The following is a 72,089-nucleotide window of genomic DNA, read 5'->3' as shown; positions in this document are numbered from 1 at the left end:
GCCTCACTATTGTAATACGGCTTGGGCCCACTAGGTTAAGGGAATGCACAAAAAAATGTTGTGCATTGTTTTGACTTTTTGTAAGGCAGCCAGGGTGTTTCAGGCATGTCTGCTGCCACAAAGCACAAATGAAAAGTACAAGGCATTAGACACTATGCCTCCACCACCTCCAACCTATGCCAAATGTCAAGACCCAAATGGCTTCTCCCTTGAAATCCTTGCATGCAAAAGGTTGTTTAATGCCAAGTAGCACACACCTACTGCCCCACTGAGTTACTCTGGCCCAGACATTAGTTTGAGGAAGGATATACCATGCAGTGTGCTGAAAATATAATGTAGTCACAGGCCATGCAAATTTGGAAAGATCCCACTAGACCTGCAGGGTGAGTTCCTTAGTTTACATCCTCTACTTAAGAGAAACTAACTTGCCCCATGATGATGGGTGACAACATATTTACCAGTGCCACACTTCATATTTGGTGCAAAGCTCACACCAAAGGCCAGCCATGCACATTGAAACCTTTATTTACCAATAAATGCAAACATATTTTGTTTGCAGTAAATGTCAAATAAATATTTCAAACACCCTCATGCTCCTCAGCAGTGTTCAGTACCTTGCAAATGGCACTCACCATTCATAAAATGTCTTAGCCAATGTGAGTGGGGTAGTAGATTTTGGAAGCCATGTTTAGACCACTGGATCACATGTCCATTGAGAAGTGGCCATTTGCCCACATGATTTGCTCTATGGCCTTCGTACAATTATGTACCACTTCATGAGAGAAAAGACAGATCCAGAATCCAGCGTTTTCAACAAATGAGTACGACAGACTATCTATTTTCAAAAGAATATCCATGTTATCATTGAGCAGGTATTATGTGTCGTGCAACGTGATATTTCTGGCTACACTCAAATGTTTCCCTACCAGTGCTCTGATACAATGGGAATCACTGGCACTGAGATATGTTGCTGGGATGCAGTGGGAAGACCTTGGTGTGCTACTCCTAGTGCCAAACACTGGTGCAGCTGAAGTATTGTCAGAGGCAATAATCTGGACGAGTGGCGATATGATTCTTGTTTGATGCAATGAGGTGGCATATATTTTCCATTAATGTGTGCATGCAGCCATATTCAGTTGCATTGTATTTTCTGCAACACCTTTGATTTTCCTAATGGGCTAGCAGCACACAGGTTGAATTCATGTGGAAATGATGGTGCTGTAGGTGGTGGAGCTGTTGGCGTTTTGAATGAATCGTAAGGGTGTGATGTGCGTTCTGATCTACAACAGGAGGTTTGTTTAGAAAATACCTTCAGTACTGGTGTGGGGCAAGCTTCAGTTATTGCTACAGTCTCTGCCTCTGTGGTGTTGCTAGTCCCCGCCTCCACATCAGATTCACTGTTTTCCAACAGAAATACTTGTTCTCACCAGGGCCCAATATTTGTCTAGATCATTACTATCCATTTCATAGTCATCGCTATCGGACCCAGTGGAAGGTGATAGCGGTGATAGAGACCTGGGATATCCATCATCCTCAGAATGTTCAAGTGCTCCATCTGAGATACTTAATTGATCTCATTAGATGATCATTATCGTTATCATTATTATTATAACATGAGATCAACTCGCTGCCCTCATGTGCCCTGTAGCTTCTAGGGAGAACAGAAAGTGCACACTCATCTCTCAGTCTGGGTGGATGTTCATTGTCCTGGTGAAATACCTGTGCATTTTCTTGTATTGACAAATGTGTCCCTGAGTGACTTGTGATGAGTGAGTTGAATGTGAGCTGGATGACTGCCGCAATTGACATCCCCAGCGCTCAGAGCAAGTGTTCTTTCAAGGGTGAAAAGATCCTGAACAGTATACCATCCCTTACCTCATGATCATTTGGATGCAGAAATGGTATTGGAAATGTGGCCAACTGTCTGTTGCCCACCTCCCTGAATCTCTGATGCTCCCTGAATTTCTCATGCTTCCTTCCAGGAAAATCAGGCAAACAAGACTCTGCCACAAGCTGCCTACTGACTTTTTTATCTGCTCCTGATCTTCTGCCCACATGTCACCCGATATCATGCCTCTCACGCATTTGCCTCAGGAGATTGACACTGACTGGTGTGTTGCACACATCCCTGAATCTCTGCGGAACCTTCTTGGATAAACTATGCAAAGCTTACTCTCACCAACATGCCCCCAGGGATTCCCATCTTCTCCCGCTCCTACTCCTAGGTGTCACCCAATGCTATGTGACTCACCCACTCATTTCAAGAGTCAGACCCTGACTGGCATGTTGCCCATCTACTTGACTCTCTACTACTCCCTCCTCTGAAAACTCTCACAGAGGCTGCACTCAGCGATTCCCCACATATCCGGCGCCTCCTCCCTGGTGTTGCCAAATGGCAAATGTGCCTCAGCTGCTTATGCGAATAGATGGACACTCACTGGAGTGTCACCCACCTCACTGAATCTCTGCTGCTCCCCCTCAGGTAAATCATGAAAGCGTGACCCCTGCAGAAGTACCTTCACAGATTCCCAGCTCCTCTTGCTCCTCCTCCCAGGTTCCATCAAATGGCAAGTGGCTCAACCACTTGCATCAAAAGAAGTAGACTGGCTTGTGTGTCCCCAACCTTGCTGAATCTCTTCTGCTAGCTCCCAGATAAATAAATTGTGCATGACTCTACTGCAAAGCTGCCATCAGGGATTGCTTTCTCCTTTTGCACAACCTCCCAAGTGCCATCTATGGCATGTGCCTCACCTACTTGTGTCAACAGATGGACACTGTCTGCTGTGTGGCCCACCTCATGGAATCTCTGCTGCTTCCTCTCAGGGAAATCAGGCAAGAGTGATTCTCCCACAAGCTGTACTTAAGTTTGCCGGGCTCACTGTACTCGGTCGCCCATGTTTTACCCAATCGCATGTGTCTCATCAGCTCATGTCAAGCGACAGACGTTGATTGGTTTATTATCCTCCTCCCTGAAAACTGAACTATATGCTGCTCCATCACAGGTAAATCAGGCAAGTGTGACTCTCCCACGAGCTGCCCACAGGGATTCCCCACTCCCCCAGGTTTCACCCAATGACACACGTCTCTACCACTCATATCGAAGGACAGACACTAACTAAGGTGTCACCTGCCTTCACACACCCCTTGGCCAAAACGCCTCATCACTGACTCTGATCACTCTCTAACTTATATTGCAAAAATATTTGTGCACATTTACTTAAATATGAGCAAGCATATTCTTACTGACTTCATGTAATCTATACCAAAACATTGTTCCTCAAAAGTCACTCTCATCTTCTCTCCAAAGAATTCTTCCATGTATTCTCAGTTATTGGCTAAATCTTTTCTAAATCTCTCCTATGCTTACTTCTCAATCCTAACTTTCATTATCAAACGTCCATCTGGATGTGCTTCCTACCAATGTCCCTCTCAATTTCACCTCTTCCTCCATCTCACCTGACTTTTCTTACTTTGCCTCATGTTTTCAATAGGACTTCATTGTGCTTTCCATTTAATTTGTTCACATTATTTCTCACACACATTTCTGACCTACTCTAACCTCTGGTCTCTGCTCTACACCTCACCACAAATATAGCTTCACCTTGATTCTATTTGTCTCATTTTACTTCCCACTTCCAGCTTGCACGATTTCTCACTACCAATTTTCTCAATACTTCTTGGTCCCTCAGATGAATTTCTCCCAATCGCTTTCACACCTTTTTGCCTCCGAGTTTTTCTTTTTCTTTCTGAGTGTGTTTTAAATAGCCAAGTTACTGATTTGTTCCCCACTTCTACCCTCTATATTTATATACCTCTCACTGCCCATTAATCTCTCATACATCTCCCCTGTTCTGTCTGCTCCTTGTCCATATGCATGTGAATATATTCTTCCATCCACACTTCATCTATCTACCTTTTTCTGATTATGTTCTGCCCTGTCCTGTTTTAATTCTCTTGCACGTCCTTTCAATCTACCAGCTTTTACTACTCTTCCTATCTCCTTTTCCCCAATGATATCTTGTCCCCTGTACACTTTTCAGCTCAATCCTCATGTTCATTCATTCCCATTATCTTCCCTTTCATATTCCTATTTCCTCTCACGTTCTAATTTCGTTAATTTAATTTGAACCTTTCATCCTCCATTTATTTTGTGTTAACTCTCTAGCTTCTTTGGTATTTCACCGTCTCTCATTGTGCCTCTTTTTTTTCTTGTTGCCATAATTTTGCTTTTCATCTATAGCTCTCTATTCACCTGGTTCTTGTCATCATTTTAAGCTTCCACTCAGACTTCAGGTAAGTCTGTCAGTCCATTATAATATTATTTTGATGGCATTGCCAATGCAAAAGTAAAAAGAGTACATAATAAAAGACATACAAAATACAGATATACAATAAGTTGATACTAACAAAACTGTAATAGCCACTGTGACCTACAGACAATTCGTAAGGGTTAACACATGTTATATATTCCGTACATTCTAGTATGAATGAGTTCCATACATGTAATGAAACATACAGTTCTAAAATATAAATACATACGGACACGTACAAAGTGCACCATCACACATATTTACTACCTCCTGCAGACCCAAAGCATTCTTTATTCCAGAGTATTCTTTAGTAGCCCACACCCCTTAGCACACGAGACACCTTTTTCTTCTATAGCAGGCCCATCGTAAGTAATGTGTGACACCAAACTGAAAAAACACAATGTTTCCACTGAATCACTACAAAGACCCATTTGACTGATCTCATGCCAGGCTGGCTAAGAACGAGAAGTAACCATTGTCTTACCAGTTCAGTGTAGGAGGGCCAACACAAAAAAAGTACATCTGCATCACCAAAGACAAATGGTCACATAAACCCTGCGTGATAGAATGTTCACCGGGAGGCTTTTCCTGCCAACTTGTTAGAGACCTACAACAGAGACATCACAATCTAAACTACACATATAATCTCTTCATCTCTAAATGGACAATGATGTCCAAGTAGGCTTTTTAGCAGCTTCACAGCTCTCCATATATAACTCATTTATTTATGCATATCCCATTGATTTATTGTGTGGGAGTCCCTGAGCACCTACCAATATTTTTAATTTCATAAAGATGAGTACAAAAAAGGTTCTGCAAATCCCTTTGTCTTCCTTTACTGCACATTACAACATAGGATTTATTTTACAAACCACTCATAAAGAAACATGTATTTTCAAGGTCCTCAAGAAAAAGACACTGGCTCTGAAAAGGACGGTTGGTCTTGTACTCTACCAGAATGATCAATATTGACGGATCAATTTTAGTTTGTTTCTAGCTCATCTGTGTAACTCATGCCTCTGAAAGTAGTGAAGACTAGAGGGTCACCTATGGTTTGTTTTCTCTAGCAAGTGAACATCAACCCTAATGTTTAAGCCTTAACAGTAATACTTGTAAGAGCTGTAGATGGACATCCACTTAGTTGCTCTGTTACATATCACACACTTACCTCTTATGTAGTGTGTTCTTAGAAAACATGCTATCTCTCTGCAGACTTTCATATAGCAGAGATATATCCTGGAAATGTTCCAGATTTCCTGGCGTGAGAAATTAGAAGCTCCCTCTCTAAACTCTTTATCGCTATGGTGATAATTTCTGAGTGACCTTTTCACATCACACTTGTGCTTAATGTATCCTACTTGCCTCTGCACATGACCCACTGTATCAACGGTGGCGGCCGGGATCACTCCATTACGAAAAGGTTCCCTTGAATAATGTCTTGCTTAATTTTTAGAGTTAAATGTCACATTGCGATACTTTGAAAGATAACGTAACTGCACGTTTTGAAATGAATCTTCGAGGGGTGGAACACGGACGCATGTGTCAAATTCTTTGAATATTTGCCCGCAGTCACAAAATATAGTTTTCACTATGCAATTTAGAACGACTCAAAGAAACATTAAATCATAGAAAAGTCAACATGACATGTGAACTATTTCGTCCACAGTGTTTACTTTTTTGTTCTGTAGAGAACGAGCTTTTGTTTTCTGCCAGAAGTGCTGAATAAACATAGTAGAGACCCTGGTGTGAGTCAATTGATATGTGATGAAAAATACCTGCGCCATCCATAGGACGTGACAGGAACTGCATAACTTGGGGAGAGATGTGTTGAATGATGCTTATAAGAACATCTTGTCTTTTAATGTGTCATGCTACTTTAATATGTTTCCACATTTATTCTGAATTACATCAGTTTCATATTTTTGTGGTTATAACTAATGTCAATAGCTGCCACTGTTCTGTTTAAAGTACATATACAAGGTTCCCAATTAAAAACAGCTTCCATTATCTGTAGTAAATGTTACTTGGCAATGATTCATATTTTTTTTCAGTCAACCAAGATGGATTGGGAGCCTCATAATAGAAATCTATGTCAGGCACCCAATAACATTGGCTACCACATCTTCTGCCTTCAAGGACATTGCGGGAGTCCCTGAACAGCACTAGTACCAAGCACTAGTGGCCAGAAGAGGAACAACCTGGGACCTCCAGGACTCTCCGAGTGTGTGAGTAGGTGGGGTGAGAGTGGCATTGGAAATTATGACTGACAATGCTGTATTTATGATTGAGTGGAAATCCATGACCGATTTCCGAAAGTTGAACAGAGCACAGCTACACAATGACAATCCATATACTGTTGTACCTTAGGGAAGGTGCGCGTTTGTTATGTGCCAGTGGTTGCCCTGTCGTACCTTCTATAGAATGCTTTTACCAGGGCTGAAAGACTGCCCTGGATATTGAAGGATTGTGTGTGTGATTGATACTTAAGATTTGGGCCATGTGTTGGGCTCCCCTTTTGTTTTAGTTGTGTTTAACTTTGGGTTATGTTCTTTCTTCGTTTCCCTTTTTGCCTTGTCCTTTCCACTTCTTTTTCTTCCTTGTAGGTGTTAGGATAAGGGAGGAGTGGGGGGTCGAGGGTGGGTTCTAGCTTAGTGTAGGTGCACATGTGTGCACGTGTGTTATGTGCAAGTGGTTGCACTGTCATATGTTCGATAGAATGCACTGGGAAGTGTTCTTAGATGTTAAGGTTGCCTCTGAATAAACCGTGGGGTGCCAAGACATAGCTTACCTCTGTGTGTGTTTCCTTCTTCCATGGGGAATACCACACATCCCAGGCTAAAAGTTACTTTAGTATACATTCAGGCTACATTTCTGAAGTGCCCTTAATGTGTCTCTGGAAGTTGGTGCTTTAAAATGTTAGGATCATTCAGTCCATTATCACAATGTACTTTTCTTTACTACGTGGCTGCGCTGGTGCAAATACTGTTGCTCATTACGATGTCACTTGTTTGGCTATGCCTAAACCTGTGCCCAAGCCAACTACAAAGAAAGTGATGGGACCTAAGAAGAAACACATGTAATGTAAGCAGTGGCCACCCCCCTACTGTCACCGACCATTGTGTCTACTCTATCCTGTATTGCTTTTATCAACCCCCAAACCAAATGCCCCCATGTTACTGCTGCTCTCTCTTTCCCTAACATCAACTATCCGGATTTATGTTGACAGCCCCCGGCACCAGCGTTGTATATGCACTGCATTGGCCTACCAGCAGCATCACCACTAACACCTGCCATGCAACTGACAAAATATCATGACTTGATGATGGATGGGCGTCTTCTCTACTAGACCTTCATACCCGGGCAGCGGTACTTAATGACAGAAGGGGTCATTTTGCAAAAAAATGCAAATTGCCTGCAGGGGACTGCCAACATTACCACCGCATTCTGTTGAATCCCGTTCGTGCAATTTTCAACTTTTACATAAGAGACTGAAAACCTCAATAGTAAAAACAAGCAAAATGCTATTTACACACTTATCGGTAAAATATGTAAATGCTACCTGCAATGTAGCTTTGCTGATGGCCTTTCTGGGTTTTACATTGTGAGAGTGTAACTTGCATGCAGGGAACCATCACTGTTAGCACTTACATGCTGTTGCCTCCCTGCATTCAATATTAAAGAGTAAAAACATGCATTATCATTACATTACATTTAGCAAACAGTATTTACAATGGATTCCAAACGCTGTAAGTAGGTGATAAATGCAGGGGGATTCCATTAGGAATTGTTTAGTGTCACACCTGCTTGAAGATCTGAGATTGGTGGAAAACCAGGGGGCATTTTGAAAGAGGAGGAAGAATGCACGATGGAAATGCTAAATCGGTTTCATGTTCTTACTCTTCCTTCAAAACCTTCCAAACCCCTTAAGTGCTAAGGGCATGTATGCTCGTCTCGAATTCCCATAAGAAAGTATTGTACGCTCCACCCACTGCAGCAATTAAGTGGATTTTTAAATGTTTTGAAAATCCTGTTGAGTGTAAGTAAATGTAAGGCTAAACAGATTACTCCTTGGTTTTGCACCTTACATTTGCACTCTGCCCCTTTTAAAATGGCCCTTTTTTCGTTTTTCATGATTGAATATTAAAGTCATGACTTGTAGAGTTTCAATACATCTTGTGCACTAGAACCCTATATGTGTGAAAATAGGCTCTTTTGCCTTGTTGATGTTTGTTAGTGTGACAGAATGCCATCTGGAACTGGTGTGAAAGCATGAACTTTCTGTCCTGTGTTTGTTACAAAATGAAGCAGGTACATCTATTTCTGAAAGGAAGGTGTTAGGCACGATTGTATGCAGTACCCTTTGGGTGCACTACAACAACCCTTGGTCGAGTGTTGAGCAGCCAGGCTTATCTTAAGAGGGGTCAATGTGAGCTTTAGGGGAGTTACACAGAGATTCACAGTGACAGATATTTAAATAAACTCTTACACACAAGGTGTCATTGTTAAACAATTATTAATGTATTTATCAGTCGGCTAGAATAAGCCTTCTTCAGAAGGGGCAATATAATAGTAACACTCAAATACACTTCAAAAATACACACTCTTAATTCCTAAATCAGTAGATACCCATTTGGGATGGCCCACAGGCACTACCTACACCCTCAGGTGACTTCAATAGTTAAGGTGCTGGGGACATTAATATATCACTGTTGCATCTAGAATCAGTTTTAGGAATATGTCAAGGGAAAAAGATTATTAGAACAAAACAAGAGATCACACAAATATTCTGAAGCAGGTAAGTACATTTGGTAACCCCAATGCAAAGGTGGTTAACCCCTTCCTGGAAGGAAGACACAACACTTAAGCAGAGGAGAGAAGAGTCATTCAGGGAGCCCGGCCAGCTAATTTTAAGTTAGCAAAAGTCAACGTGAACTGAAACACTTCTTGGAGGTAAGTAAGGGGATAATTCATAGAATTCAGCGCACAAGTGGCGCACGCGGCTGGCGCACAGTGTGCGCGTGCGAATCCCTGCGCAAGCCGCGTGCGCTAAAATCCATTTCCGCGCACAGCGTATTCATGGATTCCAGCCACGAAAACCAGCCGTGGTGCACAGTGGCACAGCGACCCTGCAGCAGCGCCAGTTACGCCCCAAGAACGCCTCTTGCGCAGGGAAAAGCCATCAATATACCCAATCCAGCGCAAAGGGCTGCGCTAACCCTGTACCAGCACGGCAAGTGGGCTACGTGTATCACTGGGGTGCGCGGGAAGTACCTCACGCGATTGGCCCCGAAAGAGCAGGGCACGCGTATTTCAGGGGTGCGCGGGAAGTACCACACGCGATTTCCGTAGGGAACGCGTATCTCAGGGGTGCGCGGGAATTTCCACACGCGATTGGGCCCGTGCGAGCAGGGTACGCGTATCTCAGGGGTGCGCAGGAAGTGCCACACGCGATTTCAGCAGGGTACGTGTATTTCAGGGGTGCGCGGGAATTTCCACACGCAATTGGGGGTACGCATATCTCAGGGGTGCGCAGGAAGTGCCACACGTAATTTCAGCAGGGTACGTGTATTTCAGGGGTGCACGGGAATTTCCACACGCGATTGGGGGTACACGTATCTCAGGGGTGCGCGGGAAGTGCCACACGCGATTTCCGCAGGGTACGCATATCTCAGGGGTGCGCGGGAATTTCCACACGCGATTGGGCCCGTGCGAGCAGGGTACGCGTATCTCAGGGGTGCGCAGGAAGTGCCACACGCGATTTCAGCAGGGTACGTGTATTTCAGGGGTGCGTGGGAATTTCCACACACGATTGGGGGTACGCGTATCTCAGGGGTGCGCAGGAAGTGCCACACGCGATTTCAGCAGGGTACTGTATTTCAGGGGTGCGTGGGAATTTCCACACGCGTTTGGGGGTACGCGTATCTCAGGGGTGCGCGGGAAGTGCCACACGCGATTTCCGCAGGGAACGCATATCTCAGGGGTGCGCGGGAATTTCCACACGCGATTGGGCCCGTGCGAGCAGGGTACGCGTATCTCAGGGGTGCGCAGGAAGTGCCACATGCGATTTCAGCAGGGTACGTATATTCCAGGGGTGCGCGGGAAGTTCCACACGCGATTCCATCAGGGTACGTGTATTACAGGGGTGCGCGGGGAGCACCACACATGAATTGCACGTGTGGGTCCTCCCAGGTGTTCCCTCTACACCCTCCACGGCCCCTGCAGGTGGCTAACACAACAGGGGCCTACCCTGCACATGTCCTGCAGGCACACCATCCACCATGGCCATGACCCCCAGCCAACCCACATGTCAACTTGCACTACTGCCCACCAACGCATGTCCCCCTGCACCCCGAGTCACCAGGGGCAGCCTCCACCAGGCCCCCACCCATGTCTCACACCACCCCCACCCCCTCCAGTCACCAGGGGCAGCCTCCACCAGGCCCCCACCCATGTCTCCCAGCACACCCACCCCCCAGCAGTGCAGGGGCACCCACCACCAGGCCCCCACCCATGTCTCCCACCACCCCCACCCCCCAGCCACCAGGGGCACCCACCACCAGGCCCCCACCCATGTCTCCCACCACCCCCACCCCCCAGCAGTGCAGGGGCAGCCTCCACCGGGCCCCCACCCATGTCTCCCAGCACCCCCACCCCCCAGCACTGTGGAGCACCTGCCAGCAGGCCCCCACCCATGTCCAACGCATGTTCCCCACCACCCCCACCCCCAGCAGTGCAGGGGCAGCCTCCACCAGGCCGCCACCCATGTCTCACACCACCCCCACCCCCCAGCCACCAGGGGCAGCCTCCACCAGGCCCCCACCCATGTCTCCCACCACCCCCACCCCCCAGCAGTGCAGGGGCAGCCACCACCAGGCCCCCACCCATGTCTCCCAGCACCCCCAACCCCCAGCCACCAGGGGCAGCCTCCACCAGGCCCCCACCCATGTCTCCCAGCACCCCCACACCCCCAGTCAGCAGGGGCAGCCTCCACCAGGCCCCCACCCATGTCTCCCACCACACCCACACCCCCATTCACCAGGGGCAGCCTCCGCCAGGCCCCCACCCATGTCTCCCACCACCCCCAACCCCCAGCAGTGCAGGGGCAGCCTCCAACAGGCCCCCACCCATGTCTCACACCACCCCCACCCCCCAGCCACCAGGGGCAGCCTCCACCAGGCCCTCACCCATGTCTCCCACCACCCCCACCCCCCAGTCACCAGGGGCAGCCTCCACCAGGCCCCCACCCATGTCTCCCACCACCCCCACCCCCCAGCAGTGCAGGGGCACCCACCACCAGGCCCCCACCCATGTCCAACTCATGTTCCCCACCACCCCCACCCCCCAGCATTGTGGGGCACCTGCCAGCAGGCCCCACCCATGTCCAACGCATGTGCCCCACCACCCCCACCCCCCAGCAGTGCAGGGGCAGCCTCCACAAGGCCCCCACCCATGTCTCACACCACCCCCACCCCCCCAGCCACCAGGGGCAGCCTCCACCAGGCCCCCACCCATGTCTCCCACCACCCCCACCCCCCCAGCCACCAGGGGCAGCCTCCACCAGGCCCCCACCCATGTCTCCCACCACCCCACCCCCCAGCAGTGCAGGGGCACCCACCACCAGGCCCCCACCCATGTCTCCAACCACCCCCAGCCACCAGGGGCAGCCTCCACCAGGCCCCCAACCATGTCTCCCACCACCCCCAGTCACCAGGGGCAGCCTCCACCAGGCTCCCACCCATGTCTCCCAGCACCCCCACCCCCCAGCACTGTGGGGCACCTGCCAGCAGCCCCCCACCCATGTCCAACTCATGTTCCCCACCACCCCCACCCCCCAGCATTGTGGGGCACCTGCCAGCAGGCCCCACCCATGTCCAACGCATGTTCCCCACCACCCCCACCCCCCGGCAGTGCAGGGGCAGCCTCCACAAGGCCCCCACCCATGTCTCACACCACCCCCACCCTCCCAGCCACCAGGGGCAGCCTCCACCAGGCCCCACCCATGTCTCCCACCACCCCCACACCACCAGTCACCAGGGGCAGCCTCCACCAGGCCCCCACCCATGTCTCCCACCACCCCCACCCCCCAGCAGTGCAGGGGCACCCCCCACCAGGCCCCCACCCATGTCTCCAACCACCCCCAGCCACCAGGGGCAGCCTCCACCAGGCCCCCAACCATGTCTCCCACCAACCCCAGTCACCAGGGGCAGCCTCCACCAGGCCCCCACCCATGTCTCCCACCACCCCCACCCCCCAGCAGTGCAGGGGCACCCACCACCAGGCCGCCACCCATGTCTCCCACCACCCCCCAGCAGTGCAGGGGCAGCCTCCACCGGGCCCCCACCCATGTCTCCCAGCACCCCCAACCCCCAGCACTGTGGCGCACCTGCCAGCCGGCCCCCACCCATGTCCAACGCATGTTCCCCACCACCCCCACCCCCCAGCAGTGCAGGGGCAGCCTCCACCAGGCCCCCACCCATGTCTCACACCACCCCCACCCCCCAGCCACCAGGGGCAGCCTCCACCAGGCCCCACCCATGTCTCCCACCACCCCCACCCCCCTGCAGTGAAGGGGCAGCCACCACCAGGCCCCCACCCATGTCTCCCAGCACCCCCAACCCCCAGCCACCAGGGGCAGCCTCCACCAGGCCCCCACCCATGTCTCCCAGCACCCCCACCCCCCCAGTCACCAGGGGCAGCCTCCACCAGGCCCCCACCCATGTCTCCCACCACACCCCCATTCACCAGGGGCAGCCTCCACCAGGCCCCCACCCATGTCTCCCACCACCCCCACCACCCAGCAGGGCAGGGGCTGCCTCCACCAGGCCCCCACCCATGTCTCACACCACCCCCATCCCCAAGCCACCAGGGGCAGCCTCCACCAGGCCCCCACCCATGTCTAACAGCACCCCCACCCCCCCAGTCACCAGGGGCAGCCTCCACCAGGCCCCCACCCATGTCTCCCACCACACCCACACCCCCATTCACCAGAGGCAGCCTCCACCAGGCCCCCACCCATGTCTCCCACCACCCCCACCCCCCAGCAGTGCAGGGGCACCCACCACCAGGCCCCCACCCAGGTCTCCCACCACCCCCACCCCCCAGCAGTGCAGGGGCAGCCTCCACCAGGCCCCCACCTATGTCTCCCAGCACCCCCACCCCCCAGCACTGTGGGGCACCTGCCAGCAGGCCCCCACCCATGTCCAACTCATGTTCCCCACCACCCCCACCCCCCAGCATTGTGGGGCACCTGCCAGCAGGCCCCACCCATGTCCAACGCATGTTCCCCACCACCCCCACCCCCCAGCAGTGCAGGGGCAGCCTCCACAAGGCCCCCACCCATGTCTCACACCACCCCCACCCCCACAGCCACCAGGGGCAGCCTCCACCAGGCCCCCACCCATGTCTCCCACCACCCTCACCCCCCCAGTCACCAGGGGCAGCCTCCACCAGGCCCCCACCCATGTCTCCCACCACCCCACCCCCCAGCAGTGCAGGGGCACCCACCACCAGGCCCCCACCCATGTCTCCAACCACCCCCAGCCACCAGGGGCAGCCTCCACCAGGCCCCCAACCATGTCTCCCACCACCCCCAGTCACCAGGGGCAGCCTCCACCAGGCCCCCACCCATGTCTCCCACCACCCCCACCCCCCAGCAGTGCAGGGGCACCCACCACCAGACCCCCACCCATGTCTCCCACCACCCCCACCCCCCAGCAGTGCAGGGGCAGCCTCCACCGGGCCCCCACCCATGTCTCCCAGCACCCCCACCCCCCAGCACTGTGGGGCACCTGCCAGCAGGCCCCCACCCATGTCCAACGCATGTTCCCCACCACCCCCACCCCCCAGCAGTGCAGGGGCAGCCTCCACCAGGCCCCCACCCATGTCTCACACCACCCCCAACCCCCAGCCACCAGGGGCAGCCTCCACCAGGCCCCCACCCATGTCTCCCACCACCCCCACCCCCCAGCAGTGCAGGGGCAGCCACCACCAGGCCCCCACCCATGTCTCCCAGCACCCCCAACCCCCAGCCACCAGGGGCAGCCTCCACCAGGCCCCCACCCATGTCTCCCAGCACCCCCACCACCCAGTCAGCAGGGGCAGCCTCCACCAGGCCCCCACCCATGTCTCCCACCACACCCACACCCCCATTCACCAGGGGCAGCCTCCACCAGGCCCCCACCCATGTCTCCCACCACCCCACCCCCCAGCAGTGCAGGGGCAGCCTCCACCAGGCCCCCACCCATGTCTCACACCACCCCCACCCCCCAGCCACCAGGGGCAGCCTCCATCAGGCCCTCACCCATGTCTCCCACCACCCCCACCCCCCAGTCACCAGGGGCAGCCTCCACAAGGCCCCCACCTATGTCTCACACCACCCCCACCCCCCCAGCCACCAGGGGCAGCCTCCACCAGGCCCCCACCCATGTCTCCCACCACCCCCACACCCCCAGTCACCAGGGGCAGCCTCCACCAGGCCCCCACCCATGTCTCCCACCACCCCCACCCCCCAGCAGTGCAGGGGCACCCACCACCAAGCCCCCACCCATGTCTCCAACCACCCCCAGCCACCAGGGGCAGCCTCCACCAGGCCCCCAACCATGGCTCCCACCACCCCCAGTCACCAGGGGCAGCCTCCACCAGGCCCCCACCCATGTCTCCCACCACCCCCACCCCCAGCAGTGCAGGGGCAGCCTCCACCGGGCCCCCACCCATGTCTCCCAGCACCCCCAACCCCCAGCACTGTGGGGCACCTGCCAGCAGGCCCCCACCCATGTCCAACGCATGTTCCCCACCACCCCCACCCCCCAGCAGTGCAGGGGCAGCCTCCACCAGGCCCCCACCCATGTCTCACACCACCCCCACCCCCCAGCCACCAGGGGCAGCCTCCACCAGGCCCCCACCCATGTCTCCCACCACCCCCACCCCCCAGCAGTGAAGGGGCAGCCACCACCAGGCCCCCACCCATGTCTCCCAGCACCCCCAACCCCCAGCCACCAGGGGCAGCCTCCACCAGGCCCCCACCCATGTCTCCCAGCACCCCCACCCACCAGTCACCAGGGGCAGCCTCCACCAGGCCCCCACCCATGTCTCCCACCACACCCACACCCCCATTCACCAGGGGCAGCCTCCACCAGGCCCCCACCCATGTCTCCCACCACCCCCACCCCCCAGCAGTGCAGGGGCAGCCTCCACCAGGCCCCCACCCATGTCTCACACCACCCCCACCCCCCAGCCACCAGGGGCAGCCTCCACCAGGCCCCCACCCATGTCTAACAGCACCCCCACCCCCCAGTTACCAGGGGCAGCCTCCACCAGGCCCCCACCCATGTCTCCCACCACACCCACACCCCCATTCACCAGGGGCAGCCTCCACCAGGCCCCCACCCATGTCTCCCACCACCCCCACCCCCCAGCAGTGCAGGGGCACCTCCCACCAGGCCCCCACCCAGGTCTCCCACCACCCCCACCCCCCAGCAGTGCAGGGGCAGCCTCCACCAGGCCCCCACCCATGTCTCCCAGCACCCCCACCCCCCAGCACTGTGGGGCACCTGCCAGCAGGCCCCCACCCATGTCCAACTCATGTTCCCCACCACCCCCACCCCCCAGCATTGTGGGGCACCTGCCAGCAGGCCCCACCCATGTCCAACGCACGTTCCCCACCACCCCCACCCCCCAGCAGTGCAGGGGCAGCCTCCACAAGGCCCCCACCCATGTCTCACACCACCCCCACCCCCCCAGCCACCAGGGGCAGCCTCCACCAGGCCCCCACCCATGTCTCCCACCACCCCCACCCCCCCAGTCACCTGGGGCAGCCTCCACCAGGCCCCCACCCATGTCTCCGACCACCCCACCCCCCAGCAGTGCAGGGGCACCCACCACCAGGCCCACACCCATGTCTCCAACCACCCCCAGCCACCAGGGGCAGCTTCCACCAGGCCCCCAACCATGTCTCCCACCACCCCCAGTCACCAGGGGCAGCCTCCACCAGGCCCCCACCCATGTCTCCCACCACCCCCACCCCCCAGCAGTGCAGGGGCACCCACCACCAGGCCCCCACCCATGTCTCCCACCACCCCCACCCCCCAGCAGTGCAGGGGCAGCCTCCACCGGGCCCCCACCCATGTCTCCCAGCACCCCCACCCCCCAGCACTGTGGGGCACCTGCCAGCAGGCCCCCACCCATGTCCAACGCATGTTCCCCACCACCCCCACCCCCCAGCAGTGCAGGGGCAGCCTCCATCAGGCCCCCACCCATGTCTCACACCACCCCCACCCCCCAGCCACCAGGGTCAGCCTCCACCAGGCCCCCACCCATGTCTCCCACCACCCCACCCCCCAGCAGTGCAGGGGCAGCCACCACCAGGCCCCCACCCATGTCTCCCAGCACCCCCAACCCCCAGCCACCAGGGGCAGCCTCCACCAGGCCCCCACCCATGTCTCCCAGCACCCCCACCCCCCAGTCAGCAGGGGCAGCCTCCACCAGGCCCCCACCCATGTCTCCCACCACACCCACACCCCCATTCACCAGGGGCAGCCTCCACCAGGCCCCCACCCATGTCTCCCACCACCCCCACCCCCCAGCAGTGCAGGGGCAGCCTCCACCAGGCCCCCACCCATGTCTCACACCACCCCCACCCCCCAGCCACCAGGGGCAGCCTCCACCAGGCCCTCACCCATGTCTCCCACCACCCCCACCCCCCAGTCACCAGGGGCAGCCTCCACCAGGCCCCCACCCATGTCTCCCACCACCCCCACCCCCCAGCAGTGCAGGGGCACCCACCACCAGGCCCCCACCCATGTCCAACTCATGTTCCCCACCACCCCCACCCCCCAGCATTGTGGGGCACCTGCCAGCAGGCCCCACCCATGTCCAACGCATGTTCCCCACCACCCCCACCCCCCAGCAGTGCAGGGGCAGCCTCCACAAGGCCCCCACCCATGTCTCACACCACCCCCACCCCCCCAGCCACCAGGGGCAGCCTCCACCAGGCCCCCACCCATGTCTCCCACCACCCCCAACCCCAGTCACCAGGGGCAGCCTCCACCAGGCCCCCAGCCATGTTTCCCTCCACCCCACCCCCCTGCAGTGCAGGGGCACCCACCACCAGGCCCCCACCCATGTCTCCAACCACCCCCAGCAACCAGGGGCAGCCTCCACCAGGCCCCCAACCATGTCTCCCACCACCCCCAGTCACCAGGGGCAGCCTCCACCAGGCCCCCACCCATGTCTCCCACTACCCCCACCCCCCAGCAGTGCAGGGGCACCCACCACCAGGCCCCCACCCATGTCTCCCACCACCCCCACCCCCCAGCAGTGCAGGGGCAGCCTCCACCGGGCCCCCACCCATGTCTCCCAGCACCCCCACCCCCCAGCACTGTGGGGCACCTGCCAGCAGGCCCCCACCCATGTCCAACGCATGTTCCCCACCACCCCCACCCCCCAGCAGTGCAGGGGCAGCCTCCACCAGGCCCCCACCCATGTCTCACACCACCCCCACCCCCCAGCCACCAGGGGCAGCCTCCACCAGGCCCCCACCCATGTCTCCCACCACCCCCACCCCCCAGCAGTGCAGGGGCAGCCACCACCAGGCCCCCACCCATGTCTCCCAGCACCCCCAACCCCCAGTCACCAGGGGCAGCCTCCACCAGGCCCCCACCCATGTCTCCCAGCACCCCCACCCCCCCAGTCAGCAGGGGCAGCCTCCACCAGTCCCCCACCCATGTCTCCCACCACACCCACACCCCCATTCACCAGGGGCAGCCTCCACCAGGCCCCCACCCATGTCTCCCACCACCCCCACCCCCCAGCAGTGCAGGGGCAGCCTCCACCAGGCCCCCACCCATGTCTCACACCACCCCCACCCCCCAGCCACCAGGGGCAGCCTCCACCAGGCCCTCACCCATGTCTCCCACCACCCCCACCCCCCAGTCACCAGGGGCAGCCTCCTCCAGGCCCCCACCCATGTCTCCCACCACCCCCACCCCCCAGCAGTGCAGGGGCAGCCTCCACCAGGCCCCCACCCATGTCTCACACCACCCCCACCCCCCAGCCACCAGGGGCAGCCTCCACCAGGCCCCCACCCATGTCTAACAGCACCCCCACCCCCCAGTTACCAGGGGCAGCCTCCACCAGGCCCCCACCCATGTCTCCCACCACACCCACACCCCCATTCACCAGGGGCAGCCTCCACCAGGCCCCCACCCATGTCTCCCACCACCCCCACCCCCCAGCAGTGCAGGGGCACCTCCCACCAGGCCCCCACCCAGGTCTCCCACCACCCCCACCCCCCAGCAGTGCAGGGGCAGCCTCCACCAGGCCCCCACCCATGTCTCCCAGCACCCCCACCCCCCAGCACTGTGGGGCACCTGCCAGCAGGCCCCCACCCATGTCCAACTCATGTTCCCCACCACCCCCACCCCCCAGCATTGTGGGGCACCTGCCAGCAGGCCCCACCCATGTCCAACGCACGTTCCCCACCACCCCCACCCCCCAGCAGTGCAGGGGCAGCCTCCACAAGGCCCCCACCCATGTCTCACACCACCCCCACCCCCCCAGCCACCAGGGGCAGCCTCCACCAGGCCCCCACCCATGTCTCCCACCACCCCCACCCCCCCAGTCACCTGGGGCAGCCTCCACCAGGCCCCCACCCATGTCTCCGACCACCCCACCCCCCAGCAGTGCAGGGGCACCCACCACCAGGCCCACACCCATGTCTCCAACCACCCCCAGCCACCAGGGGCAGCTTCCACCAGGCCCCCAACCATGTCTCCCACCACCCCCAGTCACCAGGGGCAGCCTCCACCAGGCCCCCACCCATGTCTCCCACCACCCCCACCCCCCAGCAGTGCAGGGGCACCCACCACCAGGCCCCCACCCATGTCTCCCACCACCCCCACCCCCCAGCAGTGCAGGGGCAGCCTCCACCGGGCCCCCACCCATGTCTCCCAGCACCCCCACCCCCCAGCACTGTGGGGCACCTGCCAGCAGGCCCCCACCCATGTCCAACGCATGTTCCCCACCACCCCCACCCCCCAGCAGTGCAGGGGCAGCCTCCATCAGGCCCCCACCCATGTCTCACACCACCCCCACCCCCCAGCCACCAGGGTCAGCCTCCACCAGGCCCCCACCCATGTCTCCCACCACCCCACCCCCCAGCAGTGCAGGGGCAGCCACCACCAGGCCCCCACCCATGTCTCCCAGCACCCCCAACCCCCAGCCACCAGGGGCAGCCTCCACCAGGCCCCCACCCATGTCTCCCAGCACCCCCACCCCCCAGTCAGCAGGGGCAGCCTCCACCAGGCCCCCACCCATGTCTCCCACCACACCCACACCCCCATTCACCAGGGGCAGCCTCCACCAGGCCCCCACCCATGTCTCCCACCACCCCCACCCCCCAGCAGTGCAGGGGCAGCCTCCACCAGGCCCCCACCCATGTCTCACACCACCCCCACCCCCCAGCCACCAGGGGCAGCCTCCACCAGGCCCTCACCCATGTCTCCCACCACCCCCACCCCCCAGTCACCAGGGGCAGCCTCCACCAGGCCCCCACCCATGTCTCCCACCACCCCCACCCCCCAGCAGTGCAGGGGCACCCACCACCAGGCCCCCACCCATGTCCAACTCATGTTCCCCACCACCCCCACCCCCCAGCATTGTGGGGCACCTGCCAGCAGGCCCCACCCATGTCCAACGCATGTTCCCCACCACCCCCACCCCCCAGCAGTGCAGGGGCAGCCTCCACAAGGCCCCCACCCATGTCTCACACCACCCCCACCCCCCCAGCCACCAGGGGCAGCCTCCACCAGGCCCCCACCCATGTCTCCCACCACCCCCAACCCCAGTCACCAGGGGCAGCCTCCACCAGGCCCCCAGCCATGTTTCCCTCCACCCCACCCCCCTGCAGTGCAGGGGCACCCACCACCAGGCCCCCACCCATGTCTCCAACCACCCCCAGCCACCAGGGGCAGCCTCCACCAGGCCCCCAACCATGTCTCCCACCACCCCCAGTCACCAGGGGCAGCCTCCACCAGGCCCCCACCCATGTCTCCCACTACCCCCACCCCCCAGCAGTGCAGGGGCACCCACCACCAGGCCCCCACCCATGTCTCCCACCACCCCCACCCCCCAGCAGTGCAGGGGCAGCCTCCACCGGGCCCCCACCCATGTCTCCCAGCACCCCCACCCCCCAGCACTGTGGGGCACCTGCCAGCAGGCCCCCACCCATGTCCAACGCATGTTCCCCACCACCCCCACCCCCCAGCAGTGCAGGGGCAGCCTCCACCAGGCCCCCACCCATGTCTCACACCACCCCCACCCCCCAGCCACCAGGGGCAGCCTCCACCAGGCCCCCACCCATGTCTCCCACCACCCCCACCCCCCAGCAGTGCAGGGGCAGCCACCACCAGGCCCCCACCCATGTCTCCCAGCACCCCCAACCCCCAGTCACCAGGGGCAGCCTCCACCAGGCCCCCACCCATGTCTCCCAGCACCCCCACCCCCCCAGTCAGCAGGGGCAGCCTCCACCAGTCCCCCACCCATGTCTCCCACCACACCCACACCCCCATTCACCAGGGGCAGCCTCCACCAGGCCCCCACCCATGTCTCCCACCACCCCCACCCCCCAGCAGTGCAGGGGCAGCCTCCACCAGGCCCCCACCCATGTCTCACACCACCCCCACCCCCCAGCCACCAGGGGCAGCCTCCACCAGGCCCTCACCCATGTCTCCCACCACCCCCACCCCCCAGTCACCAGGGGCAGCCTCCTCCAGGCCCCCACCCATGTCTCCCACCACCCCCACCCCCCAGCAGTGCAGGGGCAGCCTCCACCAGGCCCCCACCCATGTCTCCCAGCACCCCCACCCCCAGCACTGTGGGGCACCTGCCAGCAGGCCCCCACCCATGTCCAACTCATGTTCCCCACCACCCCCACCCCCCAGCACTGTGGGGCACCTGCCAGCAGGCCCCCACCTATGTCCACGATGTTCCCCACCACCCCCACACCCCAGCACTGTGGGGCACCTGCCAGCAGGCCCCCACCTATGTCCAACGCATGTTCCCCACCACCCCCACCCCCCAGCAGTGCAGGGGCAGCCTCCACCAGGCCCCCACCCATGTCTCACACCACCCCCACCCCCCAGCCACCAGGGGCAGCCTCCACCAGGCCCCCACCCATGTCTCCCACCACCCCCACCCCCCCAGTTACCAGGGGCAGCCTCCACCAGGCCCCCACCCATGTCTCCCACCACCCCCACCCCCCAGAAGTGCAGGGCACCAACCACCAGGCCCCCACCCATGTCTCCCAGCACCACCACCCCCCAGCCACCAGGGGCAGCCTCCACCAGGCCCCCACCCATGTCTCCCACCACCCCCACCCCCCCAGTCACCTGGGGCAGCCTCCACCAGGCCCCCACCCATGTCTCCCACCACCCCCACCCCCCAGCAGTGCATGGCCACCTACCACTAGGCCCCCACCCATTTCCCCATCACCCCCACCCCCCAGCAGTGCAGGGGCAGCCTCCACCAGGCCCTCACCCATGTCTCCCAGCACCCCCACCACCCAGCACTGTGGGGCACCTGCCAGCAGGCTCCCACCCATGTCCAACGCATGTTCCCCACCACCCCCACCCCCCAGCAGTGCAGGGGCAGCCTCCAGGCCCCCACCCATGTCTCACACCACCCCCACCCACCAGCCACCAGGGGCAGCCTCCACCAGGCCCCCACCCATGTCTCCCACCACCCCCACCACCCAGCAGTGCACTGGCAGCCACCACCAGGCCCCCACCCATGTCTCCCACCACCCCCACACCCCAGCGGTGCAGGGGCACCCACCACCAGGCCCCCACCCATGTCTCCCACCACCCCCACCCCCCAGCAGTGCAGGGGCAGCCTCCACCAGGCCCCCACCCATGTCTCCCACCACCCCCACCCCCCAGCACTGTGGGGCACCTGCCAGCAGGCCCCCACCCATGTCCAACTCATGTTCCCCACCACCCCCACCCCCCAGCACTGTGGGGCACCTGCCAGCAGGCCCCCACCCATGTGCAACTCATGTTCCCCAGCCAACATGTCATCACAATCTAGATCCCTGGTCCCTATGGTCAGCCTCCAAATGCAAAACACCCACCCGAGTATTGCATCCACCCACTCATAATTTACAATTACATCACAGAACACCAATTGCAAGTTCCGAAACAAACACATTTCCCTCACATACACCCAATGGGTGTCAGTGAATCTCAAAACACATATCATGAAATGCATGAAACCAATGAGATACCACACATTGAAGTTCACCAAAAAAAATATGTATTAAAGGAAACATAAATAGAATAAAAAATGAAGAAACAGAAACGTGAATGTACAAAAATGAAAAGAAGCATGTCCGTTAAAAAAAGCAAAACCAAAAATAAAATTCCAAAGTAATGTTGTCCAAAGTCAATGTCCACAAAACAAAATCCAATGGGAAATAAAAAAGAAAGCCATTGCTCCATGGTTAAAAAGTGAAAAAAAAATACAATCCAACTGTGAACTATGTACATGGGAACAAGCCAGGGTCCATTATCCCAACAAAATAAAGGAAACCTATCTAACTACACTAACTAATAAAATAAACTATATACATAAATGTGGCCAACGTCCGAAAGGTCCAAATAAAATAAAAACAAAAATGAAACCTAACACTACCTACATAACTATGTGCAAGGGCAGCAGGCTAGTTTCACGGCTCACTTGTGGATGTCCCGGGCCAGGGCATCATCGAACTCCTCCTCAATGTCCCGGAGGCGGTCCTCCTCCATGGCCCCGAGGGTCTGCAGGGCCGTCGACGTCTCCACCTCCAAACCCCTGCGTGTTGCCTCGAGGCATTCGGCCCGCCTCAAGGCCCTCCGCATGGAGTTCTCCGCCCTGACCATTGTGAGCCGTGCCTCTTCTGCCCGCTGCCGCTCCGCATCTATGGCGTGGCCCAACCGCTGCCACACGGAAGACACTCTCTGTCCTGGGTCCTCCTGCCCTCCGGCCGATGCCTGCCCCTCCGATGTTGAAGACCCCGAGCCTTCATGGCTCCCACCACGTTGCTGCTGCTGCTGTGCCTCTGCCCGTGCACTGCCTCCTGCTGCCTGCACATCCTCCGCCGGCTGGGGTGCAGTCGTTGATGTGGCCACCCCTGCTGGATGTCCCACTCCCGACTGCCTCCAACAGCCTGGCCGCACCGTCAGAGGCAGCTTCACAGAGCACCCAGGTGACTGATGGGTGGGAAGATGGCACAGAGGACGACTGGCGCGTAGGGGGTCCAGTTGAGGAGGGGGTCGGAGCAAGCCCCATCAGACGGAGGAATCCGGCCTGGGTGACCTGTCCCAGCAGGCTGACGTGGTCAACGAGCCATTCGAGATGACTTGCAGTCTCTTCATGAAAAGACTGCAGGTCACCTCGCATGGCCCGTTGACCAACGCCACACCAGCCAGGACAGGCTCAACCCGGACCTGGATAGCCACGTCCGCAGGCAGAGGAAGGCCAGTTGACGTGAGCTCATCCCCTGCCTGAAAACGGGTCTGGACGTAGGCATCCCTGCTGGTGCAAGATGATGCAGGGACAGGATCAGGGACAGGATTGCACACAGGCACCTCCGCGGCGGCCTATGCTGCCTCCTGTCCCTGGTCCTGCACTGCACCACTAGCACCAGTGGGATCCCCACCTCCAGACCCCGTCTCTGGTGCTTGCACGGCCTCCTCCTCCACCAAACCCCCCACCAACCTGGATGACTCCGTGCCATCTTCCCCTGTTGGGCCCTGTGGGGTCCCAGCTGCCCCTTCTGCTGCCGAGGAGTCCAACTCCAACCTCCGCCTCTTGGACCTCCCCCCGGCAGCTGCGGCCTGGGACGCGGCACCGGACTCCTCACTCCCCGACGAGATGACAACATGGGAGGGGAGCCGGGTCTTGCGTCTCCGGCTGGCGGTGGGATCCCCGCCGCTGTGCTCCACAGCACCTTCTCCGCCCTCTTCATCAGTTGACGCTGCAGACAAGGAGAAACAAAACACAGGCATCAGGGCACTGTACAATGGACACATACACACATGACAGTTGTACATCAGTGGCATTGGCAAACCTCAGACATGTCATCACAATCCCCAACACACATGTCATTACAACTCGCACACATGAGCCATACCACAGCCATATCGCAACTGCCACCACCATCCATACACATACAACAGCATGAGCAGCCAAAGGTGAGCCAGACATCACATGCAACACAGGAAGTGCACCACACATGTACACACACCACCACACTTGCATGCATGTGTACACCTCTGCCAAGTGTCGCAGTGTTCAGACGGGCATCCATGTCACATCTGCCAATCAGGCTTCCACATACCGCTGTCACATGCATCCATGTTGCATCACTGTTGCACCCTTGTCAAATACACACACATGCACATGTACACAGTGCTGATACATGCAGCCAAAAAAACCATACATGCGTGACATCACGGACATGTCTACTTACATACACATTCATCCAAACATGTGTGCCCACACAACTGCATTTGGCATGCAAGCCTACACACACAAGCACCATCCATGTCTCACACATTACAGCCCTCGCATGTGTCAGCCCCACGGCCCTGTACACCCCCACCCATACTCGACCCCATACAAACAGATGTGCAACCTGCACACTACTGAATAATCACCACATGCACTGATTACAATCAGGATGCATGTACACTCACCGCTCGACTCCAGAAGGGTCTGCTTCTCAAGGACCTGGACGTGGAGCGCTGGGGATATGCGTTCCAGGACCCTCATCTGTTCTTCCGACAAGTGGCCCCGGCGCCCCTTGGCATCCGCTGCCTTCAAGAGGCGCCGGGCCTTGTTCAGGGTCCTGGACCTGAAGTCCTCCCAGCGCTTCTTGACATGTTGTAAGTTGCGGACTGCCACCCCCTCCGCGTTGATGGCAGTCACGATGTCAGTCCAGATCTGAGTCTGTCCTTCCTTGTCGGCGCGGGAACTTCCAAAGAGGGCATCATACTGCCCCAGGACTTGCTCCACCAGGACACCAACTTCGGTGGCACTGAAGCTGGTGCCCCTCTGCCTCTCTGGCCGGGGGTTGTCAGTGGTCCCAGATGGTGTTTGCCCCGACATGACAACCCCAGAGGCAGGAGTGGGTGGGCAACTGGGTCCTGGGGCTGGGCTGTGGAGCGATGGAATCCCAGTCGGGAGTCTTGGGTTCCAGCAGGGGTGGTCACAGCAACAGCACCCCTGGCTGATGTGCAGGCAGCAAATGGCAGGGCACGTGGGCAGCAATCAGTCAGGCAGCAGCAGATGGCAGGTGGGAGCGTGCTCGGGGCTCTGGGGGCAGTAGTTCGGCCTTCTGGGCAGGAGCGTGGTCTTCCGTGTGCTTATGCGTGGCCAGCTTGATACGGAGTGATTTGGCACGTGAAAAATCTGCACGTCAGCGTGTAATTCGAGGAAAGGCCCTTAGCGCGTAAGCGCGTCTGCACGCATACGCATTTTCATTGGACAGAAGGCCCCTCAAGCGCAAGCGCCCCTGTGACGTGACGCGTACAGACGTGCATGGGCATTTCAGCGCGCGTGAAAAACTGCACGTCCGCGTGTAATACGTGTAATAGGCCCATGCGCGTATGCGTGCGTGGAAAACTGCACGTCCGCGTGTAATACAACGAAAGGGCCCATGCGCGTAAGTGACGTGACGCGCGCGTGTGTTTCCCTCAGCACGGGTTAAAGGTGAGCGGGCCCAGCAGTTCGCTGTACGTGCCTTTCGTGGAGACCGACGTGTGTTGCTGCTTCCTGTTGTTTCACGCGCCATCACAACTTCACAGCTATCAAGGACGTATCTCTTCTTTTGGCGGGGGTATTGGCTACGCGTGTTTTTCTGCATCGCGCTAGTCAGACGGTGAGTCGCACACGCTCTTTTTCCCACTGCGGGTGCCCCTGTGTATCGCACCCATTTTCGATGTCATAGTAGCCTGTGTGTCCCACGCGTACGCGTTATTCGTGTTACTGGGTGCCACCGCGTACTGCGGGAGGTTGAATCCACGCACGTAGGCTGCAGGGCTGCGTGCACGGTTTTACTGCAGTTTTGGGGTGCCTGAGCATTGCGTCACCACATCACCGGGGTCACATACAGCCTTGCAGGTGCAGGGGGGCTGTTAACATCTTGCTTCCCACCCCCTTCACCCCAATTGCCCAGGTCAATTGTGGTGTACACCTCCCATTGGCACCACTCCATCTGTGTCAGCACTACTACATCTGTGCCATGGTTGGGAGGCCACCAAAGGTGAGGGGCGCCTCAGCTGGGCGTACTCCTCGTGGCGGGCATGGTGGGGACGTGGCTGTGGTGACCAGGGAGTTGGTGGGACTCCAGGGTGTCCAGGGCAGCCACAGAGGGGGAAGAGGCAGGGGTGCGCCACTTGAGCACAATGTTGTGCCATGTGTCGGTGCAGCCATGCCACCACCCCCTGTGGTTCCGGGGGATGCAGCTCCTGCATCTGGCACTGGCACCCTTATGACCCGGCAGTCCGTTCCATCGACTGCCACGGGCCCAAGGGTAGTGGTAGCTGCAGGTGCAGCTGTGGACACCGCCACCCAGGCTCAGGGTCTGCCAGCGCAGGCTGCGTTGGCACTTGAAGAGCCCTTGGTAGATCTCCAACAGGCCAGGGGGGAACCCATAGTGGCAGGCCGGGCTGCTCAGACCAAGACACGTGTCCCTGGGGCAGTCATGTCATCTGCTGCCCCGAACAGCCGGGTATTGGCAAGTTCAGGGGCAGATGCACCCAACAGCACCCCGGTTGTGAGTCTGCCAACCAGGACCGTTGCGGTCAATGACCCTGCCACAGTTGATGTTGCTGCGCAGGGTCCATTAGTGGGCACCCAGCTGCCACTGACACAAGTCAGGCCTTTGGTCATCCCACCACCTGCCACTCCCTTGGCTCAATCCACTGAACCCACTGGCCATACTGGTCAGGGCGGCATTAGCCAGCCAGGGTCTGCGCCACAGTCCAAGAGGAGGAAGGTTGCACCTGCAGCACAGGCTGGGACCCCACACACAGCCACGACCTCCTGCACGTCGAGGAAGAAGCCTTTCTGTAAGCAGGAACTGGACTTCCTCGTGGACTACGTGCGGGGCCACAGCCGTGACATGCTAGTGAGTGCCAATAGTCAGACTACGGCTGCCCAACGTGACACCCACTGGAAGCATGTTGCGGAACATGTCAGTTCATTCGGCCATGAGGTGCGCACGGCGCAGGAGTGCAAAAAGCGTTGGAATGACATCAAGCGCAGCACTAAGGCCAAGCGTGCCTCAAATTACAACTTGACTCTGGTGACTGGTGGTGGGCCTGCACCAGAGAAGGAAGAACTCACTCCGCATGAGGCTCTCGTTGCGGAGTTCATACCACCTGAATTGGTCGAAGGAGTGGGAGAGAAGCTGGACTTTGATGCCCAGTCCAGTGAGTGTTGATGTGTGTTTGTTGAGGACGTGTGTGTTTCACTTGTGGGATGTGTCGTGCATGATTGCTGCTACATGTGACGTGTACATGGTTCTGATGTGTAAGTAATGCAATGCTACCGTCATGCATGTCTCCTCTGCCTGTATGCGGGACTCCATGTAGGCATGCTCCCATGCCCCTCCTCCGCCACTCTGCACCCCAGTTCCACCTTTGCACTGGTCTGCTTCAATCTTGCCAATGTGTACTTTCTTGTTCATGTGTCCTGTGTAGATGCTAACTTCCAGCGTAGAATCTGCCAGACATATGCCGTGTGGTACAGCCTTAGTACTCGATGCAGGGTATCTCACTTGTACTGTGCATGGGTCAGATGTCCCGCAGGGACATGAGTGCCCATTCATGCTCCATGTGCATTGCACGCATGCCCCTATGTGTCCTTGACTGGATGATCACTGTAATATAAGTCCTTGCTTACATACATTGCCTGCCATCTCATCAGCCTTCCCATGTCAACTGTGGCTCAGTCCTGCGTTGCACACATGATTAGGCTCTGACAATCTGTGTGGCTCACAGGCCTCAGCCTGTTCAATGGCCAATGACTCTGTCCAACTCTTGTTGTGTCTTCTTCACACATGGGCGGCCTCCGGAGTTTCCATCATGTGTCCTGCCCACTGTCCCAGCATCATTTGCAGTGTTGTAATTTGAATCACATTAAGCTGTTGATGCCAGTCAACACTGCCTGTCAATACACAGGTGTATGGTCAGCCTTTTGATACCATGCTAGGCATCCCTGCTTTGGTACTGGGGTGGAGGGGTGCTTGGCTTCTAGACATGGTACACATTGAATGCACAATGCACGTGTTGTCTGAATTTGACATTGCACTGCCTTCACATTTCCTGGCACACACCATGTAGTGCTTGTACATGTAGGTAGTGAGTGGCGTACACATTTTCTGCACTGCATAGACCCACTTCCATGGAAACTGCCACCTTTCAACAGGTCTGATCACAGAAGCTATTCAAAGTATACCCAGCATGCATGCCAGGTCATATGTTGTGTGTCACACGCCGGATAACTTTGCTGTCGGTGTGTGTGTGTGTCGTGTGCTTCTGACCTGTGTATTGACCTTTTTCTGTCTATTTTTCAGGTGATGACGCAATGGAGGCGGAGGATGGTGTTGTCATCCCAGACACAGGGTTGGTAAACCCACATCAACCCAGCACTGGTGGGGGCCGTGGGGTGGTAGGCCACGAAAACCCCCAAGTGCTGCAGTCCATCTTGTCTCTGGCTGCCTATGAGTCCAGCCTTGATGACGACTCTGACGTCCATGTTGAGTTGGATGAGCATCAAGTCCATGTGTCAGGGGTGAGTGATTCTGATGTGGACACTCCTCTGTCTGCGACCCCTGCACTGAGGGATCAGACAGTCTTGGTTACTCCGCCCGTGGTGGATCGTGACGCAGGGTCACCCTCCACACCGGTCACTGATGTGCCTGGGAAATCACGTCGACGGGGGCATGTAGTCGTGCAGCCGCAGGCGGCGCCAACACAGCGAGGACCCCCGGTCCTTGGGTCCTGCAGGGGTCAAGCCCAGCAACGCGGTCGCCGCGCGCAACCGCTGCATACTGAGTGGGAGCAAGACATGACTGCCAATTCTGAACGGCAGGGGGCAGCAATGGAGAACATCGCTGAGAGCATGGAGCGTGTGGCCCGATCTGTGCTCCGCACTGCTAGGCAGGTGCTTCTCCAGCAGCAGGCGGCACGGTCCACGGCCCGCTCGCTCAGGCTGGGCATGGCGGCCTCAGACAGGGCACGCCAGGCTGAAATGTCGTCTCTGCGTCAAGCAATTGCTGCTCACGCAGAGGCGCATATGGATGCCCTGAGGGAGGAGTATGCTTCCCTCAGATCCACTCTGGGTGTCCTTATGATGTCCCAGAGGCAGCAGGCAGAGGAGAGGTTTGCACAGCTTGAGCGTACCATCTCGGCTGAGCTACAGGCTTGCCGGGAGGTGCAGCGGTTGTCCAGCCAGGCCCTGCAGGAGGAACTCTGTGTTACACGTGCTACCTTGCAAGAGGAATCACGTGTATCACGTGAGGTTCTGCATGCAGACCTACGTCACATCGCCACACAGAACCAGGCTCACCCGTCCGGCAGACTTGCTGCCGGCGAGGGGCAAGCTGCGGCTAGGCGTGGCCAGGCTACTGTGCCACGTCCTCCTTTCCAGGATGAGCAAGACTCGGACGACCATCTATCTTCCCCATAGGTCATGCTGTGCAGGCGTTGAGCCCATGGAGGATTTTTTTTTAGCTCAGCCTCATCGCATGTGGATGTTGAGCAGCACCCTGTACCTGCCCCCTCCTGGGTGCCCCCCCCTCCCCCCCGGGTCGTATGTGGCCATTTTTGATTTTTCTTTTAGTTTAGTTAGTTAAGTTTCTGTTTGATAGTTTAAATAGGTAATGTAGGTTTTCCATAGTTAGTGTAATTAGTTAATAGTTGAGTTAGTTTAAAATTGCTAGTCTTTTGTGCTTTCATGTGACGGTGCGGTGCTTTGTGGCTTTTGAAGGCATCCACTGTCTGTTCCAGCTGGGCCCTTCATGGTTGTCTTGTGTATGTGTTTGCTGCTTGGGGTCCTTGACTCACATATGCCACTCCTGCCCCCCTTATCCCTGGGCTCGCAAGGATGGTTCGGTGTTACAGCATTTTACACAAGGGCTTTGGACTGTCATATCTGTGGCATGACTGGTGCTGTGTGACTTGTGTTGTCACCCCTAGTGGGGATGATTTAGGTGTCATTGTCCACTGTTCAGCTTTTGCTAGATGGGGTGTGTCATGATTAATGTGGACATTGATTGCTATGCATTGTGTAGTATGTTTCATATCTTTCCTGTACATGTGTTTGTTCCAATTCATGCTGTAGATAGTGTTCCACACTTTGGAGGTGAAAGACGGACTGATGGTGTGGTTTGTGATGTGACTCTCTGACATGGTCAAGTAATGAGATGCCTGATGAGACACACACAGATGACTTTGAAGCATTAATCATGTGTTTCATGCTCTTTCTGCAGGGGGATGAGCCTCCAGAGCACCTTTGCCAGCAGACATGGCCCATTGGACGACGGAATTCTGGACCCGTTTGTTGGTGCCCACATGCACATGTGTGCACAAGCAGAGGCACAGTGATTGCAGACCCACATCCTAGAACTGCTGACATGTTCCAAGGAACTCCAGGCAAGGTGAGCATCACAGGGGGGCCGCGCCACAGCAAAGCTTGCACCAGGTGAGTTGCACATGCAGGCTTAGTCACAGCACTGAGGGTGAGCTTAGACGAATATTGATGTTGAAGCACACAATGCAGCTCAGATGTGTTTGTGGACTGATGGCTGTTGATAGTAGGGTTGTCTGGGACACATGCAGGGGCAGTGGCACATACCCTTCGGTACACCAAGGTCCATTGAGGCACTTGTATCAACCATGTAGCCTTCCGAGACATGGAAAAGGGCAGCTCACAGGGACATACATCAAGGGACATACTCGGGTGCAGTGCATGTCTTTTCCATGTACTTCATGATAAATGCACTGCCAACTTTGTTTCGGTCATGGTGGTACGCAACTTGCTCTGTAGTCATGGCTTGCTATATGGGTCTGTCTGATTACCCAGGGAACATTGCATGTTGTGTGAATTGTGACACATTGGTGTTCCATTTGCCACGTACCCACCAGCGGCTGCCTTACTGCATTGACTGTGTATGACCCGTCACAGGGGTGATGTTATATATGGGTACGAAGCATCAACCACAGATTGTCTGTTTGTAGAGTAGTTTGTTGCTATGGGGCATGTTTGGTGTTGTGTTTTTGTGTAATTGGCACGTACAGGTTGTTGACTGTGGCTCTCTTTGCAGCATTGCAGTGCTCCTGTAACTGGACCTGAGAGTGCGCAGGCAGGAGGCCAGCACTCAAAACCAGAGCTAAGTGTCTTGTTGTTTTTCTTACGAACTGCTCTGCATAGGCTTGCTGGGGAGTGTACTGATGCATGGATGTATGTGTGGTTCAATTTGGTATGTTTTTTTCTCCCTAATCACCCGTGATCCTATGCAATTTTGAAACCTGTACCCTCTACCCGGTGTTCCTGCTTCCCGTGCCTATCCAAGCAACGTTCCCTGACCCTCTTTCCCCACTGGGGTTGCGGATGCCTGTGTAAGCCCCAAACTTGCAGGCGCCAAAACCCTAGAGGGGGTGGTTGGTTCGTACCACTCCTGAGCCTGGACTACAGAAGGCCATGACAATGATGTCCAAGTTTGTTTGGATTGTGTATGTGTTCATGCAGGTTGTACATTTTCGTGCATTCCCTAGTTTCATGTGTCATTCCTCCTCCCCTCTCCTGCCACTCATTCCAGTCATCCAGTGTGTCAACACCTGTCCCGACTGCATATCCCTGAACCTCATTCCCCACCAGGGTCTCAGGGGCCTGTGTGAGTTTGACCTTGCAGGCACCCGGGACATGGTGGGGGTGGTTGTTTCGTGACACTCCCACGCCTGTACAGGGGACCTGTGACAGTACACATCCATTCATGGTGCATCATCCTGTGTCATGTACCACACATGTCTCACATCCTGTCGTTACATTGTTTTGCTGTGCTACCTTGGTTGTTGCATCATTGTGGTAGTACTTGGCCTTTGTGAGGTACTGCTACGTCAAGTCATCTACTGGAGGGTGTTCGGGTTCGTTTTTATGCCTTGGATTTTGTGATTTTGGAAATGAGTGTGGATTCTGAGGGTTCAGGCATCTTTTTACACACAAGGTGGGAGATGGTGACGAAGGGTAAAGGTGGTCCTGTGGCCAGGTGGAATTGAGGTTTGGAGGCTCCATGACCCAGGTGCAGTTGTTCAGTGGGTCATGGTCATTTGTGAGGGAGGGGGGGGTTGTTGTTGATAGTTGCCTTGCCCTGCAGTGTGATGGGAACTTTGACATAGTAATGGTGGTATCCTATGTACATGTTGTGTTCTGCTGATCAATGCCTGTTCATGTGTTGTGTTTTCCTTTCAGGTGCGAGGGGATAGTTGTGGTTTGACATGCTGGGGTGTACACATGGTGGATGTTCACATGTGATGTGTAGGGAACACTGATGGTCACTTGAGTGCACATGCATATGTGGAGTGCATGTCCTTGCAGAACCACACACTTGCACTCTGATGCACTACCTGTACTCCCACCCTTGCATATCCATGTGTACACTGTTTGCCTTCTGGTGCCCACTGTGTCCCGGCAGCACATGTTCTGTGACCGATCATGGATCCAGTACATGCCTAATTTGATGTTTGACGTGGTCTGTCACTTAGATGTGATGCTCAGGGTGTGCATCACACACAATGGCTGTTCACTGTGCTGTGCGCTGAGCAGTGTGATGCACGAGTAGGACACTGCACACATGAGCTGCAGTGTTGATTTTGCAATGCATAATGTGCATGTAGACAGACATTCATTGTGATGTTACGTCTACGACTGTTGTAATGCATTTGGAAATGACTTATTTTGGGTGGGAGATTTTGTTGATCTGTCATTTCATCTGATTCCGGGTCAGGCAGCAGTGTCCGATGCCACTGTACATTTAGGACATGGCAATGTGTACCTTATCGTTACTGCATTGGTGTATGGGTATTGCTTGCCATGTCATGTTGATGTTTGGGAGGGTTTGAGTGACATGACAGTGATGGCCATGGCCTGTTTTGCAGGTGTGTGTGATGCACACCTCGCATGTCTGGGTCATCCGCTTCTCAGAGCAACTAGCTGGGGGTAGATTTCTCTCCGCAGCAGGGCCCTCCCCCTGGAACAGACTTCCGGCCTGACTTGAACTTGAGGGGAACCATCTCCAGTTCTGGAAGCACCTCAAGACCTTCCTCTTTGCTTCTGCTTACTGTCTGCCTCTCCCTTGCAGAATTCTCCACTGGAACTGCACAGGAGCTGCAACTGGGCCACTCTCACCGACCTCGGTCCCTGGCCCAGCCACTCTCCACTTGCACTGCCTCCCTGGCAACGCCTGGACTACAGTACTGTCTCTATCCCTACAGCCCTCCCTTCCCAGCACTTGTCTGCACTTACCTTTGTAGTTGCCACCAGGCGACCTATGTATTATTTTTTTGGGCTACTTCCCCTGTACTGGACTCCCCCCCACCCTTCCCCTTGCACTTTTCCCATTCCCCCTACCCCTGCACTTGCATGATCTCAATGACACCTGGCCTAGTAGTACCGTTCTCTGTGTTCCCTTGTTCTCCCCTCCCTGCCTCATTACGCCTTGGAATACTTGTGTATGGCCGATATCATGTCATATGTCATATGTGTGCCTTTTGGTCACACAGAATAGCTTGTGTTTAAGTAGCCAGGGACGCAGACGATGTGGCACTTCCATGGCAACTATCTCAGGGTGGTAGGGTTGTGACAGTTGACTGTCTCTTTGTCATCATCGATTGTCACCTGGTATGTGCCAGGCCTGTGTGCACTCCGCAGGGGTGGGAGTTTAGGTGAAAAATGTGGCCACAAGCTGGGTCCGGGCTTCCTCGCCACGTGCCCTGTCCCCTCCCATGGGCAGCGCCTGTGCCTGTGGTTGGGGATGTGGGGGCACCACCATGTCCACCGGGACGCCCTGCCGTGTTGCAACATTGTGCAGGACACATGCTGCCACAATGATCCTGCACACTACTGGTGGTGCATAGAGTAGTTGCCCACCAGAGCGGTCAAGGGAGCGGAAACGTGACTTGAGCACTCCGAATGTGCGCTCCACTATGCCCCTGGTTGCAATTTGGGCGGCGTTGTATCTTACCTGGGGTGGTGTGGTGGGGTTCCGGATTGGCGTCATCATGTGGTTGCTCAGAGGGTAGGCACTGTCCCCTGGGGAGGTGATAATAGTTAAGATTATTAGGGTTTGGATATTTGTCTGTGTGTGACTTGCATGCATGTGCAAGGGCATTTGTACTGACCTAGGAGCCATGTGTCGCCATGCTTCCCAGCTTCCACGGCCTGGCTCAGGGCGGACATTCTGTATATGAAACTGTCATGGGTGGAGCCAGGGTAGTTTGCATAGACAGAGGTGATGATTCCCTTTGCATCACATACAATTGTACATTGATGGAATGCCAGTGCTCGCGGTTTCGGTAGATGTGCTGAATGGCCCTAGGTGGACGTAGGGCCACATGGGTGCAATCTATGGCACCGAGCACTTTGGGGAAGTGTGCCACCTGAAAAAATCCAGGACAACGGCCTGCCTTTCTGCGGGTGTTCTGGGCATGTATATGTGCCTGCAGACTGAGGGGCGCGCTGTCATGATTGCCAGTACCTGGTGTAGGCAGCATGACTGCGTGGCCTGTGAGACCCCCCCCCACTATGGCAGTGGTCCGCTGAAATGACCCAGTGGCCAAAAAATGCAGGACATTGAGCAGCTTCTCCAAGGGGCTCAATGCTTGGGAGCAAAGGGTGGGGGATGTGAGGTCATCTTCCCACTCCCTGACCAGGTCTAGGATGATATGGGGTGAAAACCTATACCTGCCATAGACCTGGTCGTCAGGCATCCCAAAAAGGCTTGTCCGTGTTGCGAAAATGCATGCCCTGGCTATTCTCCTCCTCCTGCGGTGTCCCACGATCAGTGCAGCGACAAATGGTGCATTCATCATAGCTGTATATACGCGTTTGTTGTTTGCGCGCACTTTTATGCTGTGCGCGTGGACGGCTCCGCCTGCCTTCGTGTGGGTGGACGCGTTGACGCCTGTGCACGTCTTTTGCCGTGCGCAGGTTTCCCGTATTCAGATACGGTCCGAGTGTCATCGCGTGTGATCGGAGGGGAGTGAGCGTGCACGCAACTGGCCTGGGTAGTGTGTTTCGGGGTGCGAGGGAAGTTCCACACGCGATTAGCCTGGGTACGTGTGTTCCGGGGTGCCGGGAACTTTCACACGCGATTGGTGGAAATCCACGTGTGTTCTGTCATCACGTGGAATGAGGGAAACACCTGCGCGCGTCACGTCACAGACGCGCTCACGCGCTAAGGGCCTTTGGTCCAATGAAATCGCATATGCGTGCTGCCGTGCATACGCGCTAAGGGCCTTTCCTCGTATTACACGCGGACGTGCAGTTTCCCACGCGCGCTTACGCGCATGGGCCCTTTCCTCGTATTACAGGCGGACGTGCAGTTATTCACGCACGCTTACGCGCATGAGCCCTTTCCTAGTATTACACGCGGACGTGCAGTTTTCCACGCGCGCTTACGCGCATGGGCCCTTTCCTCGTATTACACGCGGACGTGCAGTTTTTCACGCGCGCTGAAATGCCCATGCATGTCTGTACATGTCACATCACAGGGGCGCTTGCGCTTGAGGGGCCTTCTGTCCAATGAAAATGCGTATGCGTGCAGACGTGCTTACGCGCTAAGGGCCTTTCCTCGAATTACACGCTGACGTGCAGATTTTTCATGTGCCAAATCACTCCGTATCAAGCTGGCCACGCATAAGCATACGGAAGACCACGCTCCTGCCCAGAAGGCCGAACTACTGCCCCCCAGAGCCCTGAGCACGCTCCCACCTGCCATCTGCTGCTGCCTGACTGCCTGCTGACCACGTGCCCTGCCATTTGCTGCCTGCACATCAGCCAGGGGTGCTGTTGCTGTGACCACCCCTGCTGGAACCGAAGACTCCCGACTGGGATTCCATCGCTCCACAGCCCAGCCCCAGGACCCAGTTGCCCACCCACTCCTGCCTCTGGGGTTGTCATGTCGGGGCAAACATCATCTGGGACCACTGACAACCCCCGGCCAGAGAGGCAGAGGGGCACCAGCTTCAGTGCCACCGAAGTTGGTGTCCTGGTGGAGCAAGTCCTGGGGCAGTATGATGCCCTCTTCGGAAGTTCCCGCGCCGACAAGGAAGGACTGACTCGGATCTGGACTGACATCGTGACTGCCATCAACGCGGAGGGGGTGGCAGTCCGCGACTTACAACATGTCAAGAAGCGCTGGGAGGACTTCAGGTCCAGGACCCTGAACAAGGCCCGGCGCCTCTTGAAGGCAGCGGATGCCAAGGGGCGCCGGGGCCACTTGTCGGAAGAACAGATGAGGGTCCTGGAACGCATATCCCCAGTGCTCCACGTCCAGGTCCTTGAGAAGCAGATCCGTCTGGAGTCGAGCGGTGAGTGTACATGCATCCTGATTGTGAGCAGTGCGTGTGGTGATTATTCAGTAGTGTGCAGGTTGCACATCTGTTTGTATGGGGTCGAGTATGGGTGGGGGTGTACAGGGTCGTGGGGCTGACACATGCGAGGGCTGTAATGTGTGAGACATGGATGGTGCTTGTGTGTGTAGGCTTGCATGCCAAATGCAGTTGTGTGGGCACACATGTTTGGATTAATGTGTATGTAAGTAGACATGTCCGTGATGTCACGCATGTATGTTGTTTTTGGCTGCATGTATCAGCTCTGTGTACATGTGCATGTGTGTGTATTTGACAAGAGTGCAACAGTGATGCAACATGGATGCATGTGACAGCGGTATGTGGAAGCCTGATCGGCAGATGTGACATTGATGCCCGTCTGCACACTGCGACACTTGGCAGAGGTGTACACATGCATGCAAGTGTGGTGGTGTGTGTACATGTGTGGTGCACTTCCTGTGTTACATGTGATGTCTGGCTCACCTTTGGCTGCTCATGCTGTTGTATGTGTAGGGATGGTGGTGGCAGTTGCGATATGGCTGTGGTATGGCTCATGTGTGCGAGTTGTAATGACATGTGTGTTGGGGATTGTGATGACATGTCTGAGGTTTGCCAATGCCACTCATGTACAACTGTCATGTGTGTATGTGTCCATTGTACAGTGCCCTGATGCCTGTGTTTTGTTTCTCCCTGTCTGCAGCGTCAACTGATGAAGAGGGCGGAGAAGGTGCTGTGGAGCACAGCGGCGGGGATCCCACCGCCAGCCGGAGACGCAAGGCCCGGCTCCCCTCCCATGTTGTGATCTTGTCGGGGAGTGAGGAGTCCGGTGCCGCGTCCCAGGCCGCAGCCGCCGGGGGGAGGTCCAAGAGGTGGAGGTTGGAGTTGGACTCCTCGGCAACAGAAGGGGCAGCTGGGACCCCACAGGGCCCAACAGGGGAAGATGGCACGAAGTCATCCAGGTTGGTGGGGGGTTTGGTGGAGGAGGAGGCCGTGCAAGCACCAGAGACGGGGTCTGGAGGTGGGGATCCCACTGGTGCTAGTGGTGCAGTGCAGGACCAGGGACAGGAGGCAGCACAGGCCGCCACGGAGGTGCCTGTGTGCAATTGTGTCCCTGATCCTGTCCCTGCATCATCTTGCACCAGCAGGGATGTCTACGTCCAGACCCGTTTTCAGGCAGGGGATGAGCTCACGTCAACTGGCCTTCCTCTGCCTGCGGACGTGGCTATCCAGGTCCGGGTTGAGCCTGTCCTGGCTGGTGTGGCGTTGCGTCAACGGGCCATGCGAGGTGACCTGCAGTCTTTTCATGAAGAGACTGCACTTCATCTCGAATGGCTCGTTGACCACGTCAGCCTGCTGGGACAGGTCACCCAGGCCGGATTCCTCCATCTGATGGGGCTTGCTCCAACCCCCTCCTCAACTGGACCCCCAACGCGCCAGTCGTCCTCTGTGCCATCTTCCCACCCATCAGTCACCTGGGTGCCCTGTGGAGCTGCCTCTGACGGTGCGGCCAGGCTGCTGGAGGAGGCATCCCTGCCACAGTCGGGAGTCGGATGTCCAGCAGGGGTGGCCACATCAACGACTGCACCCCAGCCGGCGGAGGATGTGCAGGCAGCAGGAGGCAGTGCACGGGCAGAGGCACAGCAGCAGCAGCAATGTGGTGGGAGCCATGAAGGCTTGGGGCCTTCAACATCGGAGGGGCAGGCATCGGCCGGAGGGCAGGAGGACCCAGGACAGAGAGTGTCTTCCGTGTGGCAGCGGTTGGGCCACGCCATAGATGCGGAGCGGCAGCGGGCGGAAGAGGCACAGCTCACAATGGTCAGGGCGGAGAACTCCATGCGGAGGGCCCTGAGGCGGGCCGAGAGCCTTGAGGCAATCCGCAGGGGTTTGGAGGTGGAGACGTCGACGGCCCTGCGGACCCTCGGGGCCATGGAGGAGGACCGCCTCCGGGACATTGAGGAGGAGTTTGATGATGCCCTGGCCCGGGACATCCTCAAGTCAGCCGTGAAACTAGCTCGCTGCCCTTGTACATAGTTATGCAGGTAGTGTTAGGTTTCATTTTTGGTTTTATTTTATTTGGACCTTTCGGACATTGGCCACATTTTTGTATATAGTTTATTTTATTAGTTAGTGTAGTTAGATAGGTTTCCTTTATTTTGTTGGGATAATGGACCCTGGCTTGTTCCCATGTACATAGTTCACATTTGGATTGTATTTTTTTTTCACTTTTTAACCATGGAGCAATGGCTTTCTTTTTTATTTCCCATTGGATTTTGTTTTGTGGACATTGACTTTGGACAACATTACTTTGGAATTTTATTTTTGGTTTTGCTTTTTTTAACGGACATGCTTCTTTTCATTTTTGTACATTCACGTTTCTGTTTCTTCATTTTTTATTCTTCATTTTTTTTTTGGTGATCTTCAATGTGTGGTATCTCATTGGTTTCATGCATTTCATGATATGTGTTTTGAGATTCACTGACACCCATTGGGTGTATGTGAGGGAAATGTGTTTGTTTCGGAACTTGCAATTGGTGTTCTGTGATGTAATTGCAAATTATGAGTGGGTGGATGCAATACTCGGGTGGGTGTTTTGCATTTGGAGGCTGACCATAGGGACCAGGGATCTAGATTATGATGACATGTTGGCTGGGGAACATGAGTTGCACATGGGTGGGGGCCTGCTGGCAGGTGCCCCACAGTGCTGGTGGGTGGGGGTGGTGGGGAACATGATTTGGACATGGGTGGGGGCCTGCTGGCAGGTGCCCCACAGTGCTGGGGGGTGGGGGTGGTGGGAGACATGGGTGGGTGCCTGGTGGAGGCTGTCCCTGCACTGCTGGGGGGTGGGGGTGGTGGGAGACATGGGTGGGGGCCTAGTGGTGGGTGCCCCTGCACTGCTGGGGGGTGGGGGTGGTGGGAGACATGGGTGGGGGCCTGGTGGAGGCTGCCCCTGGTGACTGGGGGGGTGGGGGTGGTGGGAGACATGGGTGGGGGCCTGGTGGAGGCTGCCCCTGGTGGCTGGGGAGTGGGGGTGCTGGGAGACATGGGTGGGGGCCTAGTGGTGGCTGCCCCTGCACTGCTGGGGGGTGGGGGTGGTGGGGAACATGCGTTGGACATGGGTGGGGGCCTGCTGGCAGGTGCCCCACAGTGCTGGGGGGTGGGGGTGGTGGGGAACATGAGTTGGACATGGGTGGGGGCCTGCTGGCAGGTGCCCCACAGTGCTGGGGGGTGGGGGTGCTGGGAGACATGGGTGGGGGCCTGGTGGAGGCTGCCCCTGCACTTCTGGGGGGTGGGGGTGGTGGGAGACATGGGTGGGGGCCTGGTGGAGGCTGCCCCTGGTGACTGGGGGGTGGGGGTGGTGGGAGACATGGGTGGGGGCCTGGTGGAGGCTGCCCCTGGTGGCTGGCGGGTCGGGGTGGTGGGGAACATGAGTTGGACATCGGTGGGGGCCTGCTGGCAGGTGCCCCACAGTGCTGGGGGGTGGGGGTGGTGGGAGACATGGGTGGGGGCCTGCTGGCAGGTGCCCCACAGTGCTGGGGGGTGGGGGTGGTGGGGAACATGAGTTGGACATGGGTGGGGGCCTGCTGGCAGGTGCCCCACAGTGCTGGGGGCTGGGGTGGTGGGGAACATGAGTTGGACATGGGTGGGGGCCTGCTGGCAGGTGCCCCACAGTGCTGGGGGGTGGGGATAGTGGGGAACATGAGTTGGACATGGGTGGGGGCCTGCTGGCAGGTGCCCCACAGTGCTGGGGGGTGGGGTGGTCGGGAACATGAGTTGGACATGGGTGGGGGCCTGCTGGCAGGTGCCCCACAGTGCTTGGGGGGTGGGGGTGGTGGGGAACATGAGTTGGACATGGGTGGGGGCCTGCTGGCAGGTGCCCCACAGTGCTGGGGGGTGGGGGTGTTGGGAGACATGGGTGGGGGCCTGGTGGTGGGTGCCCCTGCACTGCTGGGGGGTGGGAGTGGTGGGGAACATGAGTTGGACATGGGTGGGGGCCTGCAGGCAGGTGCCCCATAGTGCTGGGGGGTGGGGGTGGTGGGGAACATGAGTTGGACATGGGTGGGGGCCTGCTGGCAGGTGCCCCACAGTGCTGGGGGGTGGGGGTGGTGGGGAACATGAGTTGGACATGGGTGGGGGCCTGGTGGAGTCTGCCCCTGATGGCTGGGGTGTGGGGGTGGTGGGAGACATGGGTGGGGGCCTGGTGGAGGCTGCCCCTGCACTGCCGGGGGGTGGGAGTGGTGGGAGACATGGGTGGGGGCCTGGTGGAGGCTCCCCCTGGTGGCTGGGGGGTGGGGGTGCTGGGAGACATGGGTGGGGGCCTGGTGGAGGCTGCCCCTGGTGACTGGGGGGGTGGGGGTGGTGGGAGACATGGGTGGGGGCCTGGTGGATGCTGCCCCTGGTGGCTGGGGGGTGGGGGTGGTGTGAGACATGGGTGGGGGCCTGGTGGAGGATGCCCCTGCACTGCTGAGGGGTGGTGGGGAACATGCGTTGGACATGGGTGGGGCCTGCTGGTAGGTGCCCCACAGTGCTGGGGGGTGGGGGTGGGGGTGGTGGGAGACATGGGTGGGGGCCTGGTGGAGGCTGCCCCTGGTGACTGGGGGGTGGGGGTGGTGGGAGACATGGGTGGGGGCCTGGTGGAGGCTGCCCCTGGTGGCTGGGGGGTGGGGGTGCTGGGAGACATGGGTGGGGGCCTGGTGGTGGCTGCCCCTGCACTGCTGGGGGGTGGGGGTGGTGGGGAACATGCGTTGGGCATGGTTGGGGCCTGCTGGCAGGTGCCCCACAGTGCTGGGGGGTGGGGGTGGTGGGGAACATGACTTGGACATGGGTGGGGGCCTGCTGGCAGGTGCCCCACAGTGCTGGGGGGTGGGGGTGCTGGGAGACATGGGTGGGGGCCTGGTGGAGGCTGCCCCTGCACTGCTGGGGGGTGGGGGTGGTGGGAGACGTGGGTGGGGGCCTGGTGGTGGGTGCCCCTGCACTGCTGGGGGTGGGGGTGGTGGGAGACATGGGTGGGGGCCTGGTGGAGGCTGCCCCTGGTGCCTGGGGGGTGGGGGTGGTGGGAGACATGGGTGGGGGCCTGGTGGAGGCTGCCCCTGGTGGCTGGGGGGTGGGGGTGGTGGGGAACATGAGTTGGACATGGGTGGGGGCCTGCTGGCAGGTGCCCCACAGTGCTGGGGGGTGGGGGTGGTGGGGAACATGAGTTGGACATGGGTGGGGGCCTGCTGGCAGGTGCCCCACAGTGCTGGGGGGGTGGGGTGGTGGAGAACATGAGTTGGACATGGGTGGGGGCCTGCTGGCAGGTGCCCCACAGTGCTGGGGGGTGCGGGTGGTGGGGGACATGAGTTGGACATGGGTGGGGGCCTGCTGGCAGGTGCCCCACAGTGCTGGGGGGTGGGGGTGGTGGGGAACATGAGTTGGACATGGGTGGGGGCCTGCAGGCAGGTGCCCCACAGTGCTGGGGGGTGGGGGTGGTGGGAGACATGGGTGGGGGCCTGGTGGTGGGCGCCCCTGCACTGCTGGGGGTGGGTGTGGTGGGGAACATGAGTTGGACATGGGTGGGGGCCTGCTGGCAGGTGCCCCACAGTGCTGGGGGGTTGGGGTGTTGGGGAACATGTGTTGGACATGGGTGGGGGCCTGCTGGCAGGTGCCCCACAGTGCTGGGGGTGGGGGTGGTGGGGAACATGAGTTGGACATGGATGGGGGCCTGGTGGAGGCTGCCCCTGGTGGCTGGGGGGTGGGGGTGGTGGGAGACATGGATGGGGCCTGGTGGAGGCTGCCCCTGCACTGCTGGGGGGTGGGGGTGGTGAGAGACATTGGTGGGGGCCTGGTGGAGGCTGCCCCTGGTGGCTGGGGGGTGGGGGCGCTGGGAGACATGGGTGGGGGCCTGGTGGTGGCTGCCCCTGCACTGCTGGGGGGTGGGGGTGGTGGGGAACATGTGTTGGACATGGGTGGGGGCCTGCTGGCAGGTGCCCCACAGTGCTGGGGGGTGGTGGGGAACATGAGTTGGACATGGGTGGGGGCCTGCTGGCAGGTGCCCCACAGTGCTGGGGGGTGGGGGTGGTGGGAGACATGGGTGGGGGCCTGGTGGAGGATGCCCCTGCACTGCTGGGGGGTGGGGGTGGTGGGAGACATGGGTGGGGGCCTGGTGGTGGGTGCCCCTGCACTGCTGGGGGGTGGGGGTGGTGGGAGACATGGGTGGGGGCCTGGTGGAGGCTGCCCCTGGTGACTGGGGGGGTGGGGGTGGTAGGAGACATGGGTGGGGCCCTGGTGGAGGCTGCCCCTGGTGGCTGAGGGGTGGGGGTGCTGGGAGACATGGGTGGGGGCCTGGTGGTGGTTGCCCCTGCACTGCTGGGGGGTGGGGGTGGTGGGAGACATGGGTGGGGGCCTGGTGGAGGCTGCCCCTGGTGACTGGGGGTGGGGGTGGTGGGAGACATGGGTGGGGGCCTGGTGAAGGCTGCCCCTGGTGGCTGGGGGGTGGGGGTGGTGTGAGACATGGGTGGGGGCCTGGTGGAGGCTGCCCCTGCACTGCTGGGGGGTGGGTGTGGTGGGAGACATGGGTGGGGGCCTGGTGGTGGGTGCCCCTGCACTGCTGGGGGGTGGGGGTGGTGGGAGACATGGGTGGGGGCCTGGTGGTGGGTGCCCCTGCACTGCTGGGAGGTGTGGGTGGTGGGAGACATGGGTGGGGGCCAGGTGGTGGGTGCCCCTGCACTGCTGAGGGGTGGGGGTGGTGGGGAACATGAGTTGGACATGGGTTGGGGCCTGCTGGCAGGTGCCCCACAGTGCTGGGGGGTGGGGGTGGTGGGAGACATGGGTGGGGGCCTGCTGGTAGGTGCCCCACAGTGCTGGGGGGTGGGGGTGGTGGGGAACATGACTTGGACATGGGTGGGGGCCTGCTGGCAGGTGCCCCACAGTGCTGGGGCGTGGGGTGGTGGGGAACATGAGTTGGACATGGGTGGGGGCCTGCTGGCAGGTGCCCCACAGTGCTGGGCGGTGGAGATGGTGGGGAACATGAGTTGGACATGGGTGGGGGCCTGCTGGCAGGTGCCCCACAGTGCTGGGGGGTGGGGGTGGTGGGGAACATGAGTTGGACATAGGTGGGGGCCTGCTGGCAGGTGCCCCACAGTGCTGGGGGTGGGGGTGGTGGGAGACATGGGTGGTGGCCTGGTGGTGGGTGCCCCTGCACTGCTGGGGGGTGGGTGTGGTGGGGAACATGAGTTGGACATGGGTGGGGGCCTGCTGGCAGGTGCCCCACAGTGCTGGGGGGTTGGGGTGGTGGGGAACATGAGTTGGACATGGGTGGTGGCCTGCTGGCAGGTGCCCCACAGTGCTGGGGGGTGGGGGTGGTGGGGAACATGAGTTGGACATGGGTGGGGGCCTTGTGGAGGCTGCCCCTGGTGGCTGGGGGGTGAGGGTGGTGGGAGACATGGATGGGGGCCTGGTGGAGGCTGCCCCTGCACAGCTGGGGGCTGGGGGTGGTGAGAGACATGGGTGGGGGCCTGGTGGAGGCTGCCCCTGGTGGCTGGGGGGTGGGGGTGCTGGGAGACATGGGTGGGGGCCTGGTGGTGGCTGCCCCTGCACTGCTGGGGGGTGGGGGTGGTGGGGAACATGCGTTGGACATGGGTGCGGGCCTGCTGGCAGGTGCCCCTGGTGACTGGGGGGGTGGGGGTGGTGGGAGACATGGGTGGGGGCCTGGTGGAGGCTGCCCCTGGTGGCTGGGGGGTGTGGGTGCTGGGAGACATGGGTGGGGGCCTGGTGGTGGGTGCCCCTGCACTGCTGGGGTGTGGGGGTGGGGGCCTGGTGGAGGCTGCCCCTGGTGACTGGGGGGTGGGGGTGGTGGGAGACATGGGTGGGGGCCTGGTGAAGGCTGCCCCTGGTGGCTGGGGGTGGTGTGAGACATGGGTGGGGGCCTGGTGGAGGCTGCCCCTGCACTGCTGGGGGGTGGGGGTGGTGGGGAACATGTGTTGGACATGGGTGGGCCCTGCTGGCAGGTGCCCCACAGTGCTGGGGGGTGGGGGTGGTGGGAGACATGGGTGGGGACCTGGTGGAGGCTGCCCCTGGTGACTGGGGGGTGGGGGTGGTGGGAGACATGGGTGGGGGCCTGGTGGAGGCTGCCCCTGGTGGCTGGGGGTGGGGGTGCTGGGAGACATGGGTGGGGGCCTGGTGGTGGCTGCCCCTGCACTGCTGGGGGGGTGGGGGTGGTGGGGAACATGCGTTGGACATGGGTGGGGCCTGCTGGCACGTGCCCCACAGTGCAGGGGGGTGGGGGTGGTGGGGAACATGAGTTGGACATGGGTGGGGGCCTGCTGGCAGGTGCCCCACAGTGCTTGGGGGTGGGGGTGGTGGTAGCCATGGGTGGGGGCCTGGTGGAGGCTGCCCCTGCACTGCTGGGGGGTGGTGGTGGTGGGAGACATGGGTGGGGGCCTGCTGGCAGGTACCCCACAGTGCTGGGGGTTGGGGAGGTGGGGAACATGAGTTGGACATGGGTGGGGGCCTGCTGGCAGGTGCCCCACAGTGCTGGGGGGTGGGGGTGGTGGGAGACATGGGTGGGGGCCTGGTGGTGGGTGCCCCTGCACTGCTGGGGGGTGGGTGTGGTGGGGAACATGAGTTGGACATAGGTGGGGGCCTGCTGGCAGGTGCCCCACAGTGCTGGGGGGTTGGGGTGGTGGGGAACATGAGTTGGACATGGGTGGGGGCCTGCTGGCAGGTGCCCCACAGTGCTGGGGGGTGGGGGTGGTGGGGAACATGAGTTGGACATGGGTGGGGGCCTGCTGGCAGGTGCCCCACAGTGCTGGGGGGTGGGGGTGGTGGGAGACATGGGTGGTGGCCTGGTGGTGGGTGCCCCTGCACTGCTGGGGGGTGGGTGTGGTGGGGAACATGAGTTGGACATGGGTGGGGGCCTGCTGGCAGGTGCCCCACAGTGCTGGGGGGTTGGGGTGGTGGGGAACATGAGTTGGACATGGGTGGGGGCCTGGTGGAGGCTGCCCCTGGTGGCTGGGGGGTGGGGGTGCTGGGAGACATGGGTGGGGGCCTGGTGGTGGCTGCCCCTGCACTGCTGGGGGGTGGGGGTGGTGGGGAACATGCGTTGGACATGGGTGGGGGCCTGCTGGCAGGTGCCCCACAGTGCTGGGGGGTTGGTGGTGGTGGGGAACATGAGTTGGACATGGGCGGGGGCCTGGTGGAGGCTGCCCCTGGTGGCTGGGGGGTGGGGGTGGTGGGAGACATGGATGGGGGCCTGGTGGAGGCTGCCCCTGCACTGCTGGGGGGTGGGGGTGGTGAGAGACATGGGTGGGGGCCTGGTGGAGGCTGCCCCTGGTGGCTGGGGGGTGGGGGTGCTGGGAGACATGGGTGGGGGCCTGGTGGTGGCTGCCCCTGCACTACTGGGGGGTGGGGGTGGTGGGGAACATGCGTTGGACATGGGTGGGGGCCTGCTTCCAGGTGCCCCACAGTGCTGGGGGGTTGGCGGTGGTGGGGAACATGAGTTGGACATGGGTGGGGGCCTGCTGGCAAGTGCCCCACAGTGCTGGGGGGTGGGGGTGGTGGGAGACATGGGTGGGGGCCTGGTGGAGGCTGCCCCTGCACTGCTGGGGGGTGGGGGTGGTGGGAGACATGGGTGGGGGCCTGGTGGTGGGTGCCCCTGCACTGCTGGGGGGCGGGGGTGGTGGGAGACATGGGTGGGGGCCTGGTGGAGGCTGCCCCTGGTGACTGGGGGGGTTGGGGTGGTGGGAGACATGGGTGGGGGCCTGGTGGAGGCTGCCCCTGGTGGCTGGGGGGTGGGGGTGCTGGGAGACATGGGTGGGGGCCTGGTGGTAGGTGCCCCTGCACTGCTCGGGGGTGGGGGTGGTGGGAGACATGGGTGGGGGCCTGGTGGAGGCTGCCCCTGGTGACTGGGGGGGTGGGGGTGGTGGGAGACATGGGTGGGGGCCTGGTGAAGGCTGACCCTGGTGGCTGGGGGGTGGGGGTGGTGTGAGACATGGGTGGGGGCCTGGTGGAGGCTGCCCCTGCACTGCTGGGGGGTGGGGGTGGTGGGGAACATGCGTTGGACATGGGTGGGGCCTGCTGGCAGGTGCCCCACAGTGCTGGGGGGTGGGGGTGGTGGGAGACATGGGTGGGGGCCTGGTGGAGGCTGCCCTTGGTGACTGGGGGGGTGGGGGTGGTGGGAGACATGGGTGGGGGCCTGGCGGAGGCTGCCCCTGGTGGCTGGGGGTGGTGTGAGACATGGGTGGGGGACTGGTGGAGGCTGCCCCTGCACTGCTAGGGGGTGGGGGTGGTGGGGAACATGCGTTGGACATGGGTGGGGCCTGCTGGCAGGTGCCCCACAGTGCTGGGAGGTGGGGGTGGTGGGAGACATGGGTGGGGGCCTGGTGGAGGCTGCCCCTGGTGACTGGGGGTGTGGGGGTGGTGGGAGACATGGGTGGGGGCCTGGTGGAGGCTGCCCCTGGTGACTGGGGGGGTGGGGGTGGTGGGAGACATGGGTGGGGGCCTGGTGGAGGCTGCCCCTGGTGGCTGGGGGGTGGGGGTGCTGGGAGACATGGGTGGGGGCCTGGTGGTGGGTGCCCCTGCACTGCTAGGGGGTGGGGGTGGTGGGAGACATGGGTGGGGGCCTGGTGGAGGCTGCCCCTGGTGACTGCGGGGGTGGGGGTGGTGGGAGACATGGGTGGGGGCCTGGTGAAGGCTGCCCCTGGTGGCTGGGGGATGGGGGTGGTGTGAGACATGGGTGGGGGCCTGGAGGAGGCTGCCCCTGCACTGCTGGGGGGTGGGGGTGGTGGGGAACATGCGTTGGACATGGGTGGGGCCTGCTGGCAGGTGCCCCACAGTGCTGGAGGTGGGGGTGGTGGGAGACATGGGTGGGGGCCTGGTGGAGGCTGCCCCTGGTGACTGGGGGGGTGGGGGTGGTGGGAGACATGGGTGGGGGCCTGGTGGAGGCTGCCCCTGGTGGCTGGGGGGTGGGGGTGCTGGGAGACATGGGTGGGGGCCTGGTGGTGGCTGCCCCTGCACTGCTGGGGGGGTGGGGGTGGTGGGGAACATGAGTTGGACATGGGTGGGGGCCTGCTGGCAGGTGCCCCACAGTGCTGGGGAGTGGGGGTGGTGGGAGACATGGGTGGGGGCCTGGTGGAGGCTGCCCCTGCACTGCTGGGGGGTGGGGGTGGTGGGAGACATGGGTGGGGGCCTGGTGGTGGGTGCCCCTGCACTGCTGGGGGGTGGGGGTGGTGGGAGACATGGGTGGGGGCCTGGTGGTGGGTGCCCCTGCACTGCTGGGGGGTGGGGGTGGTGGGGAACATGAGTTGGGCATGGGTGGGGGCCTGGTGGTGGGTGCCCCTGGTGCCTGGGGGTGCAGGGGGACATGCGTTGGTGGGCAGCAGTGCAAGTTGACATGTGGGTTGGCTGGTGGGCATGGCCATGGTGGATGGGGTGCCTGCAGGACATGTGCTGGGTAGGCCCCTGTGGTGTGAGCCACCTGCAGGGGCCGTGGAGGGTGTAGAGGGAACACCTGGTAGGACCCACACGTGCAAATCACGTGTGCTGCTCCCGGCGCACCCCTGTAATACACGTACCCTGATGAGATCGCGTGTGGAACTTCCCGCGCACCCCTGGAATACACGTACCCCGCTCAATCGCGTGTGTAACTTCCCGCGCACCCCTGAAATACACGTAACCCGCTCAATCGTGTGTGTAACTTCCCGCACGCCCCTGAAATACACGTACCCCGCTCAATCGCGTGTGTGACTTCCCGCGCACCCCTGTAATACACGTACCCTGCTCAATCGCGTGTGTGACTTCCCGTGCACCCCCGAAATACACGTACCCCCTCAATCGCGTGTGTAACTTCCCACGCGCCCCCCGAAATACACGTACCCCGCTCAATCGCGTGTGTAACTTCCCGCGCGCCCCCGAAATACACGTGCCCCGCTCAATCGCGTGTGTTACCTCCCGCGCACCCCCGAAATACACGTACCCCGCGCCCCCCCGAAATACACGTACTCCGCTCAATCGCGTGTGTAACTTCCCGCTCGCCCCCAAAATACACGTACCCCGCTCAATCACGTGTGTAACTTCCCGCGCGCCCCTGAAATACACGTACCCCGCTCAATCGCGTGTGTAACTTCCCACGCGCCCCCGAAATACACGTACCCCGCTCAATCGCGTGTGTAACTTCCCGCTCGCCCCTGATATACACGTACCCCACTCAATCGCGTGTGTAACTTCCCGCGCGCCCCCGACATACACGTACCCCGCTCAATCGCGTGTGTAACTTCCTGCGTGCCCCCGAAATACACGTACCCCGCTTGCACAGGCCCAATTGCTGTATGTTGCCACTTTTGTGATGCGCTGGGACTCTACCGCCTGCCTTCGTGTGGCGGACGTGTTTCAGCTTGTGCGTGTCTTTGGCTGTGCGTGGCTTTGCCCTATTCAATTCCATGAATACGTGTGGTTCGAGTGCGTGTGGGCGTTCCGTCTGCTTCCCTGCAGTACATCCCCAGTTATGCCCTTATTTTCGCGCGTTATTCCCCATTCCGCGCGTAACGCTCCGTGTCCCGCCCACTTTCTGGTGTATGCGCCGAGGTTGTGCACTTTCACTGTGCGCGTCGCGCACGCCTTTCGGGATGTTGCAGTGACTTGTGCGCCATGCACGGGTTTGGCGCACATCCCGAGGTGTACACGCGCAGGGACTTCCATGAATCGCACGCGTGCGCGTGCGCCTGTTTTTTTCCGCTTGCGCCTGCTTGCGCGAAGATTTTCGGCGCACGTTTGTTCCATGAATCGGCCCCTAAATGTCTTGCACAATGTTTTAGAAGTCTTTGTAGAATAAGAAGAAATTCAAAGTAGGGCCACAAGCTGATTAGGCTTGTGAGGTAAAGAAGCTGTTGGCAACTCTGCAGTGGGAATCGAGACAAGTCTCCAATGAGGACAAGCAAGGTGGCAAAAAAAGAGGTAAGTTATCTCAGACTTTACAGTACCTTTAGGTTGAAGAAAAGTGCAGCAGATAAGTTCTGTTCCTGTGCAGCTCTGCAGATCCTGGTGTTCCTGGGCCTCAGTCGTGGGGACAAGAGGGAGGAATTCTGGGGACTCCTGTACTACAATGGGACAGTCACCGATCGCAACCGGCAATCTTCATACAAGTGGTACTTTGGTGTTTCAGCTCCTCGCATCTACCTCAAATAGCAACATTGCGGTTCCTGGCTGTCGAGAAGGGCTTTCCTTGCATCTGGGGTACCACACAATGTAGAGGGGGCTCAGGCTCAGTCCTGCTTCCTGGGAGTCCGGAGGAACTTCCTGGAGCTCTTGGCCAGCTTAAAAGCAACGTACACAATCTGGTGTTCCTCTCCTTGGTTATACAGTTCCAGCAGCGACTGCAGTGGAATTTCAACCAGCTCCGAGAGGATGTTCAGGTGGCTTACTTTGGAGTTCATTGGTCCCACCAACTCAAAGGGAGAAGTGGTCCTTGCAGGAGCTTCTCTGTCGATGTGAATTTGGAGTTTCAGCACAGCAGCAATACTTCACCGGGCAAACCCATCGGCGTCCTCTTCAAGTTCTTCTTCAGATTCCTTTGTCCAGTCCAGTGGTCGACTCTGCCTTCCAAGCCAAAAAGCCTTGCAGGTTTCTCCCATTCATTCCAGCCCAGCTGTCAGTCACCCAGCAGGGTGGCTGTCCTTGTCGGACAGCCAGCCGGCCAATCATCTAAGAGTGAGAGTGCATTCCTGTCTCCTAGGAGACTAAGCACAGGGAGTTTCGGGCACCTCCCTCATTTTCTGCCCCCGCCAAACACCCTGGAGCCAGAGGCGGGCTTCACTTGTAAATCCTGCTAAAGACAAACATTTTTTTTTTTAAAACTCTTTTTTATTAGTGGTAACAGAGAGGCCAACAGCACCATTGTACAGTACACTTCAAAGATACAACTAGAGTAAATGTGGTCAATGCAGTTTCACATAACAATATTATGGTGACAAATCATCATCAGTAATCATATTGCACAGGTAGAGTCTGAATGGGCCCCATATGTCTTTGGGCCTGTACATCGAAGGTTGGGTCAAAACAAATTGCTCCTCCGATTCATTAACTTGTGTCAATTCTTGTAAAAATTGGTTCATGCTGAGCGGCAAAGCGCTTTTCCATTTTAATAAAATACATTTTTTGGCAACCGCACATGAAATGTTGAATAGTCTTCTGATTTTGTGCTTGCCTATGTCCCCAAAAAGATATTTCTGGGGGTTATATCCGGAGGAACCTGAGTTATGCCTTCCAATACTTCTGCTACTTCCCTCCAGAACCCCTTAACCACCGGACATTCCCAGTACATGTGAAAGGAACCCGCCTGAGGGGCATTACATTTAGGGCAGGCATCCGAGGAACCCATTCCGAATATAGCAATCCTGGCCGGGTGTAATGTAATCTGTTAAGAAATTTAAATTGAATCAACCTCAGGCCAGAATTAAGTGAGATTTTTTAGTTAGTGAACAATATCTGCCCCATTGCTTCGCCTCGATGGGAACTTGTAAGTCTGCCTCCCATCGTTCCTTTATCTGATTCACTGTGGGGGTATGAGCCTGAACCTCAGCGTATAGCCTAGAAATTCCCAACGCATTTTTGGCTGTTACCAGTTGTACACATGGATGTGGTGGAGGTTCATCAGGGAACAAAGGCCACTTTTTCTGAAATGCAGCTCTCATGCAGTAATATTGCAACGTTTTCACTGGACCAGGGCCCTCAACAGCAATTCAAGGTCTAAAAAAATGCCATTGACAAACATATCACAAGCTTCATTTCACAGTTAGGGTCCCATGACTCCTGTATACTCGTGTCATGTGTAGGAGGAATCCCCATAAAGTTCCAGAGAGGTATCTCGGGGTTGTAGGGGGCCTCCAGTCCAAGCCTTTTGAATATAGCCTCCCATGCCCTGACTGTGCAGCTAACTGGATTATATTCACATGTGTCTTTATAGCGTGGGTCAAAAATGACTGATTGTATGTTGGTGGGATGTGTAGTGTATTTTTCTATCCATGCATGGGGTGTGCTGTCCTCATCATTATACCAATATTTAGCGAACTGAGCCTGGGCCACATAGTAGTAAAGTTCGAAATCTGGGGCCGCTATACCTCCCGAAGAATATGGTTGTGTCATTTCTTCCCAGCTTATCCTTGCAGTCTTACCATTCCAAAGAAATGTTATCGCCATAGATCTGAGTTTGGTGAAGAAGGCTCTGCCAGGCCATATAGGGATGTTGACAAAGATATAAAGAAGTTTAGGGAGGATAACCATGTTAAGAAAGCAACTCGGCCGACCAAGGAGATCGGGCGACGCCCCCACAGTTGAAGTTTGGCAGTTAAAGTTTGCAGGGCATTTTCGTGGTTATCCGAATATGATGCAAGTTTATTACTGGAGACAAGAATTCCCAGGTATCTAATACGGTCGTTAGTCCATTTAAGTCCATCTGTAACTGTGGGGCACTGGGTGGCCGGTGTGAGTGGAAATATCTCCAATTTGGCTCTGTTTATCGTATACCCAGAATACTCTGCGATGTCCTGAACCTCAGCCATAATGGGTGTTATATTGAGTGCAGGTTTTTTAACTTATAACAGAGTGTCATCTGCATAAAGCGATATTAGTTGGGTAGATCCCTTCATTTTGATCCCTCTATCCGAATGTCTGAGGCGGACCGCAGCTGCCATTGGCTCTATGGTTAATGTGAACAGCAAGGGCGAAAACGGGCATCCCTGCCTGGTTCTCCTCCCCAACAGTAACATCCAGGAAATGGCTCTGTTAGTCAGGACATGAGCCACAGGATCTGTGTACAGTAGTTTCACATATTTTATGAAGTTGGGCCCTATCCCGAACGCTTCCAGCACCGCAAGGAGATATACCCATGAGACAGAGTCAAACGCTTTTTCAGCGTCAAGGGATATGGCCACCGCGCTCTTAGCGGGATCTATCTGTGCCATTATACCAAAGAGTCGTCGGAGGTTCAGGGCAATAGATCGTGTAGGAATAAACCCGTTCTGATCAGGATGTACTAAAGTAGGGATTGTTGGCAGAAGCCGATTCGCAAGGACCTTTGCAAGTATTTTCGCATCGGTGTTAATAAGTGACAGGGGCCTATAGGACGAAACATCCTGCGGCGGTCGCCTAGGCTTATGGAGTTCGGTTATGATAGCTTCTCTCATAGTTGGGGCAACCTGCAGCATTCCAGGGCCTCCTCCCACACCTGCAACAGTATCGGAATGAGTTCCTTGTGGAACTCTTTGTAAAATTCAGCACCCAACCCGTCCGACCCCAGTGCCCTGCCCAAAGGCAATGCTTTGACTGCTTCTGCAATTTCTTCCATAGTCACCAGTCGGTCCAACGCCAGGCGTTCTTCATCAGAGAGTTTAGAAAGGGAGAGGGCTTCAAGGTATATCTCAATTTCTGCGAGTGTTTTCTTATCTTTATTGGAGTATAACTCCTTGTAAAACTCCATGAATTCCCCGCTAATGTCTTCATCTCTAAGCCGTACCCTCCCCTGAGCTGTACGTATACTTGTGATCTGTGTAGGTTGCTTGTCGTGCTTAAGTAGGTTTGCAAGCGTTCTGCCTGCCTTATTACCCTCCCCGTACCTACGCATGCGTATAGGGGCCACCACGTATCAGACCTCCCTTATGGCAAGCTTATCAAACTCTTGGAGGTGTGTGTGTATATCGGCCAATACTACTTTGTCTTGTGTGTTGGTGTATGTTTGTTCCAGAACGTCTAGTTTGCCTTCAATAGTGGACAATTTGGTTCGCACAGCCTTCAGCATACCTGTAGATTTGGACATCAAAACCTCCCTTATCCAGACCTTAAGGATTCCCACACCGTTGAGCATTTGTCCACTGATTCCACATTATTAGAAAACAATTCTGCGATCTCAACATGAAGTTCCTCCACTGTCCCCGGGTCTCCCAACATTCCACCCGGCATCCTCCATCTCCTAGCAGGACCAGGGCCTTTCGGAACACTAGTTCCAGCAGCACTGGGCAATGGTCTGAAAATGTTCGGGGAAAGATTTCGCACCCCTCCACCCAAGTCATCAAAGACATGGAGACAAACCAATAATCAATGCTAGACTCCGAGTCGTGCACTGAGGAATAGAACGTATATCTCCTGCTATCAGGATGAATCTCACGCCATGCATCAGCCAGCAACAGTTGCGACAAAACATGTCTCAGATTCAGCACTGCCTTTCTAGGCATTCTAACCACCTTCGAGGATCTATCTAGAGTCTGATCCAAAGCCAAATTGAAATCCCCCCAGACATAGCACATTCGGGATATCAAGCGACAAAATCATCTGGTATACATCCATGTAAAAGGCAGGGTCATCGATATTGGGCCCGTATGTGTTGACCACAAGTATCTGTTGAGTAGCCACCTCCCCCCAGACCATGACATATCTGCCCTGAGGATCAACCTTGTGACCACCCACCCTGAACCCAAGTCCTGGATGAATGAGGGTGATCACCCCTCTGGATTGGGATGAATAATCAGTATAGAACCTCAGGGGACCCCACCTGGGCAATATATGGGCATTACTTATCCCCACCGAATGGGTTTCCTGTAGCATCAGGATCTGGGGGGCATGCCTGGCAACATAGTTGGAAACCTTCTTGACCTTAACCTGGTTATTTAGACCCCGAACATTCCACATCAGGAGTTTAACCTTAAGTCCATTACCTGGGCTCTGAACCGAAGCATTAGCCATTGTCAAACTCAATGGGTTTACAGTAATCGTACAATATACTCTGTACCAGCCTCAATGCCACCACACTTTTACTTTTCAACCAACAAAACATCTCCACTTATTTGTGCCTGAACATGGCTCCACAGAGTGGCACCAACCCCCAACAAGCTGCCACCATAAGTCACTGCTGGAGCTGAATTCTCCAAACCCCTTGCCCCATTCCACCCCCCCACCCTCATCATCACCCCCAACTTGACGATGTGTCCAACAAAACTTATGGAATATTCCGCGGGTAGCCATGTTGCTCCACATGGCCACCGATCAGGTCCGACAACTCCACCAACCGAATTGCCTGGTATATCTTGATCAACCACTCATCATGACTAGAGCCTTAGAAGGAGTTGACAGTCGAGTGTTCCTTAATCTGCAGGTCTGGGTCTGTTATTTTGGGCCGGTCTACCCCCTCTGGGAGGAAGTGGTATGGGCGTTTCAATATATTGTGTGGCTTCGGCCGGAGACTCAAAGAAATGGGCCCTCCCTGCATGCTGGATCCTCTTCCTTGCCGGGAACATCAGAGCATACAGGGTCTGGCGTTCTCTTAGGAGCCTCTTGAATGGCTCATAGGATCTTCTGCTTGCCTGTAACCCCGAGGAGAAATCAGGGTAGATGTGGATGCGACTTTCCTCATATTGAAGGGTGCTCATCTCTCTTGCCTTACGTAGGATGGTGTCCCTGTAATTGAGGAGTTGTTCGATTATGGTGCGTGGTGGTGCACCCGGTTTAGGGGCTGTAGCCAAAGTGCGGTGAGCACGTTCCAACAAAAAATGTTCAGAAAATGCCTCCGTTCCAAACAGGCTTTTAAGCGGTGCCTCGAGCTGTTTATCCATTTGGCTTTTGCCAAAAGATTCCGCCACGCCCACCACGCGGATATTATTTCTCCTAGAACGCGACTCTAAGTCCTTGCATTTGTTCTGTAGTTTCACCATGTTTTCTTTGATTTGAATGATGTCACGGCTGTGATGTGAGATAGTGTCTTCATTAGTGTTTATCCTGCTTTCGGTCTCCGTGATACGCAAACTTTCTTTCTCCATTCTAGCTTTTAAGGAGCCGATAGTGGACACTATGTCGTCCAATTTCGTGTTGACTGCGCGGAAACCATTCAGCACTATTACAGTTAAGTTGTCTAAATTCTCACTAGACTCCATAGTGGGGGTCTCGTTAGCATCTGCCTGGGCGTCAGCCGGCGCAGCCAGATTCTGACTGCCCGTGTAAGCGTCCATTGGGCCCTTCTTCTGCTTCCCTGGAGTTTTGGCGCTTTTCCCCGACTTCTGTGGCTCCCCCATGGTACTGTCGGAATTGTGCACTAGAGCAGTAAGTGCTGTGATAGTTAAGCAGGATTACTGAGCCGCTTCGGCCCGCTGTTGTTGTATGTGCTGGGGCCTCTACTTAGTCCAGCCCCCCACGCGGAGCGAAAGCCCGCTGCGGCCTATTCAGTGCACCGCCGGTGAAGATAAGTATTAGGGGTCTTGGGGGGGGGGGGCGTCCGAGTGTCCCCAACCTGCTGCAGAGTGCAGAGCAGGGAATATAAGCTCAAAAGGGATTGTCCCCGGGTTTGCAGCCGCTGCCCCCGGAATATGATGAGTCTTTTCTCGGCCACTAATCTGCCGCCCAGTCGTGCCTCCTTACCCGACACCACTCCGGCCACTCTCGTCTCTGGATCTCCTCGCGGTCCAGTATCACGGGCCTGCCGTGAACCCCGTCACCAGTTTTAATGCAGGCTCCACAGGCTTTTTTTTTTTTTCTTCAGGATTTCAGCGGCCGCGGGTCTCCACACATCGGGGCCGGACTGGAATGGTTGTCAGGTCGTCCGATTGAACCACCCGTGTTGCGGATAGCCCCGTGAATTACCAGCAAGGCGTCGTGCCTGGGCCGTAGTCTAGGCTCCTCCCATCAGGGGCCTCAGCACTACAGCCGCGCCGCGGCACTCGCGTGAATCGTCCTGGAGCTCGTAGCAGGATACTTTTGGCCACATGTATTGGCTGATCTGCCAGGGGTTGTATCTCTGGTGCCCTTAGGTCCTGACCCACAGGAGTTCGGCCGGCCGACCACGGATAGCTGAACTCCCAGAACAGATAGACCACGCAGGCAATATTATAACGGATGTTATGGCGCAGGATATCTCAGTGGGGCGGGAGCTCTGGCAGCCATTTCTGTCATGCTCAACAGTGCCCCCCCGCTAAAGACAAAATTAACAAAGGGACCAAACCTGAAAGGTCCTTCTTGAGTGAACCTCAAGAAGGACCTTTCCACAAAGAAATAGGGAAAAAAGAAGACCAGGGCCATTTTGACAAAAATGGCACCCTTGGGTGCTTTACTGCAGCTGCAAACGCAGCCCGCGGTAAATGCACACAATGGTAGTTAAATGTAAACCACTGCCACCAGCAATTCAGTGAGGAAAGGGTAACATAAAATCGTTACATGAGAAGCTAGACAAAGGGGATACTAAGTACCCTATTGTAAGATAGTGTGTGCTGGGTCTAGAAAGTTACAAGTCTAGGTAAAGTCAATTTCACTTCACTGCTCTTGGAAACAGTAGGTATTTAAACATTTGGGAAATCTGAAACTTTCTCCAGGTTAAAAATTCAAATCCTCAAAATCCAGCAATGTTGCTGGGGGTCACTACAGTAGAGAGGAATTAGCACATTTCTGAGAATTCTCCCTAACAGAAGGACTGCTAGATAGACCCCCCTTCCATAAATGCTCCATGAAAAAAGCACAATGCATTCATGTTCCTTCACTGCACCAGTCTCTGACATCTGTAGCTTCTGCTCTTCGTTGGCACTGGAGAAGTTCAAAAATCACATATTCATCACTGACAGCTGCTGGAACATCAAGCCCTCGCAGGCAGAGGCAGCATGTTAAGTTCTGCACCTCTAATCTATATTATGATTCTTGACTGCCTTCAATAGTGTGGTAGATTGGTATTTAGTGGCTAATATGAGCACACAATTATGAAGCCACAACAATTTGATAACATGCAAGTGTCAACTGTGTGAGCCCAGGGTGAGCTATGTCAGGGCAATATGTATTCAGCTGTAGCCTGGCTGTCTTCACCACCCACTGCAAGTGAGACAATAGGCAGGGTGTTCCCTTTATTGATTCCTGAGGAGGAAGGATAACAAGGCCCAGGACCTATTAGTAGGAGGTCTCCTGGGAGTCAGTATTTCAAAGTCAGAACTCAGATAACATAGCCTGCCTGATAATACAGTGCTATACACCAGAGGGTATTTTAAGTCACAAGGAATGGAAAATGGGCAGAGTTAGAGCAGTGAGAGCAGGAAGGTAAGCCTGAGTAGTGGCCTCAACATCTTCATTTTATTTATATTTTTTAATTACTTGTTTTAATCGCATAGTGACATTTACAAGGCATTAAAAGAAGACGCTTCATTAAAAAACTTTGACTACCTCAATTGGGTCTTTGATCCCGCAGGTCGTGCGAGCTCTGTCTCTTTGTTTCCACATTGTCGTGTTTCTCTTTATTGAATTCAGACATTGTTTCTTGTTTATCACTTGTTGGTTCCATTGGGCCAGACTGTTCTTGCTATGCTAGCATATGTCGCAATGATTGAGCCACGGCTAACACCCATAAGGACTTTTCTCCGCTCATCAACCTCGACCACCAGATATCTTCATCGTATATCGGAAATGCGGAAATGTGTCAGTCTAAATAAGCAATTCTGGTGTTTTAAGTTCCTGGACATGAGAGTAAAAGGTGTCTTACTGTTTCAATTTGCTCTTGATTCTTGCAGTATCAGCACTTATTCGAAGCAGAGAGTCCTCTTATGGCCATGGTTTTGTTCGTTTTTAGCAGGTTTAGACGTGCCCTTATAAAGATGTCTCTGAGTGCTTTATTAGGAAATTTCTTTAAATATTCTTGCGTTTGATGTATCTTTCTTGTTTTGATGGGTAAGAAAGTTGTCCGGTTTTTTTTGCTGCTGCTTCTAATGTCTGGGTCTGGGTAAATCTTAATTTTATATCAGGGCTCTCTTATTGTCCCCTCTATTTCCTGCATGACAAGGCACTCTATGAATGATGTCAGACAGCAAGGGTCACTTGATTAAACAACAGAGATTATACACCGTACAGCATCTGTAGACACCAGACACCAGAAAAGGAGAAGTACACTTGTGTACCTATTTTAGGAATGCAGTCCATTCTAGAGTCCTCTGCCACAGAGGTGACGACAGAAGGCATTCAAGGCTGCAGAACGCTTTGCTCTCTAACCATCCTCAGGGCACATTGGGGCAGAACTGCTGCTGGACTAAGGCCTCAGCTGCTAGCTACACTGGAACCAGGACCCTGTCACTGGAGGGGATGGAACCCCTGGAGGTTCCAGCCAGGCCGCCTGGTGTGATAGTGTATTAAAAGGACCCACCCTGTTCTAGAGCTGGTGGATCATGACTCACTACACCCTAGAAATGCAAGAGCAGCTGGAATCCTATTTCCCAGCTTCAAGCCATCCACAAGCTGATTCAACTGTTCTTTACACCTTCGAGGAAACCACAGGGCACCCTAAGTAAACTTCAAACCACTTGCTGCATTTCGAGCTACACCAACTCTATCCATTGCTGCAACCCAACTGCAGGCTTAACTTTCACAGGAGCAACCGATTTGATTGCCGACTCAGCCTTGATGAAGCTATCAAACTTACCATCTAGAATGCTAAATAGACCCAGTAGAATCCATCGTCTCACTGATGATTTGAACGCAGCTTCAACCATTCAAAGACATCTTGTTACCATCTTAAAACCGACTCAAACCTTTGGAAACCTGCACTATCGAACAGACTCAGTGCTGACTGCTTGTGGAATCGCATTGATTCAAACCATCTCAACTTTGGCTTGACAGGCGCTAAAGCACCAACAAGCCAGATCAATGCTGCTCTGAATGCTAATTTGTATTTTATTTAGCTTCTAACACATTTTAAATCAAAGTGCTGTACATAAATAATGAATTGGTACAATTATAGGTATGATGGTGAATTAACAACTGAACAGGACAGAAAAAAAGAAGAGACTAAAAAAACTTAAAGAAAGACAGAAATGAAAGATAATCTTATGATAATGCCCAAAGGAAATTGGGCAGATGAGAATGTTGCAAGACAAGTAACAATAAAACCAAAATAGAATAAATGGGGGGTATTTCAAGCAAGAGACTTCAAGAGGTTTTAGTTTGCACAGAAAGAAGGAAGACATAAAATACAAATGGAGCAAGAATGTAAACAACCACTGAAATATGAACAACTTCAGGCAGTGAAGAATAGACACAACTTCCAAGTGTCCCAAGTTCCTGCTACCATGAGATAATTAATGGTGAATAAGGCAGGCCAGCCATGCCACCAAGTGGCCCCCACAGCTGATCAAAGTCACGTTCAAGTGGTCAAAATAATGGCAACACTGCCCGGGCTGAATTGAGAAGAACTCAAGTGTTTCTTAAGATAGGCCTCCACCTTCTTAGGTGGCTCTGACTCTGATGATCGGGGATGGATTCGAGCCTCTGGGTCAAAATAATCACCCCCTTTGACATCTTCCTCAGAGCTTTCTTGTGCTCCTCATCCGAAGATGATATTGACACTACTTCTTCGTCAGAGGACTCTTGCCAGTTGTCATCCTACTCGCCTGAGCTACTGGATGACTCATCATGCCACCTGCTACTCTTCGTCCTGGATCTCACCCTTTTACCTTTGCCACTCTTCCTCCTCCTAACGGACATAATGGAAATGTTGATCTGAGAAGTTTTTGTACATCAGAAAAGATAAAATGCTACATTTATTTTTGTTTTCGGGACATATACCGTCCCATCTTCATCACCTCTGAACTCCCCAGAGATAGTGTAATGTGTTTTTGAATATACTTCCACCATGATTTTCGCAAACTACGGGCGCAGTTCACAAATAATTGACAAATCAGCGACACTCTGATTTGGCTCACAGGCGTCGATGGATACCAAATCAGGAAGTAAAATTGAGGCCGGATGGAGATATCACTAATCTTTCAGCTACATTTTGGACATCAAAATAAAACGACTATACGAACACCAAAGGGCAAAAGCTTTTCTCACCAGGCCGGCTCTCCTCATGCAAGTTTGGTGCAAATTCGTCCAGCAGTTTGGGCTGTAACCACCTGCAACATTTTTTCCATTCATGTCTATCTGGATTTCAAATTCCAAAATAATTCAGAGCTGGCTGCATACTTTTCTTGCAAAGTTTCATGAGGATTCATTGAACAGCGCCAAAGATATAAGCCACCCAAAATCTGTTCTTCTTTTGGGTTGAGCAATTTAACCATAACTACAGGGCCACCACCGCAGGCTCTGTATTTGTATTTTGCTTATTTGTAAAGCGCACCAAGCCCTCAGGCATCATGACGCATTTCTTAGTTTTACAATGTGACATTTTACATTACATAAAAGATTTTAATAAATTGGGGTAGAGTACCCTCTGTTTTGTTTTCGAGGAGCCTGTATATAGAGGGATTTTAATGAACTATATATATACAATGGGATACAGGCTACCCCTCCCTTCTACACCTATAGGTATGAAAACACTCCACTTAAACAAACACCTAAAGTTGGTCTGTATTTTACATCAACAACAGATCACCAAATTAACAGTAAAAAAACAATTTTATTTGTCATCATATTATTAAAAAGCCCGATTACAGGCTTGACACTATAACATACAGAACATTTGTTATACGTATTCAATTATTGTATCTCAATTGTTATACGGACACCATATTAATAATCATATTGTGCTCAACATTATATATTTGAACCATGTGGTGACGTAGTGAGGGGTTACTGAAACAGTGACTTCATGCGTTGTTATTTTTCAAAACATATTCCAAGTCGACACTGTTGGTGTTTCCGACATAAGATGAGAATACAGCTGTTGGTGTATCTCTTCCTATGCTTTCCTCAAGACTGGACTTTGTAAGGGTGAGGGTATCTTCTTATTCAGAATTTGATAGTCCCCTTGGTGTTTTTGTGCTAAAAAATGGAAATTGATGACATTCAATAAAATGGAGTATCTGTGTGCGTTTTATTTAGTATGCACAGAAAAGGGGGATGATGGTGGAATGGGCTATCATTTCTTAGATGGGTGTCATCTATACACTGGTACAACGGTTTTAGTCTTCGCGGTTGCTTGACTTTTCGTGGCGTCATTAAACACGTCCTTTAGTAAGTCTATAAAACAAGGATAAAACCTTATTTATTGCTACGTAAGCTAACGTAGCGTATATTGTTGAATTTTATACATACTGGCTAAGCTTTTAACAGTCATGCTGCGGCTCTAAGTGGCTAAAATTCAGAGGCACTCTGCATTTTAGCCACTTAGAGCCGCAGCTTTTTCCTTTCAAAAAGCTGCCTGCTTGTAGTTATAACAGCATGACTGTTAAAAACTTTGCCAGTATGTATAAAATTCAGCAATATACGCTACGTTAGCGTATGTAGCAATAAATAAGGTTTTATCCTTGTTTTACAGCGATGCATCTTTACCTAGCAAAATTACATATATACAGTAAGCATAAATTACAAGCGTAACAATGAACACAGTCATTTCATAATTAGCATAATTACCATGGACATTAAATCATACATAAAAGTTTCAAGATGGAGTCCGCAGGTACCGGGCAAGAGCGCTTGCATTGTGTGGATTATTGCTCTTGTGCTAGAAGCCAAGTTTTGACTTTCCTTCTAAAGGAATAATAAGAGGGCTCTGATCTGAGAGTGGTAGGTAATGTATTACACAGTTTAGCAGCGAGCACAGGGAAACTGCTCCCCCCGCCTTTCTGCAGTTTGCACCTCAGGATTTTTAGGCAATGAGCTTGAGCAGCTCTGTCAGGGTGGTCCGAAGTATTACGTGCAAATAGATTGGACAGGTAGCTTGGTGCACAGTTTGCAAGTCACTTGTGAGTAAGAGATAGTGATTTGAAGGTTATTTTTTGATTGATCGATGGCCAGTTCAGACTGCGTCTGAATTCCAAGATGTGTTGGACTCTTGGGATATTCAGAGCAGCCCTAATGGCATCATTTTGTAATATTTGTATCTTGTTGGTGTTTCGTCAGCTAGTCCCTAGATATAGTGCATTGCAGTAGTCGAGTTTAGACATAACTAATGCTCTGGCTATGGTTTTGCAGTTGTTGGTTGTTAGAAAGGGTCTACATGCAAAGATTAGTTTGCATGTGTACGCTGTTAAGGACATTCTGGCATTTGTTTGTCTCTCTAAGGTTAGAACGGAATCTAGGTAAGATGCTGAGAGTTTTTACATCTTTAGAGACTTTGATGGAATTGCTATCAATGATGAATAAGTCAAAGCAGGTGTCTAGCTTACTGAGTCTCTGTTGTGATCTGAGGAGGAGTAGCTCTGTCTTATCGTCGTTAAGACAGAGCCCATGTTGTGCCATCAGAGCCTGAATGACAAGGTAAATGTCATTGAGTGCTTTGGAATCCGCTTTGTGGTCACTGGTGATGGGGATGAGTATTTGGGTGTAATCTGCATAGTTAGTGTAGGTGACACTCAAGTGGTCGAGGACCTCGAACAAGGGCTTCGTAAACACATTGTATAGAGTTGGCAACACGCATGAGTCTTGGGGGACTCTCCATGTGACTGGTCCCGGGTTGGCCGCGACTGAAGGGGAGAAGACCCTCATAGATCTGATTTCAAGGAAGGATTTTACCCACGTGGCAGCTTTGTTGGAAAAGTGAGCTGCAGAGATGAGGTGGTTGCATAAGACTTGGTGATTAACCAAGTCGAAAGCAGCTGACAGGTCCAGCAGTAGGAGCAGGGAGAGTTGTCTTTCAGTGCATCAATTTGAGACTTCAAGTCAATAAGGGCCATCTCCTTCCCGTGCCTTGGTCTGAAACCTGATTGCCTGTGGCCGAGAGGGTTGTTAGTTTCTAGGTGCTCCTGAATCTGCAGGTAAACTGCTCTATCCAGGATTTTCAAGAGGAAGGGGACTGTAGTAAAGGGCCTGTAAGTAATTAGTGGGGATGCTGGGGTCTAATGAAGGTTTCTTGAGTAATGGAAGAACCCACGCATCGTTAAGGGTGTTGGGGAATATGCCAGTATTAAATGAGGCATTGATTAAGGATGTTATGAATGGAGCTAGTTCTTTGGAAGCCTCCTTGATGATCGAGGCAGGGCAAGTATCTCCCTGGCAGTTGGATGTTTTTAATGTAAGTATTATGTTTTCAACGTCTTTAATTGAGAGTGGAGAGAAGTTAAAAGGCTTGCAGGTATTTTGGGCGGACGTTTGAGAAGAAGTTTGTGGTGAGGTGAATGAGAGACTAGTCTTTTTGGATTAAATTCTTTCCTGGAACATCGTGATTTCACCTAGGAGAGCTTTTTGAATGTTGGTGCACAATGTGATGTCTTTAGTACAGGTTTCGGGAGCACTGTCAAATTTAAACACAACCATTCAAGTTCTTTCAGTATGTTGAAGAGTTCTTTAGTTCTTGAGTTGGAATGGATAATATGGTTATTGTATGTGTCTGTTTTGGCCTGTAAAATTGCCTCTTTGTAGTTTAGGGTAGCTATCAGTAGGTTAGTTAGTTGCTATGGGGAGGCTCATCCACAGGGCCTCTGCATTTCTTTTTAGCTTACGTAAGGCTCTGAGGTGTGGCATGAACCATGAGTTAAGGTGCACGGGTGGTTTTGACTTGCGCAATTTGAGGGGGGCAATGGAGTTGATGGCCTTGTGGAGGGTTTGGCTGTAAATGTCCACTAATGCAGTAGGGTCTGTATGTAATTATGTAGGGTTGTTGATGATAGGTAGTATAAGTGGGAGCAGTTTCTCAAGAGTGATGTCCCTCTTGTTCCTTGTGCTTATCGGTGGGGATGGATAAAGGAGATCAGATGGCGGTCTGACCAGACACAAGGTGTGTTGGATAGGATATTTATGTTACAGTTGAGATCTGCTAACCAATCAAGAGTCCTACCTTTGGTATTGGTGGGTTCAAATGTAAGATGAGTAAAACCAAGTTCAGTTATGGTGTTAGCAATGTCTAGGGCTTTGGCATCTTTGGTGTCTTGGAAGCCGAGGTTGAGGTCACCCAATAGTATGATCTGTGAGCTCAGTTTAGTTTTAGCTGACAGAAGGGTGGTGATATCTTCCTCGAATGTAGATATTGGTCCTGGTGGCCTATAAATCAGCTACATGGTAAGTGTTTGTTTGGCTGAGACTGGGAGTTTGGCGGAAAGAAGTTCCGCCGAAGGTATAGAGTGGCCAGATAATGGTCTGAGCCCGAGGAAGGTGTTGTGTTTAAATTTGACACCTCCCTTTGATTTGGTGAGAGTCCCTATCACATCTGATGATGGAGTACTCATTGGGTATGGAGAGTGAAAAAGAGAGCCCGGCTGCAGCATGCAGCCAAGTCTCTGTGATGGCTATAAAATTGAGGTTATGGGTAGTAATGTAGTCTGCGATATCTAATACATGGGCTGGTAAAGATCTGAGTAAAGATCTGGCATTGATTAGAGCACCTTTAATGGCATGTGACATTTTGTCAAGATTCTGCTTGTTGTTTGCGGGCGAGGTGGTTTCCCTCGGTGAGGTCTCTTTAGTAGGTAAGTTCTTGGGGAGGTTGGCTCAATGGGATGAGCTAGACTGAGGATTGTTATTGAGGAAGACTGGGGAGGAAGTGGGACAGGAATTAATCTGGTGCCTAGTCTGTCATTCCTATATTTCAGAGCACAGGGTATGTTGGGTGTAGGTTTCATAGCAAATTGTTTGAGCCAAGTGGCTGAAGGATTTAGATAGGGGTTGCTCTGTGGAAAAGTGGTGGAAGGTGTGGTTTTAGAAACATGATGTAGGCAAGATGGTAGGAAAGTTGAGGGGGAAATGCCCTCTGACCTGGAGAGACTGTTGCCTAAAATCAGAGGGGTGCGGATGGAGTTGGGCATGTTATTGACTGTATAGGCGAGCTTGGGTTAGTGGTTGCAGGATATTTTTGCCTCCATGATGTACTGTGCCACGGTGTAGAGTATAAATATTAAGTAACGTGTTGTGTTGGTACGATGCATAGTGTGCAGAGAATGGTGAAGAGATGTGAGCATAGATATGATGTAGAGGGGTAGGTGGGCCAACAAAGCTGGGTTTATGTAATATTGATAAGTGCGCAGTTGGTGGAAGAGTAGGTGATGATTATGGACTACAGGGCGTGAGCAATATAGTTGCTGCAGTTGTGGAAGGTTGAACAAAAGGGCGTAACAGCAAGAAATCTGGACTTACACTGTTGGCAATGGGGTAGTTAAGCAGACAGGTAGAACACAGTGAGACAAATGTGGGCGTGGCTACGTAGATATACAAGAGATTAAGGACGACTAGAACTGGGTAAGCAAAACAGGATGGCAAGTGTTGCTCAATACGGTTGTGCTGCAAAATAGGCATGTCGGACTTGTGGGCAATTAATTAGTAACTAGGGCTCGTTAATTAAGCTATGGGGTATTGCAGTGAAGCTATACTGGGAGAGGCGCTGTGCGGCAGGGCACATAAAGGAACATGTTAAATGGGCGACGGTTTGTCAGGCTGTGGTGCAACTGGCAAGATTCCTGTGATAAGTGAAAATGTGCTAGAGTACATATTTGACATAGATAGGCAGCGTAGGCAAATACAAAATACAAAAGAGTTGCAAAATCGTACTGTCGTGCTATTTGGGCATAGACAGGCAGCATAGGCAAACACAAAATACAAAAGAGTTGTTAAATTGTGCTGCCGTGCTATTTGGGCATAGATAAGCAGCGTAGGCAAACACAAAATACTAAAGAATTGCAAAATCACCTTGCCATGCTATTTGGGCATAGATAAGTAGCGTAGGAAAATACAAGATACCAGAGAGTTGCAAAATCGTGCTGCTGTGCTATTTGGGCATAGATAACCAGCATAGGCAAACACAAAATACAAAAGAGTAGCAAAATCATGCTGTCGTGCTATTTGGGCATAGATAAGTAGCATAGGCAAATGCAAGATACCAGAGAGTTGCAAAATCGTGCTGCTGTGCTATTTGGGCATAGATAGGCAGCGTAGGCAAACATAAAATACAAAAGAGTTGAAAAATCATCTTGCTGTGCTATTTGGGCATAGATAAGCAGCGTAGTCAAATACAAGATACCAGAGAGTTGCAAAATCGTGCTGCTGTGCTATTTGGGCATAGATAAGCAGCGTAGGCAAATACAAGATACCAGAGAGTTCCAAAATCGTGCTGCTGTGTTATTTGGGCATAGATAACCAGCATAGGCAAACACAAAATACAAATGAGTAGCAAAATCATGCTGCCGTGCTATTTGGGCATAGATAAGCAGCGTAGCTAAATGCAAGATACCAAAGAGTTGCAAAATCGTGCTGCTGTGCTATTTGGGCATAAATAGGCAGCGTAGGCAAACACAAAATACAAAAGAGTTGAAAAATCCTCTTGCCGTGCTATTTGGGCATAGATAAGCAGCGTAGTCAAACATAAAATACACGAGTTGCAAAATCATGGTGCTGTGCTATTTGGGCGTAGATAAGAAGAGTAGGCAAAGAAAAGATACCAGAGAGTTTTAAAATCATGCTGTTGTGATATTTGGGCATAGATAAGCAGCGTAGGCAAATACAAGATACCAGAGAGTTGAAAAATCCTCTTGCCGTGCTATTTGGGCATAGATAAGCAGCGTAGTCAAACACAAAATACAAGAGTTGCAAAATCATAGTGCTGTGCTATTTGGGCATAGATAAGAAGCGTAGGCAAATAAAAGATACCATAGAGTTTCAAAATCATGCTGCTGTGCTATTTGGGCATAGATAAGCAGCGTAGGCAAATACAAGATACCAGAGAGTTGCAAAATCGTGCTGTTGTGCTATTTGGCCATAGATAAGCAACGTTTAGTTGCAAGTTACAAGAGAAAAGCACAGTCGTGATGTCGTGCTGGTGCCGCATGTTGATGGCATCCTAATGAGGATACGTGGTGTTTTGCTCCGAGGCAATGGCCATATGGAAGATTATGAAGTTATTGATTGTTTAGGTATAAAGGGGCATCAATTACAAGGGAAGAAGGTGCCCTGGAGCAAGTGGAGGATTTCCTCATTATTATCTTCTCTGGGAATTCAAAATTAAATTTTGACTGCATTAACTTTTTAACTGACCTATACCAATCTGTCAGCTTCTCTTGCAGTGTCAAGGTGCTGAACCTGCCTGCCCTGACAACATTAGTCGCTCATCGATTTAACAGTGAAGGTCATGGATTATTGCTAATAATATGATCTCACAATAATTTCCCCAAAGAATTTACACATGCCAAATGTCCTCCTTCCCATCTTTATAACTCATATATGGAGTACAAGTATTGACATCTGCATAACTATTAGGATTGTTCATGGGGTGATGCACATTCTGAGTAGATTGCTGTGTAATCTGCTGGTCTCAGGTTCAAATTGCTGAGATGACTCAACTGTTCATCCTTTCATGGTTAAACTAATCGCTTTGATTGCATTTGGAAAAATGGTCATCTACTATTTCTGAACAGAGAGATGATGACCCAATAATTGTTTGCGGGTACTTTAACAACTTTCAACAAATACTCATTGCATTTTGTCTTATATTGTTTTTGCACAAACACCTCTATGAGTTCAACTCTAAATGCCTTTTCAGATTCATAGGGGATCTCTGGGTCGATGATTAATAATGGAAAGACACATTGTAAAAAGATGTTTATACATTTCCTTCATGAAACTTTCAGTGAAACTTCATTGCCCAATAACGTCACAGCATGATAAGTAGCAAAGTGGAATGCCATAGAACACCTAAACTATCTTGCAACGAGCAAGGGCTAGAAATGATCATTGCTTCCCAAATGTGCCATTCGCCATTCCCGCCTTTTTCTATGAGGTACCAACATGTGCATTGTTTATTAACGCAACATAAGTCTAAAGTCTACTTGCAATTCAGTCCAGGATTCCCACTCACTTCCTTCATGGTAACTCTGTCAAAGGTGATGTACTTTTTTCAATTCTACATCTCTCCCTCCTCCCACTCTTCTCCACTCTCCTCTCTCGGCTTTGGCATTCTCTAAGTCTTTTCCTAACCTTGGTGTCACCTTGATCCTACACTTTCTTTCTCCCATCATATTTCTAACAGACCATGCATTTGCCATTTCCGTCTTTAGAATGTCTGTAAAGCTGCCCCTTTCTTTCTTTTAATATCACCAAGATTCTCATCTCGTTTGCCATCCTTAGCCAAAACTGCTTTCTCATGCTCATCAGTGCACGCTCAACATGAAAACATGTAATAGATATAGACAATTTAATCTCAGACCGTAATCAAGAAACCCTCACTCTAACAGAGATATGGCATACACTGGCCTCCTCACCCATACCAAGCTCATCCCACACGTGTACACGTGTAAAACATACTGCATCTTGTTCCTCCATATTACATTCTAATCAGCACTAGCATTCCCCAACATCCACTGCCAGACATGCGCCACTTTTGGAAGGCAGTATGCTCACTGTGTTTTTCCTTTTCCTCCAGCACACCTACTACATTATATACAGCCCACATGGCTTAGATGAATGTATTGACTTGACTGCTTCTTATGCCATGTGTCAACCATAACAGATACGAAGGAGCATTCAGCCTTTGAGGCAACTGTGTTGTTAATGACCTAAACTTCACTTTCCAATCTTCGCTAATTTTTCTGAAACTGATTTCAAATACCAAGGGCCTCATTACGAGGCAGGCGCTGAGGGAATGAAGGGGGCCGGTACGGGACCGGCCTCCTTCATTCCGTCAGGGACGATTACGAGGTTCCCTTTGCTGTACCCGGATCAGACGCCTGGTAAAACTTATAATGTGCCCGTTGTTACCTCCATCCCCATTCCCATTGAGCCCTATGGGGGATCCAATGGGAATGGGGAATGGTTCCTGCAAGGAGGAATTACCGGGTCCTCCTATGTCGGAATGACCCGGTTATTCCTCCTTGCAGGAACCCGGTAAAAGAGCCCGGTTTGGAGGCAGCCAGGGAGCTAGTAGCTCCATGGCTACCGCCAAACTAGTAATGAGGGCCCAACTCTTCTAAAGTCAACATTTCAGGATCGGGCCTTTCTTCCTGCCTATCATTGAAATGAGGAGACCTACTCCTGTTGATTGGTCTGATCACCACATCGTTTCCATCACAATAGCACAAATCCAAAAAACACCATAAGAGCCCACACATGTCTACACAGTATATGTACCTTTCCATGCAAGGCTTGCCCTGGGAAGCACTACATCACCCATTCTCACCCATGAAATTCTCATTTTCACAACATTTGCACATTCTGGTAAATAACCATAGTATGTCTTCCATCACATGACTAAGGCAGCAGGTGCTGATCAGAAATCTCCCTGCATCTCCTCCTTTGCCCCACAGCAAGTCTTTGCCAGTCAGGCCACTGTATTTATTGCCCTTACCATCCATGAGTAAAAAAAATGACTCTCCTGCAAAGCAGGTCTTATCATTTCTCTGGAACTTTGGGCAAAGATTTTAGGCCTGTACTCTCAAAAAGAACAGTGAGGAATAGACTTGTGGACCATATTGCTAATTTTGGCAGACTACAGAATGAAATGTCCTGTGAAAAAGGGGGCACAACTGTGAACCTAGGATTTGAAAGCTCTCTGGCGCATAGCTGTAACCCACAGAACTGGAATCCCTGCTCTCACGGCTCTCGCTCCTTCCCCTGCAGATCAATAAATGTATCTCTGGTGTAAGTCATCCGTATGTCATCTTGAAAATGATTTACCTCACCCATTTCTTCAAGCCTCATTGACTATCATAACCTGCCTTGTTTCCAGGGTGCATTATGGGTTTGCAGCCGCCATTCATTTTCAAATAATGCGCAGCAAGAAATAAGGTTTGTACTACAGCGCATTATTTCACCGACGACCACATCATGTCAAAATGGCACTGGTTTTGTTTATATGCGGCTTAATCACTCACAAGCCCGCGCCTTTGTGTGAAGCATTGCAAAGTGGATTTTTATGAAAGGTATTATAAAGGACTCCTTGTTTCTTTCTAACCGATTCCAACATTAAGTGATCAGAGTTCAGATAAATAGTCTTTACTCTCCATTAAAATATTAAAAAGCCTTTGGTAAGAAAGAGGCACACAGATTCTTCACCCTCGTTTAATGAACACTTGTTGGCAAGTCTAACAATTTAATAGGCTCGCAAAATGAATTCTGTGAGAACATCCTCCATTTCCCTGTCAGACACTTGTCCAGGTGCTGGGGATTTATTGGGAGCCGCACGTTTTTACTCATTAGTTGTGTATTTGATTACAGAACAGTAAAATATGAACCAGCGAGTCCCCGAGGCATAGCTGGGTGGATTGAGATTAGTAATTGCGTGTCATCATGCTTTCTCTTGGAATTTATATGGACGGATGGAATAGGTGTTTCCTAAGTAGCTTTAAAAGGAAAACAAATGCGTGTTTAATGTTTTTGTAGGCATATTTTTCGCTAATGGCGCAAAGTCATATATTTAAACAAACACTGCTGTGCTCGTTTTTATTGTTTTCAATCAAAATATGTAAAAAATATCTTCTCAGCGGGGTAGAGTAGAAATTTACTTCTAGCAAATAAAGGCACGGGAGAACAACGATAAATATATTTCCTTGTCTTGTTTTGCAAGGCAATTTTTTCTATGTAGGTTTATGCACGTATGCATGTACGTATGTGTGGATTTTCTGTGGCACAAGCTTTACTGTGAAGTAGCGGAGCACACTACAATAGTGCATGACACATTTCTAGAAGGGGCGATGCAAGGGGGAGAATAGAGTAGGGAGGGTCTCGGGGGCTGCAAAAGATGCACTTTGTAGAGTACACATTTGACAGGGCAACCAGCTCCGTAGAGGACAAATAATTACTGAAATAACTTTTCTCATATATGAATTGATCTGAAGGAAATGGGTTAATTCTTAGTCAACCGTCATCATGACAAATAGAGGGAAGTGGGTAAGATTAGCTAATTTGGTGGGTCAAGTGTAAATGAAATACCCCAGCTCCACAAATGCTCACGATATCAATGTACATTCTGGAGGCGGCCATTTTGACACTCGTCTGATGCTGGTAAAAGGACATGAACTAAGAGATACATGTTATTAACACAAAGGTAGAAACCATTTTTAAACTCCATTGGACAAGTTTATCCTATTGGCCACAGTGAATGTCAACGTCAAAATAGTCAGTTGAGATGATCTTCTCAGCACTCATAAGCCCTTGTTCTATGCGCCTAGCTAATGAGGAGCTGTGATAAATGACTACTGCTCTGCAGGGGTGCAAGGAAGAACCATGGCTAACCCACATGCTCAGCCCTCACACTCCTACAAATCAGCAGTGTTCCCAATCATAAAGGTAAAACAGCCACAGCCCA

Source organism: Ambystoma mexicanum, chromosome 1q, assembly GCF_040938575.1.
Source record: "Ambystoma mexicanum isolate Mex_15411 chromosome 1q, UKY_AmexF1_1, whole genome shotgun sequence".
NCBI classification, from domain to species: Eukaryota; Metazoa; Chordata; class Amphibia; order Caudata; family Ambystomatidae; genus Ambystoma; species Ambystoma mexicanum.
The sequence above is the reverse complement of the archived record's forward strand: the minus strand, read 5'-3'. Positions refer to the sequence as shown.